The sequence below is a fragment of the Haemaphysalis longicornis genome, unplaced genomic scaffold (genome assembly GCF_048455015.1).
Source record: "Haemaphysalis longicornis isolate Haplotype H1 unplaced genomic scaffold, Haemaphysalis longicornis Haplotype H1 scaffold_1, whole genome shotgun sequence".
In the NCBI taxonomy this organism is placed as follows: domain Eukaryota; kingdom Metazoa; phylum Arthropoda; class Arachnida; order Ixodida; family Ixodidae; genus Haemaphysalis; species Haemaphysalis longicornis.
This window is the reverse complement of record NW_027526203.1, coordinates 285,950,690-286,013,968: the sequence shown is the minus strand read 5'-3', so window position 1 is coordinate 286,013,968 and position 63,279 is coordinate 285,950,690. Positions and strand designations below refer to the sequence as shown.

Here is a 63,279-nt window from a genome sequence, read left to right as displayed (position 1 = left end):
GCCTTCATATTTCCAGTTATTCCGCAATGGGCAGGAAGCCACTGGAGTGTTATTTGATGACGCGCCTGCAGAGATTGAAGATGCAAAGCATGTACATCAAGCACAAGCTGATCTTTCGGCAAAGACGCCAAACATTGCAGTGCAGCCCGAGAGTCCGTGAAGATGGCCCACAGGCGTGCAGGCTGCTCGATGATATGAGCCAAGGCCAGCCGCAGAGCTGCCAGTTCGGTAGCCGTAGATGAGGTTTTGGGGCTGGGAATGACACTGAGGGTGGTGCGAGATGAAGGTATCCACACCGCGACTGTGGGTGATGTGGATGAAACCGATCCGTCAGTGTACAGATGTGTGTGTTTTCCGTATGTATGGTAGATATATTCAAGGGCAAAAAACCGTAGAGCGGCAGGCGGGATATGCTCCATGCGTGAAATTCCAGGCACTGTGGTTACTATTTTCATAGCCAGGAACATCCAGGGCGAATGGAGAGGGAGTGCTGGCGGCTGGTAATGCTGCGGCAGGAAGTCACACACTTCAGTGACCGAACTTGGCGATAAAGGGTGATTAAATTGTCTTGCCACAATGCCTCATGCAAAGAAGCTCCTGTGTGCCGAGAGCCAAGGGTGACAGGCGTCGGCACCCCGTCAGTGTTCCCACAGTCGATGTAGTTTTCGGGACACCAATGCAGGTCCTCAAGATCTGTGCTTGCATGGACTCTAGAGCCTTGATCATTCCTTTAGAAAGAGGGACCAATACAGGGATGCTATAGCGTATGAAGCCAACGCAGAGCGCTTCGTAGAGCCGAAGGAGAGAGATAACAGAGCAACCGCCGGAGTTACTGAAGAGGATACGGAATATGCCAGCGATTGATGAGAGTTTCTCCTTGAGATGGCGGACATAAGGTGATTAGGTGAGCGACCTGTCGAATGTCACCCCCAGAAACCTTCCGACAAGAAGGAGCACCCACTTTGTTAACGTGATCTGTGCGGGATGAGATATATGCAGGTGGAAGCATTAGCTGTTCCTTCAGGTGACCTATCGGGAAAGAAAATGAAGGAAGCTCACACTAACGTGTAAGATTTGAAGGTAGCAAAGCTGTGGGCAACCTCCACGACCACCACGACGGTTCACGATTGTAGTCCTTCGCTGCCGCGACGACCTTTACTACATCCTTGTTGCAATAAGTGTGAGCTTCCTTCGGTTTTTGGAATTGATAATTATTGCACACCACCTTGGAGGGGCGGCTGCTATGACGTCTTTTTCTCGTTCCGAACAAGTGTCGCCACGATTAGGGCGAACGCTGGAGTCTTTCTCATTCCCACCAAGTCACGGTTGCCACGACTACAGCGAACGCCGGACAGTCTTTTTTTTTTGACAGTCTTGGCCAATCTCTCCAAGTCGGAGTGCTTGGCCTGAAAAACGTACGCAGGGGACGCTGGGCGGACGTCGCGAGGCACACACACATGAGCGCTAGGCATTTTCTTGGTTTTGTGAACTGCCCTGTTACCACCGCGCTCGGCAATTTCTTGGTATTTTTAACTGCTGAAACGAAAAATTACGATTTGCTAAACAGCTTCGCTGTTAACTCTTTCGGGACCGCCGGAAAAAGTGATGAAAAAGGGAGGTCTCGGTGAAAATTTTTTATTACATGAAGCAAAGATACCATCCTGCTTTAGCATATACCAAAATGCAGCTAATTATATGTTCTTTGACATACAATACCGTGTTTTACTTCAACACTGACGATAGCACCATGAAAAAATCAGAAAGTAAGAACTTCGCAAAAAAACTACTGAAAAAGATAGAAAAAAGCGTAAATCTAAGAATAATTAAAAAGAATAAAATTATTTCAGGATATACAAAATCTAACACAATGCTTTGTTTATTCATCACGAAAGTTTGATGCGGCTAGGTGTAACTGGTTTTTTGTTTTGTGTGTGATTTCTTTGGCACTAGGGCCATGGCTACGTCGTCGCCCAGGTACACGCCGGGCTCTCGGCTCGGCGAAAACTTGATCCGTTTCTGCGCTGGTGGCAGGAGATCACCACAATAGGTAGTTAACACCCTAGCGAACAGATATAAACTAGCCAGAACATATTTCGAGCGCACATACCTATTCCAGAGCCAATTGAAACCGAAACCAACACCCACCTTTGAGCGCGATTCATGTTCCAGGCTGATCGACACCCGAATCCTCACTTGAGCTGAAATGCGATCTCTAAAGTCGCATTTCGACTCTTCACTGCCACTCTCATCGTAAAAATCCACAGTAGAAGGCGAAGATATGCAAGACGAGACGACGCGGATCTCTTATCGCGCTCGCGCGTGAGTATGTTTACATTCCGAACCACCGCCCGTCAGAATAAAATATCTGATGCGTTGCCGCCTGGCGATAAAAAAAGAAACTTCACAAAAGAGAAAACTCTAGTTTTCAAACTATCTCCTAGATGTCGTTAGGTGTTCCATCGAGCGAAAATTTTTATTCTGCACGCTCGCGAAACCATCGATCATATGTGACCGATGGCCTATAGGAGCGGTCCCGAAAGAGTTAAAGAATTTTGTAAAAGGCGAAGACGGTAATATTTCCGACCTACGGATAAACGAGGGAAGCCAAGAATATATTTAATTGAGGTGAAACTGGCATTACGGCTATAGTTTGATAAGACTAAACGAGTGGCACGATTCTGGATGGCTGCAATAGATTCGGTGAGCGCGATTTTTCCGGTGTTTCAAATAACGCAGGTGAACTTAATTTTCGACGAACGAGTGACTTATAAAGTGTTAATTTAACAGCCGACAGCACAAAGTAGCACTTCCGGCACAAATGACCAAGCATGCGGTGGGCATTGTTAGTTATGTAGTTGAGAAGCATATTCCAAGTAAGACCTTTTGTGATATGATGCTTGAGATATCTCTAGGATTCAACGAAAGAGAAGTGAATATTGTTCAAAAGGTACGCATGCGTGTTTTTAGGCCATCGAGATATTCGCATGGTTTTTTAACTTAGTAATATTTAATTTCATGCGCCATTTTTCTCACCAATTAGAAACGCGGTTTATATCACCCTGTAGGTCATGCAAATCATTGTGGCATTTATTTATGTGGTATATAACTCAGTCACCGACAGAACGTTTAATGAATGAGTGAATGGCGCAGCTAAAAAGGTCGTCCATATAAACGAGACAGAAAATTGGCCCCCCGACTGACCCTTGTGACACACAAGAGACGGGAATTGATGTGGATGAAAAACTACCAGCAGTGACCTACTGCGTGCGGTTAGAAAGAAACCTTTTTATCCAAAGAATACATGGGGAGCTATGTTTAGATTGATGAGTTTAAGAGCAAGTAAGTTATGCGAAACAGAGCCAAACTATTTGGCGCAGTTTAAAGGAACACAACCACTATTACAACCCTTATCTACATTAACGAACATATCATTAGTGAAAGAAAGAAACTGTGTTTCACAGGATAGGTGTTTTCTAGAACCATGTTGTCAATTACTAAAAAATAAATTAGGCTCTAAATACTTAATTAGATGGGAACACAAAATATGCTCAAACTTTTTACAGGGAATACTCGTTAAAGGTATAGGACAGTAGTTGTATGAAAATATGAATCACCAAACTTGAGAACCGGAACCACTTTCCCTTTTATCCAATAAGCAGGAAGGGCACTTTGCTGTAAAGATTGAGAAAACGTTCGGACATAACCATGTCCGAGCACATCTTTGTACATTTCAGCATTTTTGAATTAACTGAGTCGGGGCCAGGAAAAGATATTTACAGACCCGTGATATGTTAACGCACATCAGGCCAGTCGATAGTTATTGCTTCCATACGCTCAAAAATTCCGCTGGGTACAATAGGAAAACAAGAGGGAGCATCAACATTGAAAGATGCAGAAAACGTGTTAATAAAGGAGCCATGAAGAGAAAACACAAGTTTGGTTCATTCGAAAGATTGCCTCGTTAGAACCATAACGACACCACTTATAACGCAAACTTCGCTCAAATAAGCGACATAATTAGGAAAAAAGGAAATGACCATGCGACCCACCAGCTCATTTTCCGCAACAGAACCTATGATGTCACTCGAGAATGCTCTGCGATTGGCGGAGGCCGGCAAAAGCAAACGCATGTTAGGCAGGGCTTACAGTTTGCATAGCGAGCTAAATGCCCGTTAAACATACTGCACATTCTTTTTATGACAAAGAACGGTGGAGTAAACGGTTGAAGTTCCGAACGAACACGTAAGCGTGTGCGCCAATGCGTACGAAACTACCGCCGGCCGATCTCGACATCTCGCCGTCGCGCAGACGAATTTTCGGGTTCGAGGCTCTTAGGGGCCAACGAACCGTCCCAGCACGCACAGCCGCGACCTTGCTTGGTATCGTAATCCCTTCACAGGAGGTTGGCCGTCATATCGCCAACCAGCGAAGGTAAAAATAGAAACGAGGGGAGTAAGGAACAGCAAGCAGCGACGAGATAGTGACAGTCGTCGCAGTTTCGGAATGGTGTTGGCTTGCTGCTATTGCTAGGAGCTCGTGTCCAGTTTACAACCACTGAAAACTTCAGTTTGTTCGAGTACTTTACAATGAAATTTCGTTGCTACGTTTTGATATGCCCATGAAGTACGGGCAAATCGTCGAGGGAGTGCGACATCCCCGGTGAGGAGATCTCCTTTCATGTGCTGCCCAAAGACGAACCTCGGCGAAGCAAGTGGCTACGTTTTGTGAACTTTGCAAACGGAGGAGAAAGAGAGCTAAAGGAAGTACTAGTGTGCTCGCTTCATTTCCGAGGAAGTGATTACGGCAGGGACCCTTACGTTAGCTCGCTCCTGGGACATGCTGGCGCTCGTCGCCGACTTCGTAAATGGTCAAAGCGCTCTGACCTAGGGGGAAAAAAATGCCGTAAACACCGCGCATTGACGCTCGTATCTTTCTGGTCGAAGCAGAGAGCTCGCGCGAACGGCTTTCCATACACGACACCGGCCAACTGGCATAAGCGATACTGCTACTGAAATTGAACTATTATTAACCGTAATAAAAATACGGCACATACGTACCAGTCTGTATTCGTCCGTCGCGACGGGGCTGACGAGGCAGCGGTGCCGACGGCAGGGCGTTCGTCTGTTGTGGCTATCGCGGAATGGTCGCTTTCCCGTCCACCGCGTATCCCACAACTCTTGCCGCTCGTGCACTTAGAAGCATTGAGCGTTCAAGTGGTGTGAGGTTGTTAAATGCAAGCCCGAGCTCCTCGGCGAGAGTTTTGTTCTCCGGATCAGGCGATTCCATGACTAGGGCTGCGGGTGCACTAGGTTTTACTAGTATTTTTAAAATGGCCGCCGTCTAGGTCGACTCCCGCGTGTGGGTGTATATGGAGTCGACATACTAAGTATCTGTTTCATGGACCGGCTCGTATGACGCCATGGTTCACGTCACGGAATGTGCAATTTTAGCGGGAGATTTAAAATTTTGGCTTAAATTGCCTTATTTCTCAGTGAATAAAGCATCATTGGCTTCCGGGAAAGCGCTTGGGGTACTATGAAACACCTAATCTTTCGAATAAAACAAACTTTTGTTTTCTCTTCATGGCTCCTTTAAGGACAGTGCAGCATTCATCAACTGGAACCGCAAGCTCATCAGTAGAAGTGAGCTGAATCAAATTTGTTTTAGTACCACCTGCTACAGTCAAACCCCGTTGTAGCGAACTGTAATATGCACCGCAATTAGTTCGATATATCCAAAGTTCGATATAGCCGAACCCGTATATAACGATTTTTTTTGTTACAAGTTCGCAATACGCGAGACCCCTCCTCCCCCCCCCCCCCCCCCTGCCATTCCCACGTCGCGTAAATTATGCCATTACCTTACACAAAACAATCCCTTTATTGCATGCACTAAAGCTACCTTCCGCCTTAACTGCCTATTTCACAAAAGAGCGGTGATTTTTTGGCGGAGACATCGTTTTCGCCAGTTGAAGTCCGTGTCCTTCAATATCGAAGTCTTATTGGCTGAGCACATCGACTGGCGAAAGCGTTTCATTAACCTTCATTAAAGCACCGAGGAGACTGAGGATGTCCCTTGGGACATTTTCAGTCTCTTCGGTGCTTTCAGCAGCACCAGCTGCCATGACAACAGTGACGCTGTTTGTGCCTAAGGGGCTCACAGTGGCGGCAAAGCCGTCATTGACACTGAGGAAATTCTCAAAGGACTCTCCTTTCGGCACAGCATCTGGAACGTTGGCGAGCTCTATCGCGCAGTTCGCCGATGATGCCGTCTTGGTCAGGACTCGCTGACTGGATGTCTCCGTCGGAAATCCCGTGCGTCGGAAACAGTTGCGGAAGGTGTCAGGTGTCACCTCGCTCCATGCGAGGCTCAACATCTGTATCGTGCCAATCAGCATCTCAATCGCCGCTCCAAGACTATGCGTTTCGGCGCGCAATCCTAGGCGCGCCTAGTTCGATATATCCGATGTGAACTTCGTTATAAGGAATATGCTTCGCATGCATTTCCGTAACGGATTTGCTTTTGTTCGATATATAGCATAATTCGCACTATCCGGGTTCGTTATAATCGGGTTTCACTGTGTGTCCAAAAAATTCTGTGGGTTTGTTCGTAAAAGTGTAGGTAGTGTGTTGTTAAAGAAATTTTGCTTTGCACTGCGCACTGACATGATGTATTTTGTGTTTTATCGTTGATAATGCAGCCAACGGGCTACGTTATTCGTATACGTTTTGCTTGAAGAACCAAACGCTTCCTTTTGTTGCGTAAACGGCCAAAGCAGTTGGAAAACCATGCGGAACGTGGGCTTGAGCGGAATTGTTTCTTAGCCACGTGTTTATCGAACAATGATATAACTTTATCTGTGTATAAGGACCAAATCTCTTTGACCGAGCGTTCGTCGAAGGCTTCCAAAAATTTCTGCGCGTATTGTTCCAATTCGATCGTGATTAATTCAAGGTTCGCTCTAGAATAATCCTGAAATATTTTGTTTTCTTTGATTCATGGTACCTATGCATTTAGCGTGAAGTGAAGTAAGAAATGGTCGCTTACTTTGCTGAGGTAAGTAAGAGGCGAGATCAAAAAAAAAAAAAAAGTAGGGAGTAATAGTGAGCATTAAATCTAAAGTGTTGGCACTAAAGCAGCAATACGAGTGGAATATGGACAAGCTGTGCTGGATTACAGTTGTGGCATAGATTTATAAAGTTCGTACATTCAGATGAGGTATGTTTAAGCGTGACCGAGTCACTGTTCCACACTGTATCTCGGAGGTTAAAGTCACCCCCCCCCCCAAAAAAAAAAAAAAAAAAAAAAAACCCCGGAGCGTTAGGATATCGAACAATTAATTGGTTAAAGGGACCCCGAAAAGCTTTGTGAAGGTGGCAATCAAATGCATTCAGGTGGTAGAACACATAACGGGTGATTTTTGAGCCCCATACGTTGTACAGATAATTTGTAAACAATTTTTGAAGATCGCCTTTCTCAGCCGATGAGCGCGACGCCGCAGCGAGCCGACCGCGGCTGACGCAACGGCGACTGCGGGTGACGCAACGGCGATCGCTGCTGACGCAACGGCGAAGGCGCCCCCTGATTCGCCCAATCGCCGGCAAGGTCGGCCGCCGGCGGCGTCACTGCCATTGGCTTCCGGCTGCTCTTCCTCCTTCCTGCGCTATCCCGAGGCAAAGGCGGCAAAGGCGGGTCCGCAGTGATTGACGCGAGCCTAGGCGCAGGAATGTAGCTAGCTGCTTTGAAGGAGGCAGAGAGGGAGGAGGAGTCGATCGGCAAGTGGGGAGATGTGCATTTAATTGCTTCTGGCGCAGCTAATACTGAATGTAGATCAATAATTCCAACGGCATTGCATCGCTATATTGGTGCTACGTGACAATACAGGCCTTTTGTAACTTTTACAGAAGGCTTTTCTGGGTCCCTTTAAGGGCATCGCGTAGCTCACTGCAAAAGGAAACTGATGTTGTCGGGGTCTATAACAAGCGCAAAAAATGAATTCCCGATTAGAAATATAGTCACGCAGACACAAACAAGTTGTAATGCTGCGGAGATAAGGACAGTAGAAGAAACCAGGGAGTCAGTGACAGCAACCAGTACACCACCAGCAGACCGAACATCACGGTGAAAACGATAAAATGTGTACGCTTTTTAGCATTCCAGCATTTCATTGGTTGTTTTTTTTTTTCTCGAAAGTCAAGTTTCCGTGAGAACGACAATATCGGCGCTGCAGGAATCACCAACAGAGGAGAGTTCAGTTCGTTCGCTGATTACACTCGTGATGCTTGTGAAAAGTAATGGAACGCTATGTGGCTGTCTGGTGATGGGTTGCTACACTGCAGTACGACTATCACAGCCTGCGGGTGAGTCGCTAGCTGGCGCATGCGTGTTCCGGCGAGAATCAAATTCACAGATAGTGTCGGTAGCCGAGCAGTTAAGTCATTTTTAGTCTTTGGACATAAGAAGTTCGTTAAAAAATCACTTTTCCAAGTTCAATCAGTCGTTTTTGGTTAAGCCGTCTGGATCTACAAAAGTCTTTACCGAGGGACAGACGTGATTGTTTTAACATCGCTTTCTGCGACAATATTTTGTTTTTTGTCTTTAAGCATGCAAATTTGGCGCTGATGAGACGGTTTTTGTTTTGAGCCAATGACCCTAGCATATGAGCCCTAAAGATCGTGCTATCCAAGATCCTTGAATGATGCGTTGAAAGAAGGTCCCGGACGAGTAATTCTGATTGCTGCACCGTTTCAGACGCATCATCCCTGATTCTGTAAAATATCAGGTTCTCTCTACGAGACCGGTCTTCGAGTTCATCTATTTGTGATTGCCGTACAGAGCTTTCGATTTGTACTGCGTCAGCGACTAAGCGAGAGAGCTCACCAGGGGCCGGCATGTCTTCTAGAGATTGATTGACAGATTCAACTGGCTCTAACCGCGTGGAGAAGTCTCAAACCGCCCGCGTAAGCATTTCCTGATTTCTTCTAAGCCCAGCGAAAGCGTTCGTGACTTCACCGTGGCGGCCACCGAGCTTAGGAGACATTGTAGCAATAGCAGCAAGTTTGCCGCCATCTGCACCCCTCGGAGATAGAGGTGGGGATCAAGGCGGGAAAGCCCAGGGTTTAACTAGACGTCACCGCATAGCAGCAGTTGCGGGCAAACATAAGCACAGTCAGCAATCGTTTCACAAAGTGCACTTGAAAACGCGAAACTTGAGCTGAAACATGAGGGGATGTTGGAAAAGTGTCTGTTACAGCAAGCGCGAAGGCTGGACGGGTAGGGTAGGTTGCTGCGTATACGCAGAGCGTGTTCTTAGAAGGAGAATACCTGTGCTTGGGTGCCGACTAGACGACGTCCATGGTGAGAGGTTAAAGGCGTGTTTCACGTGATGCGCTTAATTCTGAGGCGTGCGCTGAAGAGCCGGCAGATGTGGGTTGGAGGGTCTAGGGGCAACAGGGGGGGGGGGGGGGGGGGAGTGTTCACGCGAGAATACGCCGACCTTGCAGAGGCTCGTAAGCTGGCAGAGGCGATGGGCTTCGATGGGTTCGTATACGGTACCATTTATTCTAAGCGCGAGGAGAGGTTAGGTGGGGGCGTGTGGGGGCAGTAGAAGCATGGAGCGAGAGAGAGAGAGAGAGAAAACGTTTATTTGAGCTTTCTAAGGTGGGAGTGGTTCCCTAGTCCGGGAATCCATCAAGTGAGCAGAGAGCCTTCGCTCTGGATGCCAGGAGCTGCTGGACGTCCAGACGGTCGCTGGTCACCAGGTTCTCCCACAGCTCAGGGGTGGGAAGAGGGGATCGGAGAGGTGGAAGTTTGGGATTGCACACACACTGTATTATAACATGAGCTAGAGTTCCGGGTTGTGAACAAAACTGGCATACAGCAGAGTATTGAGTTGGAAATATACGATGCAGGCGAACTGGGTGAGGAAAGGTATTGGTTTGTAGTCTTCGGAGCAGCGATTCTTCTTCCTTGGATAGTGCAGGGTGAGGAGGAGGGAAGTGCTGTCTGTCGGACCGGTAATATTGCGTGATGTCCTGATACGTTACGAGCGGGATTAACGATGTGGTTTCCTCGGAAGCCTGGAGAGAAAGGGCGCAGGCTTGCTGATGAGCAAAGCTCTTCAGAGTAAGGCATCGAGAGAGGTTGTTAAAGGGGCACTGACACAAAATTTTGAAGGCGAGATAACTTCGGAGATAGATTGGTGGGAACACATATACATCATCTGCAAAATATCAGCGGCGAATACAGCCTAGAACATATTTAAAATCAATTTTGAAGTGTGCGGAACGCAACCGAGCAGCCAGCAGAGGACCACGCGCAATTGTAAATAAACAACATCCAAACACGTCACGAGTTTGTGTTTGCCCCTTCCGCACTACCGGCGTTTTTAGCTGCCTCGCCCGGCTCGCCGCTCCAATCGGAGGGCCGGAGGGCGGAGCTTCTGCTCTCGAGAACGTACGACCCGATCGTTGGCGGCGGAGGCGCCGTGATTTCGTCAGCTAATCGGGCAGCTGGCCGCGACCAAAGTTCTACAGCGATTCCAGGCACTCTGTTTCTATTACTGTTTATTACCATTGGATGCGAAAACGCGCCGGAGGCACGAAAAGCTCACTGAGCTAGCCGCACGGTCGCTGTGCAGGCGGCGGCCACGGCCGCGAAGTGGCCCAGGCCGGCGCAAGTAGCTCGAGTGATAGCTTCATACCGCTGCACGAAATTGTCCCCAAGTCCCGACCATGGTGGCTTACATGAGAAAGGAGTTAATGATGCGATGGCGGGTTGCATTAAAATTGTCATCTGCACCGCTTACGAGAGCGGCACTCGAATATCCGCCGCAGTGCTGAGCCGAACACATCTGTAGGCGGACCTGTAGGCAGACCGGCCGGCTGCTCCCAGCGCGCGTCTTGCCACCCACCGTCTCGAGCGTCGCGCGTCGTTCTTTAGCCGCGGTAGCATTTGCACTCGCAGCGCCTGCGTCACATCCACGGTCGCTTTTTAATTAAGCGCCTCACGAGATCAGTACGTGGGGGCATTCGCAGAAACTGCCGTCGATGCGGATTCGACAGTGCTACGGCGGCTCTGCTCTGTGATATCCCTCCGACGGTCACGTGGTCAGCTTTGTTCACACAAAATCCACAAAATCCATCGTTTCGCGGCACTCGCTGAAACCGAAACTGCGACTGGCCGCATTGAAAATGCCTCTAATTAAACAACCATCGCACGCTGAAGCAAATGAGGTTTCTACAGGTGATAAGTAGGTCACTAGCTACTTATCGCAACAAAAAAAAACAAGATGCAAAATTTTTGTGTCAGTGCCCCTTTAAGCGCATCCAAGAGGTGATAGCAAAAGCGGCGGACGCAGAAGCACTGCACTGGGCGCAGCCGGTCTCTTTCGGAGAGACTCGCAAGAAATAGTTCGGTTGGTTTAAATTTATTTCACCCACTTTACTCGCGCCTCCGGTCCCTTCGATATTCCTCAACTCCTAGGACCTGTTCTCCGCTGAAAGTTAAATGCAGGCCCCGGCAATGTTGGCCGTGCACCTTTGTGCAAGGGCTTAAAACAAAGGCGAAACTTCGTTGAACTCGTGAATAACGCTTCAAACCATAATGTCAAAATCATGCTGGCAACCTCAGCACTTCTCAACAGTTGGGAATTGGAAATCAATAACGTTCAACTGCGCAGGTAGGTAACGCGTACAATCCTCTAATTGGGTTTCAACCAATCGGAAGCTCGCACTATGAAACGCTCCGTAGTCATTTAGGAGCACTACTTGGATTCCAATAGCAACACTGGTTTATCGCTCGATACATTTAGTGCTCTCGCAATATTAAGCGCGAAACAAATGTACAGCTAACTAAAGAGTAGAAGAAGCTCTGATAAAAGAAGCCAGAGAAATTGACAGCCCATAAAAACCACAGGAAGCGTTGACGCGATTTGCCACCAAACAGCGCGAAAGTTCCCTTCGAAACCTGCAATATAACAGATTGCTTGCTGCTGCAGCCCTTGCTGAGTCGAAAGCAGCGGCAATTCACCACACATCTAGCGGCACCAACCGTCACTCCGCATTTGGAGGTCCGCGATGCAGCAAGTGCTCTATTGGCATTCTATTGCCGCCGCATCTGAACTATGGGTTGTATTACAGTTGCGGTCGTATTCTGCTCCTTTCTTTTTACAAACATCGCACCGTCGAACGTTTTGGTGTCATCTGCTGAGTCTACATCCGGAGGGGAATTGTCGCTGGTGATCACGCCGGAAGTAAATAGCGCGTCTCAGCCGGTCTCAATGAAAGCTGGTATTTTGACTGGTGCGACGAAGCCAAATGGGATGGCGAGATGTGCACGAGTAGGAAAACAAGCAAGGAATGCCGTGACTGGGCGGACTGTTCTGTGAACTGCGTCCTAGAAGAAGTGCGTTATCCGCGATTCTCCTGGATACGAGATTTCACCACAAACCTGCTGACCATCTTGCGGTGCCCCGACGCCTGGTGGCTCCCCGGTCACAGTGGCGAGACCCGACTACGATGACCGAACTATGAACGAAGTAACCTATAACCTGCGTATTTGGGCGACGTACCGGTATTCAGCTGCCGCTCAGGTGTGGTATGCAGGAACGCCTACTGTGCTTCCTGGACGGTGTTGCAAGGGACCTTCACCCTTGAGAGCATGTTATTACCTGCAAGGACAGAGAAGCATCACGTGTGAGTGTGAGCCACGAACTATCGCTCATAGAAACATCAACGAATTAGCTCGAACGAAATGGGAATGAGAGGTTGGAGTCTTGGCTTAGCGCAGACCAAGCTCGTACTGCTAGGCAGTGGCAGCTGAACGCACAACGTGTGGTGAATTGAAGAAAGACATCAGAGACATTACCTTACACTTCTTGCGGGAGCTTGCACGCTCATTATAAATGTCAGTAAAAAAGCCCTAAAAACCTGCCAGCTTGTGTTTAGGCCACCCCTCTAGGGTGCCTTATTCATTTAGTGAAAAAAGAAAAACTGTGCTGCCACCGTAGTCAAATCTGCTTTCATACTGTTGCGAAACCGAGCCTTGCCGTCCGTGTAACACGGGCAGGATGCCATCTATAAACAAAGTACAGGGTGTAATACCTGCGCAGGGCGTGTTGAAACTTGGCCCTGCCACCCACTGTGGCAGCGATGGTATGACGCGTAATTTGAAAGCGCTGAAAACCAGAACCTTGACTAAAATCTTGGTGGGAGAAAATGCGCTTTCGCGCGATTTTCTCTGGTTTGTGCAGAATTACTGCCTCCCAATTTTGACTTGTCGTGGCTAATATGTAACTTGAACATTCTAAGCACTCCAAAAAAACCTGTAATGAAGAACTTATTAGCAATCACGTGCGGGTTGTTTCTGATGCCCCTTGTTGTTGCGGAGCTTAAGAAATGTTTTTCTGTTTGTTTGGGACAGGATGGGAAGCTTTGAGATGTGCCCGGTTCACAAAAATAAGATTTAGCAAAAGAGATGAAGAAGAGGCGCACTATCAAGAGTGAGAATCGGTACAACAAAAGGTCGCATGCTGCGAGAAGTTTAAAGACAAAGCAAAATCTTTTTTGAAACGCACAAATAAACTCGGGAAAAGAGGTTAACAGTTCAGGAAGTTTAGGCGCCTGGTCTCAGCAACGTATGCGCGTATGGCTGTAACCACATCTTTGGGAGTGAATTCCAGCGATATGGGACAGGCATTGAATGGGTAGCTCCATGTCAATGAATTGGCATGACAGTATCTACTTCTCATTAAAAACAAACCACAACAATGTAAGAAGAAATGTTTTGTCGTTTCGTGTTCACCACAAAGAGCACAAAGACAGGAGGAGATGAGAATAGTCCGGTGGCTATAGAACCTGAGCGGAGGAAATCTACAACGTAAGCTGGTTAGCGTAATTTCGCGTTGACGGTATTCACAGAAGCGCGATTTCAAAACAGATGCTAAATGGGTACAGTATTTTAAGGAGGGTATAACACCTTAAAGCAACATCGGCAGACGAGGATATTGACAAAACCATGCTCCGGCCAGTATTCAGGGAAATGGGTAGACGTCAATCAAATGGCTATAAAACCAGGAGGGCGCCAAAAAACCATGCAGCCACTTCATTCTGCCATAATCCCGTATGACCAGGGACCCATATGAGGCGGATGTCCTTTAAGTGGGAGGGCGTAGGAAAATAAGCGGATCGAGTTGTATATTGTATGAGTTGCCAGTGGAGAAAATGAGCCGAATTTTAGATAGGAAGTATGCACCCGCAGTAAATGATGGTCATTATTGTTAACAGAGAAAGGACATGGTCCCCTTACGTCACAGTGGGCTTTGAATGAGCGCTAATAAAGCTGACTGTAATAGATAATCTCCAAGTATTTAATTTATGTCACCTGCAGAATTATTTCCTCCCGATATGTCCGACAGAGAATAACAGGAATGGATATTGGGAATACGAGACCCTCCACTTGGCAACGTTGTTCGCCAAATTCAGGCGTGTTATTTACTCGGTAGCGCAGTGCGAAGGCTGCACAAGGCTCTGGTCACTGGTGCACACGTTAGTCATGTGCTTCTCCATGTGACAGCCTGCCTTGGCACCGGAGTTCGCGGCAGCTCGGATCGTTCGCTTCTTCCTGACCTCCCCTAGGCCTCAAGATTACCCAGCAAGCCTGCCAAACTGCGGCACACTTGCAGGGCTCGGCCTGTGCAGAAATTACGTTTCTCTTTCTGTCTTTCTTGCTCTCCTAGCTGACGCAAGAGTCGCCTCCACAACGGCGACTTGTCGTTGCAGCATGTGAGCAGTGATGAATGTACGCATGGCGTTCCGCATTTGCTATTGCATGGAAACGCGGGGAACACGCCCCTTGGCATGATAACGGCATTGTTCAGCTTTGGTGCGCTTACATTCGCCCTCCTCGAACTGGGACGGGTGAGTAGTTCTTTCGTGTTGGGTATTTGGGAATACTCAAGCTCCCAGAGAGCGTTACCGGGGAGATTTCGGTTGATCTCAATTCGATCCGCTTCTAGTTCCTTTCATAAGGCTTCAGCTCCCTGGAACTGCCGGCTCGGGTAGCACGAAATTGGAAGTCAATGCGCTATTTGTCTGACACCTTTACGGGAGCGGTTAAACATCAGCATAACCGCGTTGCGGTCTTCAATAACGGTATGCATAAATCTCCGAGGATGCCGCAGTGCTTCTGTTGAGTTGTGAATTCGAAAGCGTGATTGTTCAATGGAGCATCGTGAGCTCTTATAATTTTGCGCGGTGAGGAATCGTGGTTCTGGGGTCAAATTTCATTGGGTGCCGGCAAACGTCACGAACAACGACCCGCGCAGCCAATCACCCGAGACCACACGATAAATAGAGGGCACCAGAAGTTCTCCGACATCCAGTATAAGTTGGCCTCTGGTTATGCTGCTTGGCGTCAGCCCAGCGCGTGCATGGTCACACCATGCCATGGTGTGACACACCAGCTAGCGCCGAGCACGTGATTCACAATCCTAGCCGCTCTTTCCGCTTTGCACGAGGTATGCGCATGCCGAGGAGTTGGTTGCTAGTGCGTCCATTCCTTTTCATGAAGGCCAGTAACGATGGATTGATTGATCGCTTCATAGTCTCTTGGAGGCCGTTTCTTTCCTGACGACGCAACGCCAACGCCGAAGAAGGGACTTTCGCTCAACGGACCATCTAATCTTCTTTCGGCATTATTACACGCGTGAAAGTATACCACGGGCAATAGCACAAGCAAGGGGAATGGAGAGTCAAGGCAGGCTCCCTTCAACGCCGGCAATCTAAAGAGATAGCTTGCAGCTGCGTGTAATGCGGAGTGGGAAACGGCGTGACAACCCCGAAAGCCGATGGCAACTCGTATCGCGCGACTTTGGAGCTTCCGCCCGCAGCGACGGCCATTCACGCCACGTATCGACCATGAAGCAACGGGCGGCCGCTGTGTTGTGCTGTGCGCTCCTTGTTATACCCTTCACCGGGCCAATATTCACCGTGAGACCTGCTTCGGCCTCCTCTCCTCAATATGCACACGGAAGGCAGTGGTTGCTAGCAACAACACCGGAAGGACAAGTTGAAAAACCGGTTTCAGCTGGTCTCAACAACTCCAGGTGCAATGGCTGGTGCAACTATGATGATTTCGATCACGAAAGCTGCACGTGTCGCAAAATAAGCTTGGAATGCAGCGGCTGGAGAGAGTGTTGCAAGAATCGTTTCTTCGAAGTCAGTCGTCCGGGGCTCGCATGCGTACCAGCCTTCACCACTCACCTGTTGGCCATCGCACAATGCCCTGAAGCCTGGTTTTCATCAGAAGACAACAACACGACCAGAATACGATGCGAGGACGAAGAACGGAGCGGCTTAGAGCTTTCGTATTTGGACGACCTACCTGTGTTGAGCCGTCACTCAGGTGTGATATACAGAAACGTCTACTGTGCTTCGTGTAACGGCGATACGAGGGACCTGCGTCCCTGGGAGCTTATTATTACCTGCCTAGACGAAAACGGGTCAAATGTGAGTATCTACTTTCTGCACTCTGGTGTGCATTGCAAAAGTCGATTATTCATTGCGTAGAGAAAATTGGAGGTGCGCAAATTGGGTAAGTGGCAAACAAGGTGGAAGTACTAGGCATGGGCAAGGTAATGCAGGGTACGGCGACAAAAGTGCATTAAAAATACAGCCCCGACAATACGGCACAGCGACAGAAAAGCACGCGACGCAAAAGCAAAGCGACAAAGTGCACGCGGCAAACGAGCGAAACGTGAGAGCAGCCCACGACAAAATGGCACAGCGACAAGAAAGCACGCCACGAAAAGGCGCTCCACAATAGCAGAGCAATGAAACGTTTTGGCGCAGTAGCGTAACTCGGTCACCTGGCACCCAGGGCCCATAGGTCTTCTGCCACTCCTCCCCTCCTGGTGTGGTCAGGAAGCAGAGGTTTTAGAGCAACCCCTCATTCATGTTTTATGCTATTTCTTTCTGGTCTAAAAAGGGCCGGCTGGATAAATGAGCTGTGTCGGGTGGCACTGCCGGATCCGATACTTCTCGTAGCCTTCATAAAAACAGTAGTTAGTTGCTGGAATGTTGATTTCAGCTATGCAGAAACTTGTAACTGGCTGAATAATTCCGACGGTTCTGTTTCCTGTCTGCCTTTCTTTGCACAACAAGCATAAATACATGTGTATTAGAAGAATATCAGCTGATTATTTTCAAAAGCGCTTAGGCCGATACAACCGAAATACTCAAAAATAGTTTATCTCGCTTGCAGCCACAACATATCTCAGTAAATTGCGTCCGCACGGTTCTGCTTTATTCGTGATTTCGCCGCACTTGTTCCCCCTAGTATTGGGCCGCACTGATGTCAGTTCAAGAACACCGTTCGCGTCTGTAGACGGCTGCCCTTTTGTGAACATAGCACCGGCGTTATCAAGGCACGCTTCGCCGTAAACGCAAGCGCCAGGCGTGCTCGTTCAGCGCTCACAGGGAGATCTTCCATCGCTGCTGTTTTTTGGTCGTTCGCCGCGCATACTGAACAGCAAAGAAACCCCGGAGCATTTATTTCTTTGAATTTTTTAGGAGGGTTGCAAGCTGGGCTAGTTGGAAAGACATTCGTGGATGAAACCAGCGCGAACTTAAACAACGACAAAGGAAGAGTAACACAAGGACCGCCGCTGGTCTAACAACTGAAAATTAATATCAAGAAGGGTGAATATAAACACTCAACAGAAACATTAACAAGCAATAAAAAGACACTGTTCATGAGCGAAAGAAGTTTACAAAGGTCACGGTGCTGACGCAACTAGATATACCTCTGCAACAGTCAAGGCGAACGCCGATATGCAATCTCTTTGGGATGGAGACACACATGTGCACGCGTGCTTGGCTGACACGCTTGTCTTGTCGTTCTGCTATGTGGAATGCCTCCATAATTTCGCGGGGTGTTTGTTCACGGTGCCTAAATAAAATGTTAGTGGCGGGAAAATTAGGTTTGCATTCGCTGCACTTGGCACAATGCGAAGCAAGATGGGATAATGGAGGGCCTTTTAAAGGGGTACTGACACAAAATTTTGAAGGCTAGACAACTTCGGAGCTAGATTGGTGTGAACACACATTCATCATCTGCAACATATCAGCGGCGAATACAGCCTAGAACATATTTAAAATCAATTTTAAAGTGTGCGAAACGCCACCGAGCAGCCAGCAGAGGACCTCGCGCAATCGACATCCCCTGGATATTTTCTAAATAAACAACATTCAAACACGTCACGAGTTTGTGTTTTCCACTTCCGCACTGCCGGCGTTTTTCGCCGGCTCGCCGCTCCAATCGGAGGGCGGTGCTTCTGCTCTCGAGAACGAGCGACCCGATCGTTTGTGGCGGAGGCGCCGTAATTTCGTTGGCTCATCGGGCAGCTGGCCGCTACCAAAGTTCTATAGCGATTCCAGGCACTCTATTTTGATTACTTTTTATTTACATTGGACGCGAAAACGCGTCGGAGACACGAAAAGCCCACTGAGCGAGCCGCACGGTCGTTGTGCAGACGGCGGTCACGGCCGCGAAGTGGCCCAGGCCGGCGCAGGTAGCTCGAGTGATAACTTGTTACCGCTGCACGAAATTGGACCGAAGTCCCTACCATGACAGCTTATATGAGAAAGGAGTTAATGATGCGATGGCGGGTTGCATTAAAAATTGTCATCTGCACCGCTTACGAGAGCGGCAATCGAATATCCACCGCAGTGCTAAGCCGAACACAGCTGTAGGCGGACCTTTAGGCAGACCGGCCGGCTGCTCCCAGCGCGCGTCTTGCCACCCACTGCCTCGAGCGTCGCGCGTCGTTCTCTAGCCGCGGCAGCATTTGCACTGGCAGCGCCTGCGTTACGTCCACGGTCGCTTTTTAAATGCAGAGCATTTCTTTAACTCACGATGACGCCCGGCGTTGGTGTGCCTCGACGTCCGCAACAGCCGTTCCAGGTGCGCCCTCTCCCCCACTCCTCCTCTCCCGCATCACGCTACCCTCCTCGCTCTCAACAACAGGTCCGCACCCCTCCCCCTACACTATATAAAAAAATAATACTTACCGGCGCCTGGTTTCGATCCCACGACCCTGCGGGCGGAACGCAAGGTACATGGTGCTCTACCCACTGTGCCACAAAGCCGACACAGAATGAAAGGCTACGAACGCGCCTTATATCCTTGACTCATTCAAACTACGTCAAGAAGCTGCTGATACAACGCATTCACTACCACCAACTCCCCAAACACTAAACGTTAACGCAATACACCCACCCCCTATGCGACGCATTTACTCGAGTCCCCCTCGCGGGGAGATGGGCCCTTTTTACTTTAGCGGCTCACGAGATCAGTACGTGGGGGCATTCGCAGAAACTGCCGGCGACGCGAATTCGACAGTGCTACGGAAGCTCTGCTCTGTGATATCCCTCCGACGGTCACGTGGTCAGCTTTGTTCACACAAAATCTATCGTTTCGTGGCACCCGCTGAAACCGAAACTGCGACTGGCCGCATCGAAAATGCATCTAATTGAACAACCGTCGCGCTCTGAAGCAAATGAGGTTTCTACAGGTGATAAGTAGGTCATTAGCTACTTATCGCAAAAAAAAACAAGATGCAAAATTTTTGTGTCAGTGCCTCTTTAATGACAATCCATGCTCTCTCAAACGCACGTCGATACAACGGCCAGTGTGTCCAACATAAGTTAAGTTCGGCCACAGGGTAGAGGAATGCTGTACAGAACACCCGTTGCGCAGGCGACATACCGTTTCTTGTGGTTAACACCACAACCAACCCCTTTCTTATCACTTCCCCGCTTTATCTTTCTGCCAAGCCTGCCCCATATAGAACGCAACTTGTTGCGAGCCGTGATAGCCACTTGCACTCCAATTCCATAGCGATGGCACACTTTTTTGAGGCGGTGTGTGATGACATGAATGTTATGGGACGATGGCAATTTTAGATGCAGAGCATCTGATTCACTCGCCTTGTCCCTCCGGCGTCCTCGGCGTTGTCCGCCCCTCCCCCATTCTCCTCGCCGCGCCAGCTGCGCTCTCCGCCGCTCACCCCCTCTCCTCTCCGATAGCGAACATTCTCTCGCGAGGGGCATTGGATTGGATTCGATTGGATTGGCTTGGCTTGGCTTGGATTGGATTGGATTTGGATTGAATTGGATTAAAGTGGATTGTGTTGGATTGTGTTGCGTCATAGCTGCGGCAGACGCGCTGGGGCCGGCGCATGTGCAGTACTCTCTCTTCCGCGGTTTCCTCTCCTTCGGGCGCGCTGCGCATATAACCGGTGTGCCGTTCTCCGGCGAAGCAACATCCACGCTTGGCTCAAACACCTAGAGTCCACGCCGCTTTACAAGTACGCCAACGTCGTCATCGACTGGGGCCGGCTTACGCAGTCCCCTCAACGTTATGCGCGCTATAAAACGCGGTCCCTTCGCCGCTCCGCCTATGCGTCGCATCTACACAGGGGTTCCCGCGAGGGGAGGTGGGATTTTTTTCTTGGGCTTTTGTGTGTCCCCTGCAACATCCCGGCAGCCGGATTTTGTTTTTAGGGTTTTGAGAAGCTTTTCACATGACCATGACAAGAGGTCCTGTGGAAATCCTGCCTGCTTTAATTTTTTAACTTGTTCATTGAAACTGTTTGTCATCAAGGGTTGTCACGATTTCGAAACGGCTGAGCGAAAACACGGTAAGGCAATGGCGTTTTTAACAAGCTTGGTATGGCCCAATGAGTGACTTATCAAAGGCTTAACAGATCGTGGCGCATACATCCAGCAGGCATGCTCCTTGTCAAACCGAAGATACAAATCCAGATACTGGAACCCGTTCTGTTTTGTTGTTTCAGTCGTGAAATTGAGTCCCAAGCCCCTTTGCTTACGCGGACGACTACCTGGATATTTTTTTACAAATCTCCCTGTCTTAGAGCGACCGTAGATATCTAAAAAAAATATTCAAACAAATCAAATGCTTTGCTTAAATGTTTAAGCAAAGCTTAATATTTTGCAAAGCTTAAATATTTAGGCCAATGGCGCTCTTTGCCCGGGCAGCGGCAAAGAGCGCCAAACAGAAGTGGATAAGAAAATATTGCACTAAAATCTGTCTCAGTGGCTAAGGTGTTGTGCCCAAGGACGCGTGTTCTAGTCCCGACCGCGGAGGCCGTTTTTCTGATGGAGGCGAAAAGTAAAAACGCCCGTGTGTTAGATTTCGGCGCAAGTTAAAGATCCCCAGGTGGTCAAAATTAATCCGAAGGCCTTCACTACGGCGTGCCTCATCGCATGTATAGCGTCGGCGTGTTGCCCATAATCAGTCAATAAATACTAAAATCTGTGAGCCAGGATAACAGTAAAATCAATAAAAGGCAATAGAGATTGCTGGTGTGAAGGGCCAGGTTTTCATTATGCGTGGTAGGAAATGAGGTCCAGAAACTTAACATCTGACAAATACTTAAACACATTTGACAGGGACCATGGCATCGTCACTCAAAAATTACTCCCACCTCCCCTCGCGGGAACCCCTGTGTAGATGCGACGCATAGAGGTTTCCGTTGTTGTTTCCGTTAGGTTGATTCTCCCATCGCGTGAAACGTGCCGTGAACCCCCTGCCGCGGCTTGACGCAACGTGGCGCGGATATGACGCAACACAATCCAACACAATGCACTTTAATCCAATCCAATCCAATCCAATTCAATCCAAGCCAATCCAAGCCAAGCCACTCCAATCCAATCGAATTCAATCCAATGACCCTCGCGAGAGAGTGTTCGCTATCGGAGAGGAGAGGGGGTGAGCGGCGGACAGCGCAGCTCGCGTGGCGAGGAGAATGGGGGAGGTGTGTGGACGGACAACAACAACGCCGTATGGAGGGACAAGGCGAGTGAATGAGATGCAGTCGCATCTAAAACAACGATGGGTGGAGTGGAATGTGTTGTCTGTTGAGCTGGGGAAAGTGTTTGTGTCGTGTTGTGTCGAGTACCCTGCATGTGTTTAGGATGTAGAATATGGATACCCCCCTCCCCCCACACACACACCTGCTACATAGGGGTCTTGAAGATCCAGTGAGCAGGTGTGAGTGCATCACATTTGTGTGGCCTATCCGTAAACTGATCAAGGCGACTTATGTGTGTCTGTTCTTTGAGTGGGTTGTCTACAGTGCCAAATGAGGTTTTACTATGTGCAGTTGTCTGTTCGCTCCAGTGTGTTTGCCATGTTTTGTGATGTCTGATGTCCGGCTTTATGTCGGCGTAGGATAATGTTGTTATGCCTACTGTATTCGCGAGGGTAGCAGTAGCGGCCATTTGATATGCGGTTTCATTCCCGGCTATCCCACAGTGGCCAGGAACCTAGAACCATGTTATCACGAGACTTGAGGCATATGCGCACATTAGGGCCTTAGAAACAAGACTAATTACATGGTTTTCTGAACGTTTCCTGGATGAAAAGGCACGTACAACGCTAAGATAATCCGTGTACACACTATGGCGGTTAAAATATGATATTGTACAATGTGTTGTAAAACAATTAGGCTTCCGTGCGCTTCAGCCGTAACAATGCTAACGTGGAAGTTCATCCTTCTACACACATACGTTCGGTTCGTGCGCAGCAGAAGACACAGCCATACTAGTCTTTGATGCGTAGCACTAAAACTCTGCACATTGGTAGGTACTTCAACTGCATAAAGAGGAAATGCTGCATAATCGCTACTTTTGGCGCCCTGTTTTTTGTAAATTTGGAGAAAGGACGGCTACAACACAGGCTGGAGTTGCCATTTTGGAATCAAATCAGTGATGGGTGCCTTGTGGGTGCCTGAAAATGGGACTGTTAGCTCAGAAGCTTCTTCTCCCCCCTGAAAGGGAACGCAATGGAAATAGATGGACAATTTAAAAAGAGTTGCTTTGAGGATGTAGCATAAATGGTTGAATGAAAGGGTGATTTGTCATGGACATTATTTTTAGATGCAACATAGAGAGTCCCGCGGGATGGCAACGCAAAAACACAAAAGCTATCTTCATGTTCTTTGCGTATGTGTTGTGATGGAACGATTGAGTATAAATGTGCGTGTGTGTGTTTTAATTGAATAAACAGTTGATAGAGAGCGCTCGTGCGGTCTTCTTCTTGTGTATCGTCTGTCGGCGCTTTAAATATGAATCAGATCTAACTAGTTGAACTTTCCGTTCTACTGAAGTTTATTTCTAGTTCTCTGAGCCCTTTCCAATGTTTAACTTTCAGTTTGAATAACCCCGCAGTACTTTCAGCCCTAATCGCAGTGTCAGCCTGCATGATGTGGACGGCATCGTGGCATGTTAGGTACCGTCGCTGCCCGCCGGATGTGCCGGCCTTGTGTGGGTGCCTGGAGCCTTCCCCTCGTCATACAAGAAGACTGTGCCGTATCGTGCGCGCAGAATAGTCCAGACAGCTCAGGCTGTACAAGGACAACCTACGTGGGGTGTGTGCCACGGCAGGAGGACAGCACAGCGGATAACGGATGTACCAAGATTGGTGCAGGACGGCGGACAAAATCAGCAAGTTTTTGTGGTGCAGTATCCGGCAGACACTACGGAGAAAGCGGAAGGAGGCTGCATTAGTCCTGGAAGTCCTTGCTCTCGGAGACCAACTTCTGGAAGAACACCGCAGAAAAACGTTGCAGCTTGGGCCAAAATTCTGCTTGAGTCCTCCGATGACCTCAGTTGAACTTCTGGCCATGTTGCGTATAGTGTAACACAAGTGGCAAAAGAACAAAAAGCCCCCTGTGTATCAGAGTGCGCGGACGTGGTAACCAGGGCAGCGAGCTCTACCAAAATAAGCATTATGTACGAATTGGCCCGCGCTACTCCTTTTTTACGGTTCTCTACCAAAGTGAAAGGTATCCGGATAGGCACTCTCGTAACCTGTCTGGCAAATAAACGGCTTCGACCTTTAGTGGCCGTCTAAGAAGGATTTTTTGTGGTGGTTTCGGAGGAGCAGTTCTCGCTGAGGGCACTTGCGTCCGTGCAGGAGAATTTCAAGCGTGTGGAGGAGGAACCAGGACGAATGAAGAAGCGAGCGGTGGCCCTACTAAAATACCGGGGACTTGAATCCCTGAGTAAAGGAGTGAAAAATGCGAAGGGGCAGGTTTTGGAGCTCGTTTTTAGTGCGAAAATATATAAGCCTGAAAGTCCAATCCGTGCCTCTGACTCGGAGCGGTGCACTTGGAAACTTGTGGTGTCACGAATCATACAGGATCAGCTCGCCAAACTCCGCTTCGTGGACCTGTTCCTGGTGCGTAACTCTGAGGGCGTCGTCTACTACTTGATAAAGGATAACCCAGGACCGTGCAGCGCAGTGAGCATTGATGTAGAGGACTTATTTTATTCTATCCCCCTTGACCACCTGATGCCATGCATTAAGCAATGTATTACTGATGAGAATGATGAGTTTGCCGTCACAACCACCAGCGGTACTTCTGTTGAAACTGTTCTGTCGTTCTATTTGAATTCTACAGTAGTTGCTTGGGAGGGGGTGCACTTCCAAGCAAAAATCGGGCATATGCATCGGTTCAAGAGCTAGGGGTACCGATCCTTAGCGACATATTTCTAGCCAAGGTTGATAGCAGCGTGCCAGGAGATGAAAGGCATCATTGATAAGGCCTTCCGTTTTGTCGAAGACTATCTGGTGATTGTGAATCCAAGGAAATAAATGCGAACCAACCATGTTCTGGAGTTGTTTAAAAGGAGTGGAAAAGGCTTGCACTTCACAATGAAAACACCGAAGGAAAGCGCGATTCAGTTTCTAGACCTAAGGCTCAAGTTTGAACAAGAGCACGTTTGCTGGTCGTATGCGCCGAGATCAGAAAAGCCCTCGCTAAGCTTCTGTTCCAACCATTCGAAGTTAGTGAACCAAGGCTTAGCCATGTTGTGCCTGAAGGCCGCAATGAACAAGTCGTGTGTGCACACGATGCAAGCAAGTTTCGAAGTGCAAGTCGGGAAGCTGACACAAGCGGGTTTTCCTATGTCCTTGCTTGCTCTAATATGAGAACGACTGTTAGGACCAGCGAAGTGATCTAGTAAGGGGCCGCCCTGCAGGGAGGGGCAGGAGGGTAGGAGGAAGATGACGGTGGTGCCCTACATAACATTTCGCATCGCCTGATAAAGGTCGCTGCGGGCTATAGCGTCGACGCTGTGTTTACGGCTCGGAACAAGCAGTGGAGGATCTGAGGAAGCATTGCCAGAAGATTAGGTGGTGAGTGCAGAGATTCTGACGAATGCGTCCTCAAGCACCGGGGCCCATATAGTGTAGAAAGGGTGTTGTATACAACATTCCGTTGGACAACGGGAAGCACTCTATAGGTCAAACCGGTCGCTGCTTAAATGTGAGACTGTGTGAGTATGAGAATTACACGAGCGCAACGCCTAACTCGAATCTCGCACTTCACTGTAAAGTGTGCAAAGTGTGCCAACCAGCTTGTGGGAGTGCGACAGTAGAATTGGCGCACAAAGAGATGTGCCGACTCATCATGGAGGCCTGAAAAATATGGATATCAGGAGAAACCTGCGTCACCCAGCCGTCAATAACACTACAGGCGAATGGAGTTCAATTTTTGGATGCAACCATCCATGGTCACGCGGAATGGTAACGCAAAAGAGCAAAAGCCATCTTCATGTTCTTTACGCATCGATGGATCGATTAAGTATAAATGTGTGCTTTCATTGAAAAAACAGTTGATAGAAAGCGCTCGTGTTGTCCTCTTCTTGTGTATCGTCTGTCTACGCTTTAAATACGAAACACTTTAACCTATCTAGAGCTTCTCTTTGGGCGGATTCACCACTTTCATCAACGAGTTATTTCTCAGCAGCCGTTGAAAAACGAATGACAGTGACTGTCCTCATGGGTTGCAGCAATGCTGGTTCAAGAGCCACCTAGGCTGTAGGTCGCAACTTAGATGGACACAGATAGTCTAAAGACTGAGCTCAGTCTTTAGACTATCCACTCCCATTCATTCACTCCATTCCCATTTCATTCTTCCAAGCCTTCTCGGCATTCCGTTCCCATTCTATTCCGGGGTCGCGAAAGAGCGTAATGAATCCGGAGTTATTCCAATTCCGGAGCGGTGACTCCGCACACACGCTCACACGCACACGCGCACACGCACACGCACACGCGCACGCGCACGCGCTTGCGCACGCACACGCACACACACGCACACACACGCACACACACACACACACACACACACACACACACACACACACACACACACACACACACACACACACACACACGCACGCACGCACGCACGCATGCACGCATGCACACAAATATCGCACACACGCGCACGCGCATGCACATATTTTCGCTCAATGAAGGAAGTAGTGCTTTCGCATTAAAAAACAATTGGTTGGCCTGCTACACTTTTCATGTACCTGTAGTTTCAGCGGCTTTCGATCTTTAACGCGGGAACATTAATTGTGCTAGAAGTCGAAATCTGTTTAGTGTCGGCGTCAAAATCCGCCTGCCAAGCGTGACAGGTGGCATTTAGAGGGATTTCATGGTCCCTACCTACCACCTGCTAACCGAAGGAACGGCTATAAAGGCTCACTGACTATATGAAAACTTTGGCAACTTGCTAATGACACTTCAGTGATAAGTTGCATCTATTGTGTTCTAGTAAAGATATCAGCCTGGAGAATGTAAAAGCACCGATAGTGGTCGCCGGTATACTCCAAGGCTGCACAACGTAACCACAAAGGAATAGGAGGTGTTGAAGAACGCTATCGGATTTCCTTCGAGTTAAACCGGCTGATCGCATTTTTGCTTCCAGTTTACGTGCTTCCTAGAGTCTTACCTTATATAAGTACATGTTTCCAAAACCCTTGGATGAACACAAAATATGCATTACGCCCCTTTTTTCTAACTTCAGTGCGAGATGACAATATTACGCTAGAAACAGCATAACAGCACAATATGTGCTTAAAGGACATTTTATAGCATTTAGGTGGTCGTCATCCAAAAACGTTCCGGCTTTTTCGTGTGCAACTAAATTTTCTGTTTGGTTGAGATGAATATTTTTCCGTTCACTCTAACATTCCCAGAACCGTTTCCCAAACCGTTCCCGGAACCTATTCGGAACGGTTGCTTTGATTCTTTCCGGGGCGCGTTCAGTTCCAAAATGACGGGAAAATAACGGGTACGGTTCGGTTCCGGTTCTGGGCAAAAGTTGTGGTTCGGTTTCAGTGCTCGGTTCGGTTCCGGTCCCGGTTCGACACCCTGGTAGGAGCAGGTTGGCCAGCTCCCCGTACCCCCCTAAAGTGAAGTACAATATGACACGTTGAAGTTTTAAGTAAGTTTTAAGCAATTTTTAGGAATTGCTCTCTACGAATTATAGTGTTATAGGCAAATTTAGAGTTTTAAAGCTGTGTTTTAGGGCAGCGGGAGTTATTCGGAAAGCCATGACGTCAAAACTTTAAGAATTGCACTCTACGAACAAAACAAATCATAGCGCTTCAAAGCTGTGTTTTAGGGCAACGGGAGATAATCGAAAAGACATGACGTCCGCATATGTTGTCTGTAGGACGTAGAAAAGGTTGCATTCTCACGTTTCCAATAGACCCTGAAAAGTGTCGGTTGTCAGTAGAGAAGTAACGTCATTGAAGGGGCGTACCAGCAGTCTTGCGGAACGTATTTGCTGTCCGGAGACAAAAGTTTCGTTTCTCTACGCAATTATTTATGAATCTATAAGAATCTCAAATATAAGCCTTTCTACCCTAAGTCAGAAAGCCACATTTTTACAGCGAACGGAAAAGGGGCATAATATCATTGACGTTTTTGCCCAACGATATTTGCTTCCAACGCATAAACGAAATTCTCTCAGATCCGTAACCCAAACAGAAATAGGTTATAACGATTCCGAAAACATTTCTTTGTGTGCACCGCATGAAAACTCCTTCCTTTAAAAAACACGTCTTTAGGAATGTTAAGCAGAGACGGAAGAATACATGATTATGCAGCGTGCGCTGCTACTGCTGTTAGTGCACCCGCACATTTGGACGTGTCTATTGTCTGGGATGCCATGGCTGTGGCTTTCCGTCCAGACCTTCTTCACCAGTACGCATTTGTTCCCACCACCGGAGCTTTCAGGCAAGCCAAACACTGCTCGTCAGAAGCGAAGGGGATGGACGCTGGGTCTAAAATTGTTAGCACCCTCCTACCCGGGGTAGTAAGACGCTGTATACGAGGTGGAACAATACAGGTAGTGGGACATTCGGTGGTGCACACGACGTGGAAATGGGTGCAAGTTCGTATGCAATCTTCGGGAAGGATTTCTGAAGACTAATGCTGCAAAAAAATGTAAAGAGTTTCATTATATACGATTACCTTAATAAGTACCGCATGGGTTAAACGCTCAAAACCGGGTGGAGCCAGCCGCTATAACTGAATGACACGTGGGTGTTTTTTTCTTGCAGGCCCTGAAAAACGGCATGGCTGAACGAATCTGGTATTATCCTGAAGTCCAAGTGCTGGTCGCCAGCTGGGGTGCTGGCATTCACTTGACAAAATGCGAAATAGCCATCAAAGAATTGGTCGAACCAAGTTCCCCTCAAGAACTGAACGTCACAGTCTGCGAACCAAGGAGCTTCGTTATGTCATGTCCAGACGATTTCTCGAACGGGGCTGCTTTATTGAAATGCTACAGCTACATAAGCGCGGAAATTGCCGCAACGCACGGGAAACTTTACCCGAACATGCACTGCTCTACATGCGACGGTCGAACTCGACGTCTCCCGCGCTGCGGGCATCAGGACGGGCCCCAGCATTCTCCGGGGCTCGAAGGAAAAACGCTCGAAGAGGGCGCTCCAACGTACGCTGTCGTCATAGATTTTAGCAACTGGCGTACAGTCGCAGTAACAGAACCACTGGTGAATAGTTGTGGTCGGGATGAAGTTTATGATCCAGTTGCTCATCAGTGCGTTCACACCGGCTGCCCCGCCGACGTGTGGGTGAAGCGGGATGATTGCAGTTGGACTCGCCTTAGCCATGACGAGGTCAGGGTGCGAAAAGATTTAACACTCATCGTTAACTCGAGTTTTCAAGAACTCAAACCGGACCGGTGGCACCGAGACGGACCCGACGCAGTGATTGCATGCATGTCCACGAGTAGCGAGAGGACAGTGTTAAAGCCAGGTAGATTCGAGGACATCTTATCCACCGCAGTACTTCTAATTTCTGTGTTGTGCCTTGTGCTGCACATAATCACGTATTCTCTCCTGCCCAAACTTCGAAATGGCCCTTCTACAATTGTACTCTGCCTGGCCCTGTCAGTCCTAGTGGCTCAAGGTACGTTCGTAGGAGGTGGACTTCTCCTGGCACCGGGCACTGCGTCATCCAGAGTATGTGCGGTTGTGTCTCACGCCTCCCACTTAGCAGCTTTCTTCTGGATGAACGTGCTGGCTATAGATGTGCAAGAAACTTTTCGAAAAGGAGTGATTGGCATGTCCCGAGCAGTGAGCGCCTTCTGGATTTATTCGTCGTACGCGTGGCTCTCACCCATTGCAATTGTGGTGGCTCCGTTGACACTTGAGCACCTACAGCCGGCATCGCCATGGAGTCCATCGTATGGCAGGCCACGTTGCTGGATCAATCGCCCACTGAGCCTGATTGCCTTCTTCGGCACACCTGTTCTTCTCCTGCTCCTAACCAACTTAGTCTTGTTTTGCCTGACAGCCCGCAGCATTCTTCAAGCTACAAGACAGGTAATTACTTAATCTTAGCTTTTAGGGTGTATTAGTGCTTATTGTGCGGAATCGCAAGCCAGAATGAAGCCGTGGTGCTCGGCGTTTAACACCAAGAACATAATCTATGGGAATATGAATGTGTGTCGTGTGCCTATTTTTTAGTGCAGGATTTCTGTGGCACACATGCATGCTATCCGCACTGTGCTTCACGGCTCACCTGAAATACAGTTGGTCTTTTATTATTTACAACACCCGAGCAGCAAAGCTAATACACACGTACTGAGCCTATTTCGAAGCATTTTCACGCCTAGCAGTTGCTTTTGTCATAAAAATATTTAGGGTTAATGTCAGGCGTGGTGCCTGACGGGTGCTTTGTTGTAGGCAATGAGTACTTTGCATTTGGTACTCTCGAAATCATTGTATCAAAAACATGCGTTGAACATGGGGAATACGAGGTCTGTATATTCTATTAAATCTCGAGTACTTGGAAGAGTTTAGATAGCTTCAATAGTTTTAACAGTTTGAACATCTCACGCTATTGCTTCAACATTTTGCTCAAGTCATGGCCCTACTGTTAAAAATTTAACAAAGCAGAAAGCTTTGCCGCAATTTACCATTTGCTGTTTGTTTTGAACGCAACCATACATGTTATGCCCCAACAAAGTTTCTATGGCTGCGAGGCCATAAACCATACAAGCAGGTTATAGCAACCCCGCACATGAACAGCCATTTTTTACAAACAGCATATGCTACGAAAACTACGCATGATCGGCATGCTACAAACACCCCTATGCTGCAATTTTCACTATTAGGGTTGTGACATTTGGCCTTATGTGCTTTTTATCCGCGTCCTCCCCCGTCCCCCTAATTTGTCCACCACCCTACCAGTGGTGTTCTATATGTGACACAATGAAACTGACCACCACTAATTTCCAAAGAAAAACTTACCATAAGCGGAAACAAGCTCCGAAATCAGCGAGAAGTCCCCCTACAGCACAGTGTCGCACTCACTGCCTGTATTCCAGGTGCGTTTGGGTACCGACCGCACGCACCGGATGCAGTTATCCCCGGAAGCCGCTGTCTGCAAAAATGCTCTTGTAGGGCAGAACTTTTTTTGTAATTTGCAATGACATGGCTGACATTACAGCCTTATAAAACTCTTTCAATTATGATGTCGACGTCAAATATCCCTCTTAAGCCCGTTTCATGTGAGAAACTCGAGGTGTACGTCCCTTCTTGTTACACAACCATATTCGTCACGAGCATTCTTTTTGACGCTTGCAGGCCAAGCTGGCGCGAAGAGCGGTGAACAGACCTAACCATAAAAAAGGCCGGCTTGTGCTGTATGCGAAGCTGGCAGCGGTGTTCGGCTTGACTTGGGTGTTCGGATTCGCCGCATCGTTGTCGGGGCTACGCTTCCTCTGGTACCCGTTCATCGCCCTGTGCGGACTTCAGGGGGCCTTCATATTCCTTGCCTTCACCTGCAAGAGGAGAATATTCCGCATGGCAAGTCTCAGGATCCCTCACTGCACAGGCGATGAATTTGCAGTGTGCAAGGTCACACTGGATTAAAGCAGGATTTTTTGTGTTCATATTCATACCACTCCGTTTTTGTTTGAAATGAAGCCCAAGTACATGCATGCTTGTTTATGTGACGCGTAGTATTTTTGTTAACATAACAGCACTAAAATGAAAAAAAAAAACGTTCTTATGACGTTCACTGTAGCAAGTGTGTTAGCGCTGGTATCTGTTGAGCTATCCAACATGCGCAAATTTTGCACCCACGGTGAAACATTTGCACCCACGGTGAAACCACACTGAAACATTTTACGCTTGGTCAAAAACTCGCCTCGCGATGGATTGTTTATCTGGAAATTAACTGCTAGTATGTCTCATGTCAACAATAATAAGCACCATGAAAACATCGACCATAATTGCTATAAACGTTTGGCACATTCAAAAGCACCGCTGTTATTTTTAACACCAACAACCTTGGATTGGTTGTAAAGGTTGGTTGTCTTTCTTGGGCTACGTCAATGGGAAAGGTTTGGCCTATCTGTCTGTGTGTCTGTGTTGCGCCAACTTACTCTACCGCGCAGAATTCCAACATGGCTGGCCCCCATGATGCGAGCGCGCTACGGCGGACTTCGTTTCTTCAGTTTAAACACGAGTGACGAAACCGTGAAAACGCTTCCGAATAGGGAAAGATGCCGCACACCTTGAGGAGCTTTTGAACGGAAGCGAAAAACGTCGACCGAAGCGCGAGCCTTTTTTTATGTAGAGCCGAGAAAGACAACCTTGTTTTGGGTATTCGAAAGTTGAACGGCTTCTTTTAAATTCTTTAGGACCCTTATACCGTGTCAGCGACTACATTATATTAGACATGTAAAATAAGGCACTAAACACGGTATTTTACTTTATTTGAGTGCCCAAAATATTGATTCTTATCTTTACACTGGGATGACGTTACGGTATACACACGCACCGGGCATGAACGGTGACACGAAAGATTCCTCCTCGGGGGAGATATGGTCATCGCTTAGCTTACAGTCTTTTTGCTGCTGACGCTCTTGTTGTGGGAGCGGGCGGTCAGGAGCATAGGGGACCGTCAAAACGCTCAGTTAAAACTCTCCATTGTCTGCTGGCAAAACTGCTGCGAACGAGGCTTCCGCCACGTTTACCGTCAGCGCAACTGACAGCTTCGCTTGAGGCATGTCGCACCATTCTTGCGAAAACGTGAATGGCAAGATAGTGTACAACAAACGGCGTGTATCTATTATCGGAGACGATCTCTACGCATTTCAACGGGTTTTGTCCAGTGTCTTTGTCGTCTGGCAGGAAGCAGAGCATGCAAAGCGAGTGAAGGGGTGCGTTGAGTCCGAGAGTAACAGCGTGACGACAGAAGGAGGGTGAGCGAGATAAGAAAGAGGGCGAAGGAACAGAGGCGAGCGAGGAGTGCACGCAATAAAAAAACGATTGTAGAGGCGTTCGTCGAAGAGCTTTTTAATTTTCACAAATGATCTTCCTCTCTGTTTTACTTCCTCAATGCATACTTCATGTAGACGGCACGACCATCTTTAACTGCCATCAAAATGGGTTCATATCAAGTTGAAACAGTTTTTTTTAATAAGAGCTCGTGGCACTGAAACGCTGCTATTCCGACTGATAAATTGTTTCTAGCTGCAGTCGTAAATTATTTCATTCTCATTTAATAAGCGTTTGCGTTGTTTAAGAGCACGTAAAAGCTCTTACTGCTTAATATTTCCCGCAGCAATCATGCACGCCAAAGCGTCAAATCAGCGTCCCAGAATATGAGCGACGTTGCATCGACGCTCACGGGTATCTCTGAAGCTCACATTCTGTGCTTTTGTGGAAATAACTTCACTTCTCAACAAAATATTTAAAATAATGTTTTTAATTAAACTAATGATCAATGCAAGGAACATTTATAACAAAGACAATTGATTTAAGGAGGATCGAGGAACAATCTTTAATAAATAATTACAGGAGGAATGGTTAAATATATATGCGAATTTAAAAGTATGCGTTAAATATTCACAATATAAGCACATACGCCGGCTTTTAAAAATAGATCATGGCGATCCTGATTTAACAGAAATTGATACAGCGGGATCGGTGAACCATCTTTAATACGCAATGGCTGGAGAAATCGTTTCAAAGAAATTGAGTGCACCTATGATAATGCGTGATAAAGAAAATATTAGGAACATAAAAAAAACTTGTAATTGATTTCAACTGTCCACATTGTTGTGTTTTTTAGCCTATCACCGGTACGCCTGAATCTCTGTACCGAAATCTCTTCGCACTAGAACGCGCGGGTGACTTGGTTTATTTGATATGTTTGTACTAACATGTTTGTGCACCGAAAACTCCTTGTAAAAATAAACTCATAAAATTAATAATCAATCAACAGGATTTCGCACATCAAAGAAACGAAGATGACACCAAAGAATATGATATATTGTGTTTAATAAAACAAAATGAGTGCTTAACAAATGGCGATGTGCGAAAAATGGACAGATAAAACACTCAAGCATTCAATCTTTCAAACAGACAATCTTACAGACAATCTTATCGCTCTTACGAAATCTTTGACCGGCATTTGTCGGTGGTTCAGCAAAATGCTCATGATTCTTGCTCGTGCAATGACTGCTCTTTTTTGCGTTGGCGGCTTCTGGCGTTGGCGGCTTCTGCCAGAAGGTGTATATTTGAAATAGCAATGTAAATACACTTAAGAGCACAACTAAGGGATATTGCGCGCGGGGTTAGAGTTGATGGCATAGTGGCTATTATTGTAATACAAATACGTGGAATATATATGCTTCAGAGCCATTAATTAACAAACAAAAATGAAACAAGTGCCCGAAAACCATGAAAATGCGGGAAAGACACGTCAACATATATACCCAGGCTCTTGCAAGTAGCGCACAGCTGCGACAATGCTGAACGAAACTAGTAGCTGCAGATCATTTGAAGAGCTGAATGGCTGAAATTGTCCCCCTTCCACTGTGTTGCGACGTTCAGCGGTAACGCACTTTTCGCCGTAGTGAAACTCTCCGCCATGTTGCGACGTTCAGCCGTAACGCACTTTTCGCCGTAGTGAGACTGTCCGCCGTAGTGAGATAGAACCGATGCAAACACGGTATAGCATGAGAGAAGCCGGTGGAAGTAATTTATGCCAAAATCCACACAAATGAAAGCAAAGAAAAATACGCAAGTACAATGTATCTGTTCATAAATCTCGCAAGTACAATGTCAGAGTTGTTGATAAGTATCACCAAGCTTTTCATCTTCAAATCACGTAAGGCCTCAAGGAAATTTTGTATCGACAACTGGACGGAAGGTTTCGGTAACGTAACGCCGAGAAGCAATTATTTTGAATATGGCGCGTTTTCTTCCACCGCTTTCTTTTTTTTTTTTTTGCCAGTTGGCCTTAGTCATGTGCTTGAATTGTGTGCCACCGGCGGCAGAGATGGGCAACTGCTTCTTAAGAGGACAAATTTTAAACAAAAGCTGAAAAAAACATAAATGAACTTTATAGTGAAATACAGGTTAATCAAATAAAAGCGCGATAAATTAAAGTAGTTGAATTTGCTTGCCCCTAGTAGCCACCACTGCAGCAGTTGAGCGAGAGAACGCACTGAAAAATGCGCCACGCCCTCGTCACCCCTCCAAGAAGCGCGCTTCCCTGGACCCGTTACGTTAGCTCCATAATCAACAAATAGCATGAATCGCATTTTTAAAGCGCCTGAACTCCCCCTCGAAATATGTTACGTGGGCGTCGCCACAGCTCGCCTCTTCCGAGCTACGCTCAATCTCGGGCGTTCTGGAATAACACGCCCGCTCTATGATTCTGTTGCTAATTCCTGCACACGCAAGTTTGAACTAGCCCACGCCAGCTTGAGAAATGCCCACGCCAGTTTGAACTAGCCCACGCCAGCTTGAGAAATGCCCACGCCAGTTTGAACTAGCTAACATTGTGGAAAATCACGGCTCCGGTATCAGCATATTCCATTATGTCCCTGCAGGTCCGCGAGCGCATTTGCGACAACAGCTGCGGTCGACGACGTGAGCGTCGCAGCACCTCTACTACACAGGCAACCACGGTGGTCCCGACGCCTTCCACCTGTTCGCCGCCCCGGGTAGTCGTCGTTACCAGGACAGCAGCGACACCGACGCATGCAACGTCCCACCCAGAGGGCGCATAGGAGGCACAGTTTTGATGTTCACGTATTCCTTGCTTCTTGAAACGTCTGGGATAATCTTACCGCGTGGAAGAATCCAGACAATGTTTCAAGCTAAACTTCACCTGTTTCACATCTTGGATAGACACAGACTAAAAATATGAATTGCATTTACGGACCGGGTTTCGGCGCAGAGTGAGGGTGTCTTGATTAATTTGGGCTGACCCAAAGCACGATTTGCTGCTCGATCGCTCAACCTGCAGGGATATCAGCTCGTCAGGATAGGGAACGTTCTTTATTGCGACTGCCGACGTGTGCCGAGCAGAGATGTCTATATTACTGCGCCAGTTGAATGAAGTACGATTGTTACGATGATATGTACACGCCAGCTTTGAAGTATTTCACACGCTGGGTCATGCCGTGTATTTGGCCCGTACATCATCGCAGCTTTTTTCGCAAGTCATGCAGGTGTGTGACACGGCACAAAGAAGTTGCGAGGGACACAGTGCACTGATAATGTCTTGCACTGAAAGAAACTGAAATGTTCACAAAACTACCGCAATTTGCTAATGTGAAGTGCAACATAAAAAACTTAAATCAAATGCTGTCAAGAAAAGTGATCATGAAATGCGAATGCCTTCGCTATCTTTTTTTATTTGCGGTAGAATGCCCGTTGGCATAAAAATAACTTATTTACAAGTAGAGATGGGCACCCGTCTCTCGAAGGAAGTCCAGCAGGGAGTGGTGGGGGGGGGGGAGGGGGGGGGCAGAGCCACTGCTGGAGGTGGGGGGGGGGGGGTCTTCCAGGATGGAGGCCTGTGCCTCTCAAGTGTCGCTTTCTGACTGAGTCAAGTGAAGGACACGCCCATATTAGATGGTCCGCATCAGCTTGTTCGGCAGGGGCTGTGCAGAAGGGGCAGGTGTCATCGAATGGGGCAACGTAGCATGGTGGCCACGCCCGGGTCACAGCAGGTGAACGCGCCACTCCAACGCGAAGTCTGCGCAGCAAAACCTCTTCCCAGCGAGAAAGTCTACTGGGAAGGTCTGTTCCACACGGTGGGATGAGGGAACGTGGGGCACGACGCAGATCGTCCTTCCGTTGGAGAAAGTTTTCTATAGGACCGGTTGTTAACATTGGCAGCGGCCGAGGAATATACGTAGGGTGACAAGCCCTATCCGCTGCAATGTGAGCGGGGAGCGTATTCCGCCTAACCCACAAGAGCCTGAGAGGGCATGGGTACGTGTCTAGTAGTGTGTGGATGTCCCTTGAAATAGTATAATTGTTGGATACTTAGCGTAAATTCCGTATCGCCGCCGTGGAGTCCGTGTAAAGATGTAGGATGGCACCCACGGGGGCGTGCTGTAGGGCCGTCGTTAGTGCCTGTAGGCCATCCCGGATGGCTGTGTAGAGGTGGCAGGCTGCGGATCGTTTGGTACAGGGAAGTTTGAGAGGCGTCAGGATAGACGGGACACTGTATCACAGTAGATAAAACGCCATCCTGGGCCCCAGCGTCCACGAAGGCCTCTACCGCCTCGTACTGGGTCGCAGCCGTCAGTAGGGATCCCCTCGCACATGCTTTTCCGGTTGATCGAGTGTGAAGTCGAGTCAGTGGTCGATTGTCGGTCACCTGGTGATACAGTCATGGCGGCCTGGTTACAGGGCGGTCTGGTGAAGCATGTAGGGAACAGCCTATATAACTAGGTAAGGCCGCTGCTTCCGCAACAAAAGTACGTTTGTGTATACGGGCTGAGCGACGTTGTTCGACTAGTTCGTCAAGCGTGTTCAGCTGAGCCTCAGCTTAGAGCAATGATATCGAGGTCATTGCAGGGAGGCAGGTGATGGTGCGCATTGCGGTTCTGTTAATAGCCTCAAGTCGGGCCCACTCCGTCTGAGTCATGTACGGTAATTGGGCCTGATAAACCAGTCGAGGCTGCAGTACTGACCTCACAAGGAGTCGAGACATCTTAGAGCAGGAACCACCAGACTTCTGCGAGATGCGTCGAATCAGGTGAAGCATCTGTCCTACTTTTTGTCGGGCAGATCGAAGCCACATGGCAGCCGACCCAGACGCAGAAATTTCCAACCCTAGCACCCGAAGAGATGTGGCAGTGCGTATGGTTTGGCCGGAAAGTTTCAGTATGAGGGGGAGAAATCGCTAGTTTGCGACGGCCCCAAGCACTGGCCACAGGCAGAACGGCTGTTTTTTCCGCTGAAAGTGTCAGTCCAGCGTATTGGCACCATATATCTGCGTGTCTGTCAAGGCTTGTTGAAGGCACATGTTTTGGCGATGCAGGTCTGGGTGGACGGTCCATGCCGTTATGTCATCCGCGTAGACGAGGAAATGCAGGTCCGGTATGGAGCCCAGATGTCAGGCAAGCGGCAACATCATAATATAAAAAGGAGGGGTGAAATAACTGACCCCTGAGGTACTCTGCGACCAATAAAATGCTGAAGACGGGTATGTGAGGATATCATCCAGTCGCCCCTTGCGAGGTTCCGGCCGGCTCCCCCGATGGATCCTCCATCAGAGTCACCCCTGTGGCCCTCAGGACCCTGCCGGCAGCAAGTCGCCCCCGAGCACCCAGGAGTCCTTACCCAGGCCGCGGTACCGCCGCCTGGCAGTACGGCTATCAACTGAGCTAGCAGCACCATGCTCTTTCGCTATCTCGATTCGCTAGTTGGAATCGCGCCTTCTACGAATTTAAGCTCTGGCCACGACGAGGCCTTGAGGCCAGCTAGCGTAATTGCTTAGCTCTTAACTAGATTTCCACTTCACAGGTGGGACAAGTACCGTGAATTTGTAGCGGCTGGTAAGGTTTATGTGCTAGGCTTCTCAAAGAGCGGAGCTTCTCTGCGACGACTAAAACAAAAGAATCGACATGTTGGCGTTTTTAACGCAGTTAGCGAAGTTGGTCGACCGATAGCTCAGTTGCCCGCTGAAACAGCGCTATTAACGCGCACACAATTGCACAGCACGGCAAAACCCAGACTTGGATCAACAGGTGCGCCGTAGTGGAGGGCTCCGGATTAATTTCGACCACCTGGGTATCTTTAACGTGCGCCGAAACCTTTAACGCACGGGCGTTTTCGCTTTTTACCTCTATCGCCGAGGCCAGGAATCGAACCTATACGTCCTTGGGCTCAGCATTTTCCAAACTCCTTGGACACTTGCGATGCAACCGACGAGAGCCTCTCGTCAAAGTAACTATCATTGATGCGCGTATAAATAAGCACTTAGGTGCAGCCTAGGTGGAGTGTGCAAGGTAGCGATACCTGCACGTTTTGGCTGGGATAAAGGAACAGCAAAAGTGAAGCCTGGGAAAATTTTAAACAAAACATTAGAATGATCGCTCTAGAGCGATCAAGTGAGATAAAGAGGAAAGAGAAAAAGAAACAGGCCTCCGAAGTATCCTTAAGCAGTTGATACAGGAAGAAACAAAAGAACCCGGCCTTTTTATAGATGACATAAGAAACACAAAACGCGCGCTGGAAGACCTTGATGTCGAGAAATACCGTGGGGCAACCATGAGGGCTCGTGCGGAAAAAAATGTTGGCAGGTAGGTGAACAACCGACAAAACACGCTCTAGCTGACGAAAGGCATTCACGCAAGCAAGACGTAAAAGAAATTGAGTGGGCAGGTGTAGTTACTCAAAACAAAGACGAGATAGCTCGTGCGTTCACACAGTACTATCGCGATTTGTTTGCTCTGCGAAAACCTAAAGAAGAAGGGTTTAAAACAGATTTTTTTGAACTGTTTGCCGCAGCTAGAATGCGAAGAGACCGCACTCTTGGAAAGGAAGATAACCTTAAGTGAAATCGAGGACGCCATAAATGATTTGAACTCTGGCAAATCGCCGGGGCCTGACGGGATTGGGGCTCTTTTTTACAAGAAGTTTAAGGCAGAAGTGATGGGACTACTTCATGGGGTTTTTTCTCAGTCTTATGAGCGTGGGAGCCTACTGCCGTCATGCAGAAATGCCCACACGGTGTTGATACCGAAGGGGAAGGACAGCGATCAATCGAACAAATTACACTTACTAATACTGATTGTAAGATATTAATGAAAGTTCTTGCAAAACGTATGCAAGGCGTTATCAAATCGTTAACAGGGCCTCACCAAACCTGTGGTATAAAGGGAAGAACTATGTTTACAAATATTCATGTAGCCCGCAGCGTATTAGAGTACTGTGATGCCGATTTTCGAACGGTAGCCATAGTACAAATACACCTGGCGAAAGCTTTCGACCGTGTATGTCATGAAATGATGTTTGAAATACTGCAGCATGTTAACTTAGGGTCGGTAATTAAAGACGGTGTTAAAATAGCCTACAGTAAGTGTAATACTAGAATAATTGTTAATAAGGAATTAACAGATAATATACATGTTCAGTCCTCAGTGAGGCAAGGGTGTCCACTGAGCCCGCTACTTTTTGCCCTTTATATAGAACCTTTGTGTGCAAAGATGATTGCAAGTAGTAGCATACGTGGTTTTTGCCTGCAGGCATGCGAAGTAAAGGTGTTGGCATACGCTGACGATGTGGCTTTTTTCTGTTCAGACAAAGAAAGTGAGTAAGGTGCTGCGCATGACGCAACGCTTTTGTGATGTAACGGGTAGTCAATTAAACGTCACCAAAACTGTCGGGTTGTGGCATGGTGAATGGGCAGAGGTACCTGCTGTTTACGAAAACGTCCAGTGGTTCACAACGCCGTCAAAGTATTTTGGGGTACCATTGGATCGGTATCGCTAAAATACGGCGTACTGGGGCGATAGGGCGCATGAAATGCGTTTACAGAAAGAAAAATGGGGTGGTAAAAAATTGTCTTTTTTCGCGCGTGCAACTGTATGCAACCTGTTTCTGGTGGCCAATGTTTGGTATATAATGCAGGTTTTATCGTGTTCCCGGATGAATGTGCAAAAGTTCCATCGCCTGTTTGCAGTTTTCGTTTGGCAGTCGGTTTTCGAGCGAACAAGCCGCAGCAATTTGTTCCGCAGACAGGGTGATGGTGGTCTGGCGTTACCACACCTTTTTGTGAAACAGCTTGTGTCAAGGTTTTTCTTTTTAAGTGACCAGACAGACCCTTTCGTTCGAACCTATTTGCAAATGTCACTAACGACGGCCCTGCCAAATTTTGTTGCTTCATCTGTTGACTATGTAAGGCACAGTGGTAGCGGTTTTCTGCGGGAAGTATAGTCGCATCTTTCCGTTTTCTCACAGCCGGTTTTCCATAGAATACCTGTCCAATGTTTCCCGTAAGCGCCTTTCTAGAGACCTAACTGAATCCCTGTTCCCCGAACCAATCTACCCATCCAGATACCGGGACAGCACTGGCCGCGACGTTTTAAAGAGGATCAAAAAAATGGCAGTGCGAGGGGCTGCAAAGACGTTTTTCTTTAAGCTCCACACGGACACCCCTCCGGTACTGACATAGAAAGAGCGAAGGGGCTGTTTTTGACGTGGTGTTCAGACTGATTTTTTTGCAAAAAACCCGAAAATGTGGAGCACGTTTTCCTGGATTGCTGGGACGCAGTCTTTTTCTGGGACGCCCTTCAAAGAAATATAAAAAAAGATTTGCCACTAACAGCCGAAGGAATAAGATACCTTTCAGTAAACACGGACAGTATTCCATACGACCTGCTCTTTCTTTTAGGTTTGCACGAAATATGGCGCAGCAGGATGGACGTTCGTCACAACTTAGTTGACGCGCGGTCTGTAAATAGTTTTGTTGCAGACGTCTGTAGTCTTCGAGAAGTGGTGAATAATGATGATTGTGACCATGAAGTTTTGTGTTTGTTAAATGAGCTTAGTGTAATTAAAGTGCACCAACATGTCAGCGCCAGCTAAAAGTTTGGCGGAGGTTTATTGTCCTCAACCTCAAAGGTTGATTTTGTAATGTGTGTGTTGTGGACAAAATATGCAATGACGAAAAAAAATGGCTCGTGGCCGAGTGGTCTAAAGCGCTAAAAAGTTTGTTTTGCAAGTCGCAAGTTCGAATCCCCGAGAGTGCATGCTTTTTTTTGTAAGCTGATTTTTTTGTTTGCGGCCGATGTTTTCTAACCTGAGTTCACTATTTTTGTGCCGTAACGTTCACTGCTCCACGAGCGAGTTCGCAGAACGCGCGCAGACTGACACTGACGCGCTAGCCAGTTCTCGTTGGCGTGCTGTTGCCACAAGCACCGACGGCTTGCGGGCAGTGGGCAGACCCTTGGCCTGGTGCGAACACGTTTTTTTGGATACGGGCATTAGTGAGGCAAGCTCCGAATGCGGGAAAAGCGCATGGCATTTGAGCGTCTGCGGTGACGCGGATGGCGTTCATGCACTGCGTAGGCCTCGGCTAGTGATTTCTACAATGCCAAGCCGTACTGGGAAGCTTATCTTAGGCGTATTACAGCCGACAACATGGCAGAAGCGCGGTACGACGATTACTGAGATATCGAGAATGCCCATCCAACGACGCCGTCGGATGTCAAGCATGTTGTTTAACAGAACCGAAACCGAAACTTGTTTGAATGCTAATCTTGGACATCGTCCAATCACGGTTCACCTCCTCGCGACGTCACAGCCTTTAGTTGGTGCGGCCGCCACAGACCGCACATGGTAGTTTTTCTTCTTTCCTGCTTTATAAAATAATTACCGACTTATCAACCGGATAAACGATGAAAAGTGTGGTAATTTGAGCCAGTCTACGCAGTGCAAGCAAAACCGGGAGTGTCCCTTAAGCCCTAAGTACCGTTTTTGCTTTGTGAGGGCACGGCGTCACACACAGTACGCCAGCGTTTACAATGCAAGAGCTCAGGGGCATGTTCAGGTCTTCTACTTGCAGGCAATTGTTTATTTGTGTAAATGCCGCTGTCGCTCATTGCCTTAGGGTAAATTCAAACGTGAAACATCGAAATCGTTGACCGCCCCCATCAAAAAATGGCGATGCTGGTCTTTTGAAAAGATGCGAATGTGTAACATGTAAGCCTGTTTTCAATTTTTCTGTGGATTATTTAGTCTTTACACTTAGTTTGTGCGTCAAATATGCAATATTTGTGATTTTTTATGACGAAGAAATAGTTGTAGGTCTCTGCATACGATTGGTCATGCCAGTATCTGTGAATCCCCTTTGCACTTTGTGGTTTCAAATCTTAATAAGCCACCTGCCAGACGTCTAAGCCAGAGCGGCGGCGGCGGCAAGATTCTTAAACTGACCCTCTCTCCAGGCATCCACCCGCTATGATCTAAAATTTAAGAACTTATGTAGATCTTACCACCTTAGTGAGTCGGTTCAAGCCTGCGCCACGACCTGGTTTGGCATGACAGATTTGGCCGATGACAAGCCCATAATTGGTTTGTCTGATAACAGCGGGTCCTTAAATAAAATAGCTCTCTTGTTTCAAACTGCATCGTCTGTTCCACTCTAACTATATTTCGTCAGACTTCTGGCGCGAAAACACTTGTTTTGTTCTCCTATGTGCAGCGCATAAGACGGCGGAAACGTACTTCGGGACATCTGAGTGAAACATGATGCCTGGATATTTATATTGTAATACTTAGAAATGCTGTAAAGCCATTTTCGTCGGTAAATTGATTTTTTAGCTCTCATCAAACAGAGGGAATTCAGCAGACAGGGTTTTGAGTGCTTCGTTGAACGAAACCCGGAACGAATGAAACCACATAAATTATGTATCGTAGTCTGGGGCTGCACATATAAAAGACATCTGTTGCCCATTTTTCGGTTGCACAAACGAGCACTTTGGGTATTTTTACGTGGTACGAGTAGCGAAATAGTGAAATATGTTTGAGTTTCTTGGTGTACTCAATGTGTATAACTTAGTGACATACAGGGTGTCCCAGCTATCATGCACCAAGATTTTAAGAAAGAGCAATGGCGCCACTCGAAAAAAACGACGTGCGTAATGTTTGCAGTATTGTGGGGAAGCGGACAGTATTTCTTTCGTTAATGATACTTAAATAATTATTTCTAATTATTTATCTAACTCAAGAAGTACTCTTGTAATCATTAACATGTCAATGCGGCACATGTAGGTACCCACGAGATGCATCTAACTAAGGTATTTTCAGCGACGAACTAACTGCGTACTCATTTATTCTGGCTGATAAAGACTCCACGCGAAATATGAAAAATACCAAGTGACGGCGCTCCCGCCGGCCTCATAAAGCTGCGCCCCAAAATAAGCTGATTGAAAGCAACTGCTTCGCCTGTCCCCCGCCCGAAGAGACAGCGCATCACCTTGATAATGGCACGCAAGGAAGGAGCAGCCATAGAGTTTCGTAGTAAGTGTACTAGAGAGGAAACTGCACCTGTGAATCCATGTCGTCGGAGGGGGGGGGGGATGGAAGACCCCCGCTTTTGGCTTGGGCTTGGCGTGACATTAACATTGTTGTTAACTACCAGCTTGGCCTGCAGAATGGTAGGCACAACCCTTCCTGCAAAAATACGCTTTACTACCTTTTTCCTTAGCTTTAAAACAGCCTGTTTTATTTTCCACTCATGTAATAACACACCATTCATTGCATTTTTTGTGGCACTGTGTTCGAATATACGGCCACTAAAGTGTTTCAATCCAAGCCAATGATGAAACTAAGATGACCGCATGATGTAATGGCGGTCCATGACTACACAGACGGCCTTGATGTGAGCCGCATAGACGCTAGCGCCAGATTCCTCTCTAGTGTATATTGTAAGAAACTCTATGGGAGTAGCAACAGCAAGTTTCGCAGGGCGCGTATGGCAGATAAGGCATAAACTCGGTCGCGGTTTCTTCTTTCTTTCTTTTCTTAATTTCATTCTGGCTAACTCAGAGGCAGCCTGCTTGAGGGCATTGCTTTACGAGGCGGGCGGGTACGCTATCATGAGGTATTTTTCATATTTCGCTGGGTTTCTTTATCAGTCAGAATAAATGAGTGCGCAATTAGTTAGTCCGTCAAAATACCGCCGTTAGATGCCTCTCGTGGGTACGTACATGTGCCTCATTGAAACTTTAATGATTAGAAGAGTACTTTTCAAGTTAGATAACTAATTACAATTAATTAATTAATTATAATTAACGACAAAAATACTACCCGCTTCTCTACAGTACTGCAAACATAATGCAGTATATTTTCTTCGAGTAACGCCAATGCTCTTTTTTTAAATCTTGGTGCATGATAGCTGGCACATCCTGTATAACATTGCTCAACTCATGCTCCAAATTCTTTATCGAACACTAAATATAAACACAATTTGCCGGCACCCTTGTCATCCAACCACTGATACTATCCCACAGCGCCTTCTGTTGCCAAAAATTCGTGCAAACTATGGTAAAAACAAAGCAGAATTTATGGAAGCCACTTGCTGGAATAGTTTGCATGCCGAAACTCAAAACGTTGCTTTGTTTGTATTGTTTAAAAATGTGTCAAGCAACATCTTTGTCTGAAAATTGCATGTGAAATTGTGATCTTTGTTCGTCCTTTATTCAGTGTTTTTTTTTTCCTTTTTCCTGCAATTGACACTACCAACTTGTTATAAAAGTGTAGTATAATTCATTGGGGCCCTTTCACCACATCGTTTGGTCCCTGTGTGCATTGTGTAGGTCTTTTTTGTTTAAATAAATAAACTTCAAACTTCAAACTAAGCTCTACCACACGTGCGCTCTCTCTCGAAGCAGAAAACATAATATGGACAGGCGACATAAAAACTATTATCAAGGGACCGGTTAAAATGGCTGCTTGTCATGAATGTCTTGGCGGCATTCTTCTGGGTTGTGTACGCCCGCAAATGTTCAGATCAGAAATTGGTGCATTCAACATCCCAGCTTTAAATTGCGCGTGTTGCAGAAGCTAGATACGCAAGGCGAAGATCGGGTGTAACGCTGCTCAAACCTATCTAAAAGTTCCGTAGCACATACGCATCCTCACAAAAAAAGCTGGACGCCCCGCAGGGAGCTGGGTGTATTGGAACCATATATGAGAGGTGAAGTAAGTGGAATTGTGGCTCGGAAAAACCTTCGTTATTTTCGGAGCACAATATGGCCGCCATATTAAATAGTAAGTACGGTTCATGTGAGGCTTCACGCCGCGGGGGACCCGCAGTGGGGACCGATCGTATTGACGCCCCGCTACCCCTACACCTTGCCAGTGGTAGAACAAACTCTGTAGTCTCGCGTCCTGTGTCAAAGGTAAATGTAACAGCATGGTAATAGAACATCAGCATCCCGTGGTCGCACAGGAATAATTCTATAGGCCCTTTCGCCTATGTTACCCCTCTGCTTGCTGAATTAATTCGCACCAAACGAAAAAGAACCGAAACCACATAAACTACAACACGATGCAGGAGTGAACAAGCTTTTCGATCTCATTTGTGCCAATGTAAAACAAGAGAAAGCGAAGAAACAGACCCAAAGAAAATATACCAGTAACAAGGGCTTTGACAAGTGCCGCCAGTCTTTCGTCTTCATGGCATGAAAATAACCTTAAGTGTCTGGACGCATGTTTCTGCATTTATTACCAGTATTTTAATTTTATTTCGTTCGTTTATATAGGGTGTTTGATTTATGGAATAAATGTTCGCTTTTAAGGCAGTAATAAAAGTATTGTTTTATTTTTCACAATAATTACCACACCATTGCGAGTGACTTCAATTTGCTGACGGATCTCACTCTGTTCTCAGAATGAACTCAAGTTACTTTTTAGGGTTTAGTTGAGTTCATTCAGCTTAAACATTCCTTATTGCCTATATTTATCTGCCTTTCGGAAATTGGATAGATGAGTTAAATTGATTTCTATGTTGTTTCGTCTCATAGACTAAGAATGGAATAAAAAAACGACTTCACGTGTTCGCACCCCTGAATAATAACAAGTACAGCTGAATCGTCTGGTTTCGGCTACATCATATTTTGCCTCGTATATATTTGGAACACTGTCCCCTCCACCCTTACTTGAAATTTTCGTCCTTTCTGGTTGCTTTCTACTGTGTTTGGCATTCTTTAGACTATACAAAAACTGTCCAGCTCATCCAGTGTCAGGCGCTAATTTAGTTGTTTCCTCGGCAAGCTGCACGTTCCCAGTAACTGAATGCTCACCCTTTCAGAAAAAAAAAATTAAGCTGAGATAGCATTCCTTACGTTTACAGTTCCCGCTCGAGAACGGAAATTTATTCGTAATAAGTGACCGACACAATACACTCCGGAATTTACATTCCGTGAGTCTTACTACTGCGAAAGTATTAAATACTACATTCAGCAAATATGGGCCGTTTGGCTTCGGCATGACGTGAAGATTGATCAAAAATGGCCGCTGGCGAAAATAGAAAGGAAGCAAAGCAAAGAAAACCAGGTGGGATTAATATTCCAACGCGGGTGCTGCGGAACGACAGTCAAACACTCATCCTATGTACCATCGCCGAGCGTTTACTACGCAGTTAACAGGCACACCTTAGGATTCTATTGAGGCCTTCGACTTGGAAAAGGTATGTTAAAGACATGTATTAACTCATACAGGAGTAATTTAGGCATCCCAAATTCAGAAGTAGAAAATAACGTTTATGCTAATGATACCCGGATAGAGCGAATTATGCTATATATCGAACAAAGAAAGATCAGCTACGAAAATACACGCGACACATATTCCTTCTAACGAAGCTCACATCCGATATATCGAACTCGGCGCGCCTAGAATTGCCGCCAAAATGCATGGTCTCGGAGCGGCGATTGAGATGTTGATTGGCTGTGATGGAGATGTTGAGCCTCCTATGGAGCGACGTAACTCCCTCCACTTTCCGTACCTGTTTCCGACGCGCCTGACTCCCGATTAAACCGTCCCAGTCAGCGAGTCCGGACTAAGATGAAAACATCGATGAACTGTGAGAAGAGCTCGCCAACGTTCCAGATGTTGTGCTGAAACGAGTGCCCTTCGAGGAATGCCTGAGTGTCGACGATGACGTTGTCTTCACTGTGAGGCCCTCGAACGCCGACACCGTCACCGATGTCATGGCTGCTGGCGCTGCTGGAGGCACCGAAGAGGCGGAGGTTGTCGCGAGTGAAAGCCGTCCGATGCTTAAGGAAGCGCTTTCGGCAGTCAATGCGCTCCACCAATATCGCGTCGACATTGAAGGACACGGACTGCAACTGATGCAAATGATGTCTCATGTAGAGAATGCTGTGCTAGTTGACGCCGCCAAAACGAAAGTGAAAATAAGTATCACCGCTTTTTGGGAAAGCTAGTTACAGCGGAAAGTAGCTTTGTTGCTTGCAATAAATAGATAGTTCTGTATGGCAATGACATATTGTGTTCGTTTCTGCATGCGGGGATGGCAGGAGGAGGGGGGTAAGGGTTAGGGGATGCCGCGTATTGCGAACTCGTAACAAAAAACTCTTTATAGGCGGGTTCGGCTGTTTCGAACTATTGGATATATCGAACACATACTGCAGTTCGCTATAACCGGGTTTGTCTGTACAATGTAAGGCTTACAATGGAGAAGGTGTCAAACAGAAACCTAAATAACAATTCTCTTACACGCGCACGCGCCAATACTCTTAAGAAGATGAACAAAACGAAATAGACAACTAAAACGACCCAAACGAAAAGGACCAGAAAGATAGTAATGTAAAGACACAATTTCATCACTGCAAGTTCACCGGAGGGTTTTGATCATTTTAATCCCGAAAGTAGTAAAGCGCGTGCACACTAATATGGTATATGTCTTGCTAAATTGGCATTTAGCTGAGCCGCTGAGTTGTTCTAACCCGAAGAAAACCCCGGAATCAGAAAAGGGAATTGAAAATGGCAATAAAAGGACAAACAGACCCCTGGACATCTTTCTGTGTGTGTGTATTGTCTCAACTGCGGTGGGCTCTGAAGCGTCGACCTCAGCGGTCCCTTCTCGACCCTCAGCGTCGACCTCAGCAGCCAGAACCATCACCAGCCGACACCACCGTAACCGTTACGATTTGGTTCATGGCGTAGTTGTTCGCCTTTAGCAGAAAATTAAAGCCGTTCCACTAAATGTGAAAACTGTCGGAAGTACAGAGCAGTTATTCGCCATAATGGCCTGTGCCGCCGTTATCCGCTCACTCTTACCACGCATCACGCTCTTCGGTGCACTGTCTCATTCCTCCCCTAATGAATTCAACGGAGGTTTGTCCAACGCATTTCAGATTTCCTGTCTTCGCAGTGCTCGCGCGCCACCTGCCTTAAAGTGCGCCAGCGGGAGTTCTGTTCTTTTTGTGCTGGCTTTTCCTGCGGCCCGTGCAGACGTTGCACTGCCACTTTTTTCCCTATATTATCGTAAAAACGAACCCAACAAGCGTTCCTAACTCAATGAACGTGGGCGCTGGCGGTCAATTATGTATATTTTGCTGCAAATGTACCTGCAGGTTTTTTTTTTCGCTAAACAACTGGGAGATGTATGACAAGCGCCAGCGGTTCACGAGTTTCGAACGCTTATGACTATTTAAACCGCTTGGCTTTCGAAGCCTCGGTGGGATGCCGCGATGACAGAACGCTGTATGGCTCTACTTGGGTCCAGAGAGCGAGCTGCGACGACAAGGCGAGCAGCTAAAGTGCTCTGCACTTTAAAAAATAGAAATGCTCCTCCGGCGCGATCCGCCCGCCCCTACACTTTAAGCTGGGTAACCCTTAATAGAAGTGCACATTTCCGAATTTTTGTAACCTAAAATTTATAAGGTACAAAAGTACCCTATATCTTAGTAACCTTTATATACGTTTACGCGAAAGGGTTACTTAGTTATAGGTTACTTTGCAGCTTTCAGCATTTATATCTTTATATAGGTGACATTTACCGCCGTCCAAGGCCACCCACCTAGAAGCTGTCATGTTGCGTGCCACGCGCGCTTTTGCCGGCGCCGCTGTGGAAAGCACCGATGGCGCCTTTCTGGCGCGGTAAAGAAACAGTGTGTCAGTGGAAGACGATATATGTGACCACGCTTTCCATTGCGCAGTGTGAACTCTGCAATCCTCGGTTGCCTTTCGATCGTCCCTTGAATAAGCTTCCGGCCACACGGCTGTGGCAAAACAGAAGTTACCTTTATAATTCCTAAAAAGGCGGTGCGAGAAATTTTGAAAATGTGCTCTTAATATATATGCATAGCATGACCTGTTCGATAATGATTATCCAAGTTGTCATTTAAAAATCTTAGTGAATATGGCAATGCTTAACTCTTATGAACAGGCATGATTAAATTTGATGTTTGCATCTGTTTCGAACCGTTTAAGAAACAAGCGTCAAACATGCATGATAGCTCCTTTAGTGAATTGTGGTCATGAATTTAAGCTATAGTTAAACATTTAGTGAAACCAAGTTTTAGTGAAAACATGCATTTGATTGCTTACTTCAAAAGGATGCCAATGCTGCGATCTCATAGCCTTAAGCCAAAATTTCTTCTGTGATAACTCAGGTGATGATTATCAAAGAATTATTGCAATACATCACATATGTTTGCACATTTAACACGACCATATTTCGAGAAGTTTGGCATTAGTAGTTTAAAACATTCACGTTTTTCATTATGAAACACCTGAGGGTTATTCCTTAAAAAAGAAAGCTTCGAACTGTCCCAATCTTATTATTGACTCTTAATGAGTATTAGACTTTTCCTATATTGCTTTAGATTTCAAAGTAGAATTCAGTTTAGTCATATATACTTATTACACCTGATTGATAAATGTGGGAACAGCTTCACAAACACGGCCAAATATACAGATGCTTTACCTCAATATTTGCACGCATGTATGCAAATTATTTCAAAATTTCGAATTCTTTAGATACTGCCATTGAACAATTTTAGACGAATTTGAATTTGAGCTAAATTTATAACATGGTTCTCAGATGCGCACCCAGTCCAGCGTTATTAGCATGGTTCCGCACAGAAAAAAGGGAAAATGTGGGAAAGTTGAACGAACAGTTATTACAAAATCACTGTTTCATACAAAGCGATATTTAGGGTTATATTCGCTGCATTGTCCGTGTCACCCAGAGTCTGTAATGTTACATTCGGAATTGATTCGTCTTTACGAATCCATATATACACTTCGCTCTTAGGTTCGTTTTCGCAACTCCACTTGAGTTGTAGATTCCCACTCCAAGTTATCCTGTTTTATGCACCACTAACAAGCTTTTAGGCAGCTTTCAATCTGTCTTTTGGACAAACTTTCAAGCGGATCTATAATGTCCTGCAGAAAAAACGCACTTCGAAAAATACAAAGAGATAAGCTGGGCATTTTATGTAGTACACAAGCACGCACAAATCAGAGCATGCTGAAGATTTCTTGAGGTCATCTGAATAACTTGTTCCCTGCTGCCGTAGATGGAGGTATATATATGAGGGGCTATCACTCGGATTTCACCACCTTGAAAAGCCGTCTACAGAAAATTTCAGAAAAAGAACAAATCCAGTGCAACCATAAGCCCCTGACAACAAACCACATTACACAAAAGTACACGAGTGAAGTACACAAAATATATTACACGGAAATGAAGACGCAGACCAGAGAATGAAATGAAAGGCCACAACAGAGAAAGAGTGATTTACGGCCTTTCGAATAACTTCACATCACTTCAGTAATCGTTACACAGTATAATTTTTTCCGCATTGTTCAGAACAAGCGAAGCTATAGTGTAGTCATACCGGCCAACCCTCCCCAATTTTAATCGTGGCGTGCTCAAGTTTATCTCGCCCAATGTTTCTGCATGCTCACCCAGAACAGGCAGAAACTTTGGGCCAGGAGATAAAACTGGGGTGCAGCACATACATTTGCAAAAGAGAAAAAAAAAACTTCCGCGCCTTCATGTGGAATCCCTAGGACACGCAACAGAGCGAACGTCGCACTAAACCCGAAGCGTGCTTTCACGATGCTGAAGCCGTCTGCGTCACATTCAAGGCTGTACTTAAACATCCCCCCTCACTCCCCCTCGTACTGGCAATTTCATTTTGTATATGGCTCCCATGTGGAAGCCGAAAAGTTTTTCGTTTCACTAAAGTGTTTTGATCGGTGTTTTCTTTCTCTGCTATTAGTAAAAAGGAATCGCCAGCTTACATTTTTTTTTTCGTCCAGATGCGTTGTGGGAGTGAATTCATCTAGAACTTGCACCGATCTTCAAGTGGCATTTCCAGGTGGTCCAAAACCGTCTCTATGTATCTGTAATGACCCGAAGGGTTATTTGGGCTAAAATGCAATAGGGTTGACAGCTGGACAGTTGGTATACACTCATAATGAAAGAAAAAACAAACCTCAAACTTGATAAGACAAAGAAAAGAACACAACACAAGCACTCACTAACAACAAGAACTTTATTAAGAGCTCTTTTTTTGTAATATTTTGTGTTGACCCTGCTGAACTACAAATGTTACAGAGTAGCTACAGTTGTTGAAAAACTACAAATCAGCATGCTGAGGACATTGTTATGTAAATTCATAACCTACATGCAGTAACGAACCGATAGAAAGAGTCGCTAAACATGAGGCAAAATAAGGTACGAAGTATGTCACCAAAACACATGGGGAAAGCCTCGAATTTTTACAAGTGAGTCATACTTTTGTCTGTGCAGGCCTGGTTGCCATCTTTACATGGAATATTTGAATGGATTTCTTTTAGTTATTGCATTTTCATACCGTTGTTTCGGCTGAAATCAGACTTCATTTCTACTTGTGTCATATACGCCACAGAGTCCTGGTTGCCAGCTCAAGGAACACTGTTTGCAAAAAAAAACAATAGTGCTGATAAGTCATAGCATAGGTAGCCAGATGCAAGCACACTTTTCGAACAGCCGGGCACCAATGAGGGTGCAGCACCCATTTTTACACATGTCTCTGTGTAACTTGGCCGGCCCAGTCGTTTACAAAATTCGTCACAATTCCTATATCATAAAAAGAAATCATTCAAGCAGCCTGCATGCTGGCTCATACATATCACCATTTTCTAAAGTCACTTTATTGCATTACACTTGGATCACGCGGCACAGCCATTTGCCCTGCAATACCACACGAATAAATAAACGACTGATTTGTGGAAATGATAATAATGAACTCACTTAACACGTTGAAAATGGCCCGCTGTCTCAAAATGACTAACACCAAATTTACCCGCTCAAGTAAAAAAATGACAAAAATGGAGTGGCTTGTACTTGAGAAAAGTGAGTTTAGAAATTTTGGGCAGCAATTCGTGGACTACTTTTCTGCAGCACACACCTTGTGTTTAACTGGATATATTCATACAAGATCAGTGAACTAGACACAATTACGAAGATATGGAGCGAGAATAATGAACATTCCGCGACGGCTGAAACAAAATAATAATACCCACAGACTAGCGCGATAATATGAGTTTAACGAAAAAAAATCAATTATTCAAACACAGCTATATGACAATTACATGGGCCAATCGAGTGCGCCCGATGCAGCCAACAGCGTAAACAAAACGCTCAACACATGACGAAGACCAACAAGCTGACGCTGTGCTAATAACAGCGCAAAAAGCGGGTCAGGAGCGCCGGTATCTGTTACAATTTACGGGCTTTCACGATCGTCCGTTCTAATCTGAAGCAACGAACGCAAGCCTCTGATTTCATTCAATTTTAAATTGCCGTTGTGGACAACAGAAAACATACAGCGAAGCAGCCAGTCAGGTAACGAAAATCCCTTTCGAATGCTGCAATTTCAAATATTACATTTGAAAAGCCCCAGGGAAAACATACATCCAATGAAAACGCGGACGCCGTTACGGGAATATGCTCACCCAGTTCGCTCCCACTGGCACCGGGGCATTAAATTGGTCCAGCATGCGAACTTGATAGTCGTAGAAGAACGGGCCGTGTAGCGCTGCCAGTCACAAACGGGCTCGCCGCAGCCTCCGTGACTCACGCCGACAAACAAGTCTTGTAACAGCAATCCTCGCTTCATCGTAGGGGAATCACAGCGGTGAAAAGGCTCGAGTGGCGCGAAAACGCGGCCACCGGGCCTGCGGGCGCCGCCATTTCTCTATATCCCGTCATGCAACGCAGAAATCACAGGTCGCCTGGCGAGATGGCGTGACAAGCATCTCTTATAGGTTACCGGGCGTTTTATAGGTTACAAAGTAAAGGTTACATGTCAGATTTTGTTCAAGTAACCTATAAATCGCTGACGTAACCCTTACACCGCTTTTAACTTCACGCCTGTAACTCTTAGAATGGGCTGGGATAAAGAAAATATGAAATTAGCTCTATTGTAACCATTGTAACCTTGTAACCTCCATTGTAACCCTTAGGTTGCTTCCGTTTAGAAGTTACATTATGGGTTACCAGGATTAGAGTGTACCTTCACGCAGACGCGTAGGTGAAGCCAAGCCTCCCCTAGCTACGACGTCATCATGTGCGCCGGCACCGCTGAACTGTAGTGATCTTATATCACTAGCTAAACCTTGGAGAACACTCTGCCCAGGGTGTGTGGTGTTATCTCTCGCGTGCTCTTCTCTTCGCCAGTCCACGTGCGTTCGCGCCGGAAGTGGCAAGCACAAAAAAGGTCGAGCTGCAGACGCCGACATTGCAAAGCCGGTTGGCGCCAGTTCTAGCGCGTGCTAACGCGGTCCACTTTGGGAGAGATGTGACAGCCTGTGGACTAAACGATCAGGGCTTGTCAGCCATGAAGAACGTTCAGCGGGGAGTTCGGAAATACATGTGAGGCGCAACAGCCGCGTCTCCAAAGAAGGGGGACAGGCCGCCAGCTCTGCTATTTCTACAGCCTTGCACCACTAGTGCCAGCGGCGCCAATTTTTGTTTGTCAAAAATGATCGTTTGCTTGCTTAGAAATAAATAACAAAAGCTGTTATTTCGTATTTCCCTCCAACTTTTCCCTCCCTCGTGTTTCCCTCCAAGGAACATATGGCATATCGCGATGAGGGACCGTCCCGCAAAGGCATCCGACAAGGAACGCGCTGCTGTGTAGAAAGAGATACGCGCGCGATTGTTGACTACAGGTCAGTCGCATAGCCGACTGCGCCAGAAACCAGAATTTTGGCACTGGTTGCTGTATGTACCCTATAAACTGAACTATAGGTCGAGTGAAAGTAAAGTTCGATTCCTTAGTTTCAAGGGTGTAAAAACTGTGCGTGAGGGGCAAGACAATAAGGAAGGGACAGGACCTGCGCCCGTCCTGTCCCTTCGTTACTGCCTTGTCTCTCACGCGCAGTTTTTCCACCGTTAAAATTCAGTACCAACTAGCCCAACAACACTCTATTCCTTAGCTTGAAGTGAAAGAAAAACGTTGCACAAAGTCTGCTATATGAAAAGAGGGGGGAATTTTCTACTGCTTTATAAAAACCTCGACATTTATTCCGGTTCATAGCGTAGACACGCGCAGAAACACGTTGCAATAGCTCTCGCTATCATTTCCATAAATTTTCTGACTGTACTTGTACGAGTACACAAAACGTCTAGGCGAAACCAAAGCTAAAAGAAACCTCACCACCAGGGGCAGTGAGAGATCAAATTCATGTTTAAGAGGTAAAGTTTGTGGCTTTTAAATCTAGTGACTAGCTCACATTTCAACAAATATTTAATCTGTATGAGTGCCTGCCTTACTGCATGTTCTAGAGAAACGTTTAAACAAGCTCCACTAATGGATGTTTTACCATTGACAATTTTTGGTGGCACATATTGTAGTGAGGAAAAGTGTATGGGATAGCAAAGTCTACTTTCACGCTTTTGGCATTTTTGTTGTCAATTTATGCTGCCGCGAGGTACATTTGTATTCCACGTAATCTACCGATAGAGGTGTCCCTTCTACTCTTTTAACACTGCACATGTGGAGCAGTACTAATACGCACATATGAACGGCATGTGGGAAGTTTAGGAAGACAAGCGCTCACAAACTGTGAGGCTACTTCAAATAAATATGTGTTAGTGAGAATACTGAATATGGGTACTGGCCTCAAATTTTTGTTTTAAGTTTTTTCTCCCTGTTATTGGTGCCTACCAGCCCCCTAATCATACAATGGCAGATAACATGGTCTACCGGAGGGTGAATAATTTTTTACAATCTCGTTTATTTGTGTCAGCTTCGGTCTCAGCGAAACGAACACCGATGTGACCAACATAACGGGCCGGCGCTCTTGACGTCATTGTTCTCAATGCAAGACGGCAGGTCTGGACCGAGCGTGTCCACACCGGCCGTGACCACATGCGCCCGGGCATTTGACGTCAGTCCCAAAACTGCAACGTGTAATACAAGGCGGAGCAGCGCGTTCCAGCAGGAACCCATGGGGTTTCTTAGTAAGTATACTAGAGAGGAAACTGCACCTGGTAATCCATGTCATCGTGGGGGTTATGGGAACCCCCCCCCCCTTTGGGCTTGGGCTTGGCATGACAATTGGATTCTTAAGTGGTTTGGGGGATTTGCTTCCTTCGCAATGCATTAACCCGTCTACGATCTACGAGGAAGCCGAAATCCTCCCTGTTCTGTGGTAACCGTGTTCGGTGAAAAGGCAGGCACTGCGTGATCGTACCTGACGTTGCTGATGCTGCAGTCGAAGGACGTATGGCTGATCGGGTAATATGCCGCCGCTAAAGTTGTAGCTGACGAAAAAAAGAAACAAAACGTACTTCGACGAAGGCAAAGATACGACAGATACGGGCGCCTGTATCTGTCCTATCTTGTCTTCGTCCGCGACTGTTTAACGCCACGTTGTCTTTTTTCTTCAAGAATGAACCAACTCGCTCAGCAACAAGTTTTGTTAAACTGAAGCCATAGAGAAATTTATCTATGCTGTAGCTGACGGTCGGTGCACCGGTTCACCACAAAGACGACGTTTTCATAGGCACGCTCAAAAAAATTTCCTAACTCTTCAAACAACTTATTATTTGAAATAATGGTAAATATAATAAATAAGAGTCTCTGATGAGTTTCTTCCAAAATATTGACATGTTTCCCCCAAAATATTGACATTGTTGTTAACTGCCAGCTTGGCCTGCAGATGAATAGTAGGCACATCCTTTCCTGCGAAAATACGCTTTACTTCCTTGTTCCTTAATAGCCTGATTTATTTTCCACATATATAATAACACATTATTCTTTGCGTTTTTTTTTGTGGAACTGTGTTCGAATATACGGCTACTAAAGCGTTTCAATCCAAGCCGATGATGAAACTAAGGCGAGCGCATGATGTAATGGCGGTCCATGACTACACAGACAGCCTTGATTCGAGCCGCATAGATGTTAGCGCCAGATTACTCTCTAATGTATATTGTAAGAAACTCTATGCAGGAGCCAGCGCCTTGGCTACGTGACGGGAGCACTGACCTTGGCAGTTTGGGGCAAGGCGCATTGCGAAGCGGTCAACGCGCCGTCGTGCGGATCCGACGCGGAAAGGGTATCCGTTCTGAGCTTTCTAGTGCGTACGAAGATTGAAATTGGTTTAAAATATTTTATGCCAGACGGCTACTGTTGAAACTTGCTGAGAGATATCTGTATTTACAAAAGAAGCTGTTTACATAGTTATCTCAGCTTTGAAGTTTCGTGTCAGTACTCTTTAAAGCTATAAATGAACTATTTACCCCCAACAGCGTGCAGCTTCTTAGGTAGTACTCAGGACTTTGAGGGCGCCATCCACTCCACAGACACTTCGAACAGAAGCTTTGTTGCCTGGTTACAAAACCCCGAGCCGCACCGATTCTCCAGGAGGCACTCGAACTGCTTGCCCAGCAGGTATACACTGTTCATAAGGTGGACCTGCAATGCAAAATCATACTATTGTGAGATATGACCGCCCTGATGTGGTCTTCAAGGCTAGCAACCTACTGTAAACCAGCTCCACGATAACTGTACCTACAGGCTTACACATGAACCATGATAAACTTAATCAAATATACTGCCACTCACAATACTGATTGAGCTTTACACGAGCCACACCGGTTTGAATGTTTCTGGGTGCTGGTAAATGTTAACAGTCTTGGGTAGTGGGTACCTCCATTGTACGTGGCAGCAAAGCACCGCAGCGCAATTTCTGGTTATATTTGGGAGAGGAGAAATGGACAAGTCTGTATATCACTAATTTCTATCTTGTTTTGTCTTACAGTTTTAGGCATATTTGGTTAGTTATTCACTATTTTTTATTTATTATGGGCTCCCTCGTTTACTCTGCAAGTGTCTCAGCGAAACTAAACTATCTTTTTGTATTTATTTGTTTGTTTGTTTATTCATTCATTTGAAGTGCTCACCAACAGCGCTGGAACTTCTTGGGTGATGCACTGGGTACATGAATATAAGGCATACCAAAAGACAACATATAGGAAGCTAAATCAATCAAAAATGGGCAAAAATAAATGAGCAGATATACACAAAACAGCAGAGCGACCAAGGAAGGATAAATATTTTCTGAACAGCGAGATGTCCGAGGTCGTGTGCAGAGTATGCACTAATGAACACGTAAAAGCGTATGTAAGGTGGTACGTTTGGTGCAGAAACACAAGACCATACGAAAAAGTGCGGCTGTGACCTCTTCCCAACGTGCGCATTCAAAATATCAATCAAGGAGCGTTTCAAAAGAACCATGTAATCGCAAAAAGTGTCAGTAGAAGATAAAAACAGAGTGTTAAAGGCATGTTGGCATCGGCTATGGCTGGCGCCAGACTAAGGGATCTGCCAACACGAAAGCAGCCATGCGGCCGCAGTGGTCTGTTTGACACAAGTGAAGAAAGCTTACAGGGAAGGGCAGTCATACTTGGAACAAACACAGTTTAAATGAAAAACCAGATCACGCCGGGAACGCCTACTCATAGCCCAAGAATCAGAAGGTTGAGATGCACACGATGCCCATAATAGCTCACTGGTGAGTGGCGAAAAAATACGGTTCTAGTGAAACGCTTCTGAATCCTTTCTACTCGAAGGAACAACGTAAGGGTTAAACAATTCCACATTGCACTGGCAAAGTCGTGCTTCGGTAAAATTAAGGCGCGATAGAGTGATACGAAGTATGATTGGTCGGTGAATTCACTGGTGGTCCGGGAAATCCCGCCAAGCGTACGGAGACAGGAGTTGGTCAGGTAGTTCATATGTGAGTTGAAAAGTAGTGTTACATCCATCATTTCGCCCAAATCACGTACACAGCCGTGCGTTTTACGTGTTCACCGAGCAGAAAACACGAAAAATGACCGCGTAGTCTTACGACTATATATGATATCGCGATAGTTTTCGCGAGATTACGTTTTAAATAGTTGCTGTCGCACCATTACGATACTGCGTTGATGTAATTCTGCAGCATGACGGCAGGACGAAACCGCGCGAAAGAGCTCAGTATCATCGGCATACTGAGAGAGCTTAGAGTGCCTAATAAGGGGCTGGATGTCATTAACAAAAAAGAAAGGGCCCATCTCCCCGCGAGGGGGACTCGAGTAAATGCGTCGCATAGGGGGTGGGTGTATTGCGTTAACGTTTAGTGTTTGGGGAGTTGGTGGTAGTGAATGCGTTGTATCAGCAGCTTCTTGACGTAGTTTGGATGAGTCAAGGATATAAGGCGCCTTCGTAGCCTTTCATTCTGTGTCGGCTTTGTGGCGCAGTGGGTAGAGCACCATGTACCTTGCGTTCCGCCCGCAGGGTCGTGGGATTGAAACCAGGCGCCGGTAAGTATTATTTTTTATATAGTGTAGGGGGAGGGGTGCGGACCTGTTGTTGAGAGCGAGGAGGGCAGCGTGATGCGGGAGAGGAGGAGTGGGGGAGAGGGCGCACCTGGAACGGCTGTTGCGGACGCCGAGGCACGCCAACGCCGGGTGACATCGTGAGTTAAAGAAATGATCTGCATTTAAAATGTTACATAGAAGAGGGCCGAGCGTCGAGCCTTCAGGTGCCCCTGATGTCATCGCAGAAGGCCGCGAGGAGACGCCTTCACAAAAATCACAATTAGACCTGCTTTTTAAATAACTGCCGAACCACTGCTTCCCAGCGGTACAAAGCAATGACAAAAGTTCAGTTGCACCAGTCTTTTCCCGAAACATCAGCACCATTCGTTTGAGACGTTGCACTACTCAACGGGATTGTGACTGACAAAGAGAACAAAGAATTCGAGCACGTGATGCAACTGAACGAGCACGAGGCATGGTAGCAGTGGAGAAGCGGGAGGTGGTTGCTAATCGCTGGCCATGCCGAGATAAGCAGGGACAGAGCAGAAAACAGAGGTACACTGCAGGGTTTATGGAAAGCAAAATGAATGATAAATTTAGGCCACAAAGAGAGCACCCTTAAACACTGGTAGGGCACCACTGCTGGTTTACCCTCAATTCCTGCAAAAGTTCCCCGTTCTCACGCCAACTTTGAAATTCGGGCGTTTTTAATAAAACTGTTGCCAGAACCATTATGAGCGCCTATGAAACGGATGTGGTATAACTCCGGTATGGAATGCGGTAAGTGGTATATCGTTTGCATGAAAATTGGCTAACGATGGGAAAAAATGGTATGAATCCCACTATTTTAACAGTGCTATTCAAATGGTGCCTTTTCAAGGATGTCTTGACAGCACGCTTCAGGTGATGTACGTGGGCGGGAGTTCCGAGCACACACTAACCACACTCAATATTCGAGGTTTGGATGGAGCCCGTTAGAAAAGCTATAGACACATACATGATCAAGCCATTGCTTCAACCCTGGGTGTCACCCGCCGTGATGGCTCAGTCGCTATATGGCGTTGTGCTGTTGAGCCCAAGGACGCGGGTTCGAATCCCACCGCGGCGACCGCTTTTCTGATGGAGGCGAAATGCCCGTGTGTTCAAGATTTAGGTGCGCGTTCAAGATACCCAGATGGTCAAAATTATTCCGGAGCCCTCCACTACGGCGCGTCTCATCGCCGCAATCAAGTATTATAGCCCTGGGTGCCACCACTCAAACCACTATCCTAGCCTGGTCCTTGTCCAACGCTCTCTTACCCTTGATCAGCCTCTGCAAATAGCTAGAGATGTCACGCGGACACGTTATGTGCACCATATAAGCGGCCATGGATAAAATGTAGTGTTCTTCTTTGTTTTTAAGAATTCTATTTTAAGGTATTTGAGCTGTTTATGCCTACCATTTGAAATTGTTTCATGTGTGGAATCAATGTTAGCTTCTTCTCACATGCAAAACCGATAAACCAGTGTTCGTAATTGCTTCATCATTGGGAGCCGCCTGATGTTTTCAAGTTGCGGACGGATTGTACACTGTTTTTAAAATGAGCGAAATGTACTTTTAGCGATCCAAAATACCTCGTTCTTCGTCCAACTTGTACATTTTAAAGGGACCATGCTACCGTTTTTCAAATCATTTTGTAAATGTTAAGTTTTTCAGAAAGAATCGAACAAACGCATCCAGTACATAGAATACGCGTTCACAAGAACCTCAGCCCAGCATAGTGCTGTGTGCCCGTCATAAATCTATTATAAACTCGCTAAAAAGATGTTTCTCGCATTTTAGTTCGTGGCGTTCGTAAAAAGCGCTCTAATTACGTGATGAGAGCGACTATAAGCGTCTATGGGCCGGCTTCCATACCGTTGTAGCAATAAACCCATTCAATAGCGGCTAAAAAAACCCCACAAAAGCAAAGCAGTGATGAAAGGCGGATCCGCTGAGGTCAGAAAGTCACGCAGTTTCGTTCCGTGCTGGCGATGACTGCGGCTTTCACAATAATTTCCACGGCGAAGGCAAGAGTGACAGCGTTGATCGGCAGTGTTGCAGTGCCCCTTTAACGCCTATATGCGCTGAATTTAGCAAATATATTACATGACCTAACACTAAATTGTACTTTGCACACACGCACGCGATCCGGATTCAATGTGAGAAAGAGTTTCCGAGCGGGCATATTTGAAAAATGCTGGGTATTACTCAATAACCTCAAGTTCACCTGATTTTTCTATACACGTTCTCAAACGTGCCGACTAAATCATTACTGAAATGTTTCGTTCGTACAGGTTAATAGTTAACTTTATTCTGCGTTTGGTATGTTTTCCAATCAACATGAACTGGCCAGCTATTTAAAAAATGGCGCAGCTGCCACTAGTGGTGCAAGGCTAGAGAAACAGCAGAGTTGGCGGTCGACATAGTTTCTTCCCGCACTGGCAGCGGATTCCAGGAGAGAGGGAGCAGCCGGACTTCAGCAGTGCAAAGTCGTTTTGGTATGCAATATAAAGCAAACACCATTGAAGTATGTACAGTGCTTTACTCAATGGCAATCGTCGTCATTCCTGTCGTCACCGTCTTCCTTTGGCACAGCCACGTAGGGCAAATCCTCTTGTAGCGCGCCCTCGCTTCGGTAGCACGGAGTGTTCGGTAGATCACTTTTTCGTCAGCTGGCCTGGTTGTTGTTGTTGTTGTTGTTGTTGTTGTTCCTCTTCTGGTGGACGCCCACCTCATAACCCTATACAATCAGCCTGTAGTAATTGAGGAGCGGTTACCGAATTATATAATAGATCTAGAGAAGAATCAGTGCTTGATGCCATTTTTGGGAGAAAAGGCTAAGAACATTTTTGAACGGGTTACCAGGACGTGCGTCTGGTCTCTTATATGTACGCGTGAATGGCCGCAATAATCCCTCTATGACAAAACCCCGGGGATGTGGCACCGAATGAAAGGAGCACAGTCATCGACAGAGGAAGGTCAATGCATTGAATTGGTACGGCTAGATACCGTTTCAGAGTGAAGGAAAAACCGCGGCAGTACAAGAAAAAGTGTTCAATTGTTTCAATATTACCGCAAGCTTCATAAAGACCGGAGGAGGTGAGACCAGAGCAATGCAAATAAAAATTAAGCTGCGGTATTCTACATCTGATGCTGGTTAAAGTGACCTTACACTGGAGGGACTCGCAAAATCTCGCATTCCAAGTGTGAGCTAGATGGGCGTAGTCATCCAAGCCTGTGATAGTACCTTCCTGTGTTGTCGCTAGCCGGTGATATCTGCGGAACCTTGCTCGCGCCAGGAGAAATGGGGTATGGCTTAGGTCCACCGTAGGGCCATATAAAGATGAGCCAGCCAAAGAGTCAGCCGTTTCATTGAGCCACAGGCCCGTGTGACCTGTGACCCAAATGAGCCGGATCTCGCGTAAATGGGGATGCACAAGGCAGTTGAAGGTACGAATGAGTAAGGATTTTTTTAAGATATTAGCGCGGTACAAACCGACAGGGAATCAGAAATAACAGCAACATTTAAATATTGTGGAGGTAACCTTTTTAAGGCCATAACTATTGCAAAAAACTCAGCTTCGAATATAGGAGTAAAATCAGGTAAATGATAAGAAAATGACCAATTCAGTTGTGGGCTGACATTTCCCACGCCCTCCCTCTCCGCACGTTGCGATGCATCCGTTGCCACCACCACATAAGAGCGCAAGCTCCCCAGATGCTCGTCCAGCAAACCCGTTAGTATCCATGTGGATAGCAGTTTGGCGTTACTGGGGAATACGTTGAGGGACATAGGAGCAGGTACGACTTTAGGTAACATCGGAAAAATTTCCGGAAGACTGATGTTGAGTGGTTGAAGCAAGCTTTGGGCATAAACACATTGAGGACGATTGTATAGAGGCCATGGAGAGTTAAAAAAACAATGCTGGTTGAGCCACCATCAATGACAAAGATTTGCTCAGATGAGACTCAGATTCTCATCATAGTGTGCACTGTTAGACGTTTAAATCGAGACTCCAGACACGGCAAGCGGGCCTCTAAATACACAATGTTATTTGCCATATATCGCGGAAGATCGAGGCACAATCTCAGTGCTCGTCGCTCCAAAAGAATAAGAGGACAGAGAGAGAGGGAGAGAGAGAGAGAAATCTTTAATGAACACTGAAGAGGTTAGCCCCACAAACGGCGGGGCTTGCTACTTCAGATGGGGGTGAACATAGTGAGGCGAAAAAAAAAAGAAAGAAAGT

General features: G+C 46.7%; 1 protein-coding gene across 1 annotated transcript; it reads left to right on the top strand.

The window, feature by feature from the left end:
• Positions 1 to 15,838: 15,838 nt before the first annotated feature.
• Positions 15,839 to 31,286, top strand: LOC144159077 (uncharacterized). The gene is made up of 3 exons (XM_077690343.1): positions 15,839 to 16,508; positions 28,446 to 29,732; positions 30,999 to 31,286. The coding sequence occupies exons 1-3, from the start codon at positions 15,918 to 15,920 to the stop codon at positions 31,284 to 31,286; spliced, it is 2,166 nt and encodes a 721-aa protein (XP_077546469.1). The 5' UTR covers positions 15,839 to 15,917.
• The last annotated feature ends 31,993 nt before the right edge of the window (positions 31,287 to 63,279 follow it).

What these genes read in the sequence shown, in the direction of transcription:
- LOC144159077 (XM_077690343.1), top strand. Translation starts at nt 15,918, where the DNA reads ATGAAGCAACGGGCGGCCGCTGTGTTGTGCTGTGCGCTCCTTGTTATA. An exon ending in TAGACGAAAACGGGTCAAAT is followed by an intron (nt 16,509 to 28,445) that starts GTGAGTATCTAC and finishes TTTTTCTTGCAG; the next exon opens with GCCCTGAAAAACGGCATGGC. An exon ending in TTCTTCAAGCTACAAGACAG is followed by an intron (nt 29,733 to 30,998) that starts GTAATTACTTAA and finishes TGACGCTTGCAG; the next exon opens with GCCAAGCTGGCGCGAAGAGC.